The sequence below is a fragment of the Adiantum capillus-veneris genome, chromosome 6, assembly GCF_014529385.1.
Source record: "Adiantum capillus-veneris isolate H3 chromosome 6, ASM1452938v2, whole genome shotgun sequence".
Lineage (NCBI taxonomy): Eukaryota > Viridiplantae > Streptophyta > Polypodiopsida > Polypodiales > Pteridaceae > Adiantum > Adiantum capillus-veneris.
The window spans coordinates 118,678,692-118,750,780 of record NC_140936.1 but is presented as its reverse complement, the minus strand read 5'-3'; the positions used below and the strand labels follow the sequence as shown (position 1 = coordinate 118,750,780).

Genomic DNA, 72,089 nt, shown 5'->3' with positions numbered 1-72,089 from the left:
GTCCAAATGACATAAGCTTTGGTGTGTGTGTCCAACACAACATGCAGAATATGGGTATGATACCAAAACTTGATTTTTGCTTCCAGAATCACTCTCTAGACATCCTACGCGTAGGATGTCTACTGATGAAATTTGTGGCAGAATTCATCCACAGGCATCCCCAAGTCTTGAGCACTACTTTTCAAGCATTCCTACCAATTTTTATGCAAAATTGTGCTCAGAATCTTAAGTTTCTTGTTTTCGCGTTTTTGACACTCCGTCTTTGGTCTTTTGGGTGTCAAGAGTTGGTCAAAACTTTAGTTTCAATGTACACTAAGGGTAAACCCCCCCTTCTGAACACACTGGTAACCTCAGTTTTCCCAAATTCCCTGCCAAAAGTGCCCTAGAGACATCCTACGCGTAGGATGTCTACTGTCTTAAAATGCAATTTTTTTCTGGCAGTAGTATTCCCTATGCTCTCTAGAGCTCTCAGCAATAATCACAGAAACTTTTGGACTTCAAATCAGCTTCCAAACACAATTTACCGTCTTTCCTACTTAGCGTTTCCAACTTTTCTGATGAGCCTAACAACAAATAAGACATGCATAAAGTACTCTAGATCAGCAATCAAGATATCCTACTTACCCTACTCCTACTCATCAATGTGTGATGGTGATTTTGATGTCTTGGTTGCTTCCTAGCCTCACACGGACTCTCAAGTCAACCTACCACCACATCTACCACTCCAACTCCTACTCTCTACACCACAACCTACTACTACCTAATACTACTTAAGACGAAGGATCTAAGCTAGACACACACTCCCTAGACTCCCTCTAAGACCAAAAGAGTCCACCACTCTCCAATCCTATCTAAATGAATGAATATACTCTAGCAAGCCAGAGGGACCTCTATCCTCAAGGACTAGTCTCGGTCACCTACTTAGGACTCTCATCCCCGATAGCGGCGCCAATGTTGGACAGATACGCCGCGACGGACGTCAGCATAGCGAGAACTCACCTAACATATAATGTCAACTGAGAAAAAAGCTCGACCCGCAGGCGCGTGGAAGCAAGCAAAGGGTGTCAACCTCTACTCGACCGACTAATGACTACTTCCTATAGAGATATCAACTCTACATGCCATCGGTTCTGTGAATGTGAGAGTCTCCTATGATGCTACCGCAAGCCAAAAGCCCATTAGACGTTCTCGAAACATTACGAAACTTGACGGATATCCTATCAACACCAATAGGCCACTCTCCCTAAGGTCCGTGACCAAAAAAACCTACTCAATACCCTCCGTGCAGAAAACGCGTAGGATGTCTGGCCGGTTTTTACAAGTCGACGTTTCCCAAAACTAAAGTGCCTAATGTGTAGCTCTACTCGCTCTGATCGCGTGGATATGCTGAAATGAAAAAACGAACAACAGTTACTCACCGAAACTCCAAAAGTAGCTCGCGGGTGAATCTGCCAAAACACAGACGAACGCATGTGATGTAAGCATCAACGCGTAGCTCTCCTCGTGGGCAACTCACTGCTGCTCTCCGTTTGCAATTTCGACCACCGTAGCTCCTGTAGCACACACACACTCTCTCACTCTCTCGCAGTCTTCCAACGACACAGAAGATCAGATTTATTAGAAGTCTCCTTACAAAGCTTTAGGTTTTGGCTTATATACTAAGCCTTGGAAAACCTAATGTCCAACCAAAATGACCTGATTTGTCCCTAGGCTTCTATAGAGCTTAATTACAACACTGTGAGATGGCTTTGCTCATCCAACAAGCATCTCTGGCCAAAATACAATTGTCGACTTAAAATATGAAGTTCCCGTAAACATTACAAAAGTGGTCGTAATGGCTCAAAATAATAATAACGGGATATTCGATGATGTCCATGAGCTTGTATCTTCACATTACAGCATCCATCTTCGTCTTCATCACTTCATCAGTATCTTTATTTGGAATCTTTGGAGAATCTTTGAGGAATATTTATGGAATCTTTGTGGAAGCGTTGTTGAAAGGTTGACCTTTCAACAAAGCCCCACTATTTACAAAGGTGAAATGACGGTTTTCTCAATTAAAGAATAATTACAAAAAATAATTTTCCGTCGAGCAACCATTCTCCGTAGGGTGTGTCCAGCTGCTAACATCATCCCTGGCACTATTTCTACTTTCTTGGACGAAGCTTGCCCTAACACCACTGTTGAAAGTGACCCTTTGTTCGTCAATCCGTTGCACTTTGAAGTGTTTCCCATGCAACCACAAAGCTCCATATTTGTGATACTCCAGCCACAAAATTAAAATAGACTAAAAGTTATTAAAGCAATGTGATCATGTGGAGCTCGAAAAGGAAGTTGTCAAAATATACATGCCAGTTGCAACCCCTTGACCTCTCCTCTTCCTCTTCAGTAACCAACACTCCATTCCTCTTTGCCTCTGAGATTGTCGCATCTAACCACCATCTAGTGGGAAAGTCAGGCAATTTTTGAAGATGATCTGGAAAAGGAAGGTTTATAGTGGCACGGTTGCGCTTGAATTGCAGGCGATCTGTCAAGCGTTTTTGCTTTTCCCCTTTGTACCTCTCTAGCCACTTTTGCATGATGTCTGAGTTGAGAAGGAAAAATATCATAACCTTTTCTCGCATTGTGATGTTCATCTTCCTAACGATGCCTTGTCCCTGTGGCTCGTTCCTTATCACCTTGACGTTGACCTCAATAGTCTACATTTGGGACATCTCTCAATCATTTGAGACAAAAAATTCACTGATGAGGACAAGAGACTCTTGTACAAGCCATCCTTCAGCCATGCTACCCTTCGGACGAGCCCTTTGATGAACAAACCCCTTTAAAGTCTTCATAAATCTCTCCAAGAAGAACATCCACCTGCTATGGACCACCCCAGCAACTGCAACTTCATCGACCACATGCATTTAAATGGTAAGAATGTTTGTTGGAAAGTACTTCTCCACCATGCACACAACTTCAACAGCATTTAAGCGTGTTGCATCAATGATGTCTTCTCTTATCTCTTTTGAACTAATCCAACATACCAACTGATTGATTTTGTAGATTGTTCTTCTAATGTCATCTATCAAACAACCCTTTATGTCAATTGGTAAGATGAATTGTAAACATTTGTGCCAATCGTGGAACTTAAGACCACTAAGATTTTCATCTCTTGTAAAACCCATTTTCGAACATCGCTTGCACCCTGTGGGAGTCCTAATTGAAGATATAGTGTTCTTCACTTATTTCTCTTCTACACGACTCAAAACCCATGGAACTTTTGGTATAGAAAACTTTCCATTGGGTTTAAGTCGAGGTCACATCTCTAGCATTTGACCCACAGCCTGCAGGTCATCTCTTTGGGCCTGGCTCTCTCTTTTTCCGGTGAGGTTTTCCATATGATCTCCCCCACATTCTTGAAGATGTGCATTGGATCGAGAAAATGATTAATGAGCAGGTCACTCCAGTACGAGAGTTAATTGAAAAAAGAAAGTCTTTTCATTCCAGATGGCATCCAATCTCCCCTCTCTAGCCACATGTTTTTCCAATTGCTCAATTTTAGAGGATGCATGTCATGTTTGCATATGTTTGGTCTATGTAGCTCATGTCCTCCAGGCAAAAATCTACCATGCCCTCGTAAACTATCTTGCTCAAATGCTCAGAGCGGTGGAAGCCAAGTCGAGGACCACATTTTGGACATGCATGATTGCCGGAGTAACACAAGCCTAAAACATCACAAAATTAAAATATAAAAGCATTGGCATAGCAAAAAATCACATGTGATAAGCTTGATGGGACCAATTATCCGATGTGGTCTTACATGATGAAACATGTGCTTGTTGCAAAGCAACTATGGAACATTGTGGTGGATGTAGACAAGAGACCTGGCAGTTCTACTTCTACTGTTATAGATGCAAGTAGCTCTTCAACAATTGTTTCGTCATCTTCTCCACCTACACAGGATTAGCTTAGATGGGATGGAAAGGATTCCCAAGCACATGCTTTGATTTCTCTTTCGTGAAGCGTTATATTGTTCCGCACATTCAGTCTTGCACTTCATCCAAGCAAGCTTGGGATGTACTTGCTTCTTTGTATGCCAGGCGCAATGAAGCCCGTGCGGCTTACTTGAGGAAGCAACTTGAGGAAATGTATATGGCTGAAGGTGAGTCCATTGATGTGTATGTTATAAAGATTAAGGATTTGAAAGAGCAATTGGCAAACATAGATGAGATTATCTCAAACAATTCTCTCATCTCCACTTTGCTTAAAGGGTTGCCAGATTCTTTTCAAAGCTTTGCTACTACTCTTCGTTTGGTTGCAAAAGGAAATCCCAACATGTATACTTTTGATGAGGTTGTGTCACTTCTCTTGCAAGAAGAAAAATCTAGAATGAATAGAAGTGGTTTGATTGAGGGGAACTCAAGCACTTGCTATCTCTCAAAGAGGTAAAAGCAAGTCCGGACTTTTGGTCAACAAGCTTTCGAGATCAAAAATCTTGGTCATTTTAGCTATTATCTTGGTATCCAGTTTGTTCCATTGAGGGGGGTATTATCATGCATCAAGAAAAATACATTGAGAAGCTGCTTCATCATTTTGGTTTTGAGGATTGCAAGTCCATTTCAAGTCCTGTTGAGACAGGATTCATGTTCTCAATTGAGGATTGTGATGATGCACTTAACACTTCTCTCCACCAACAAGCTGTGGGATGCTTAATTTATGTATGCAACACTCGGACAGACATACAATATGTTGTTTCCCTGGCACTAAGCATTGGCAAGCTGTGAAGTGTGTCTTTAGATACCTCAAAGGCACTATGAACTTTGGTCTCTTCTATGGTAGAGATAATCAGCCATGCTTGCATGCATTATAGATAGTGATTGGGCTGGTTGTTATAATACAAGAGTGTCCACTAGTGACAATTGCTTTCTTCTTGGTGGATCATGCATATCATGGTTGAGTAAGAAGCAGCCAGCTGTGGCCACACATCCAGTTGTGAGGATGAGTACAGGGCAACATTCACGGCTATGGCGGAGTGTGTATGGCTCAGACATCTCTTGATGGATCTATGCATGAAGCCACATGATTCTACGACCATTTTCACTAACAGTCAGAGTGATTGGCAATTGCGATGAATCTAGTGTTTCATGCTCGCACAAAACACATTGAGGTGCATTATCACTATGTTAGAGAGCGGCTACATGCAGGAGATATTCATTTGGAGTATGTACCTACACAAGACAATGTGGCAGACTTGTTCATCAAAGCTCTTCCAAGGGAAAATTTTGAAGCTTTTTGCAAAGCTTTAGGCTTGTTACCATGTGATGGCTGATCTCTTACCTCCCTGTACACGGGCACTTTTAACTCTAGTGTTGGCTAGAGGTTTTTTCCCGTGTAACCATATATACACACTATACGCATGTGTGGTGGTATGTTGTACTTAGGGAGACTCGTATCTTTCTCTCATACTCACACTTGAACTTCTCATAACAAATCGAGGAAGCTTCAAGCTATCAAGCTTCTTGCTGTTGACGGACGCAAAGAGGACCCCGAACCCCGACGGCCTCTAAAACGACGGGGCCGAATGGTGCGCCTCGAGTCTGCCACGGTAAAGTGAACACGGGGCACCACCTAGCTTTGAGCGGCTAGGATGCAAACCACGATGATATGAACACCGCAAACTTACACACCAAGAGAGAGAGAGAGAGAGAGAGAGAGAGAGAGATATTTGCAAATGATGAAAACCCTCAGGGGTGTGAGGGTGAATTATTTCTACAACATTTACAAAGTGGCATGCCGTGGTGGTAGAGAGATAGGGAGAGGAGGTGGTGCAACCTACTTGGTGGGTTCTCTAAGACGACTCAATGATTGTGAATACTTACTACCAAGAGCGTTTATACGTGTGTGCATCGACCATTGGAGTCGAGAGATGGATGTGGTTCCCTTCGCATGGTGCAATTCCCAAGGCAAACCCAACACACAAACCCCCCTTCCTGTGATGGTGATGGTGTCAATCCTTCCCACTACACTCTACCAAATGCTTGGCTCCTCATGAATTGCCCACCCCCCCGATAGTGACCTCTGAGTGCCAATTTATTGGTGTTGGTTGCTTGGATTATGGTAATCCTAGTGTGGTTAGGGTAAGCTTAATTGGGGAGACAAAGCAAGTGGTGGGCCCGGTGTGGTTGACCCTTGCTTTGTTTTGGGAGGTTATTAAAAGATGGGAATCTTTACGTGGGCCTTTGTGACCATCACCTAGAGAGAGGATATTTACAAAAATGGAAATTTACAATGGCTCGGGTGAAAACTGAAGATAATGATGAAAATAACCTATAAATTACTGGAATGGCGTCGTGGTTGCGTGTTGCCGGAGAATGGTGTGTTGCCGGTGCGTCGATGTCGAGTGTACTTCTTTTTGGAGTCGGTCGAGGCATGGCTTTGGCGCATTTTCTCTTTTTGTTGTTGGCGGCGTGTGCTTTGGATCCTTCTTCTTTATTCGTCAATGTAGTCGTAACCTTTGTTGATTTTTTTTTGTATTTGTGGTGTGGTGCGTATATACGTGTGTGTGTGTGTGTGTGTGTGTGTATGTATTGAGCATGAGGACGGATGTGTGTATGTATATGTATGTGTGTGCACGTAAATGTGTGTGGGAAGGGGGCTTTAATATATACAATATATATATATATTTATTTATTTATTATTTTTTTAAATGTTTTTTCCGTTGATTGTTGACGGTCGACTGCCTGCTAAACTACGCGAGGCGGATGGGGGGGAGATGGGGTAGAGAGAGAGAGTGAGTGTGTGCGGTGTGTGTGTGTGTGTGTGTGTGCGTGTGTAGGTATGGTGTGTGTAGAGAGCGGATGACGGTCTGTTGCGGCCTGAGCGCCCAGGTGGGAGACAGAGAGGGAGTTTCTGTTGTGGGCTCGTCCACAACGCCAAAGGGGAAGAGTGATGGTGTGTGTGTGTGTGTGGAGAGAGAGAGAGAGAGAGAGGGAGGTTCTACTCCTGCTGTCCGTGAGAAGAAGAGAGAGAGAGAGATTGGTCTGCGCGGCCTGAGCGAGAGAGAGAGAGAGAGAGAGAGAGAGAGAGAGAGAGAGAGAGAGAGAGAGAGAGAGAGAGAGTGGTCCGCGCCTTTGGGCTGAGAGAAGGAGAGAGTGTGAGAGGGAGAGGGAGGGATAGGTTCGCACCTTGTGGGCCGCCGGACAAGAGAGTGAAGGAAGGGGGGGGGGGGGGGGGGGGGGGTTGGGAATGGAGTGGGGTAGGGCAGATGTGTGGGTGAGAGAGAGAGGGAATAGCATCTACTGTCTTGCATGGGAGCTCAAGGACGAGAGGAGGGCAGCAAGTCAATGGGTGGGAGTGAGGGAATATATTAGCGGGCCAAGTGGGAGGGAATGAGGCCGAGGGGAGGGTGAGGCGAGCGGGTGGGGAAGAGGGGGGAGGGGTTGGGGAAAGAATATTAGCGGGCCAAGGTGGGGGGGGGAAAAGTGTGGGGGGGGGGGATGTAAGGGTGAGTGTAAGAATCGGAAGAGCAGAGGGGGGGGGGGGTGTTTCCATGCGGCTCACACAGAGGGAGCACGAGAGAGGGGTAGGGGTGAGTGCTCAAGGTTTGTGCCTGATCGGGGGGGGGTAATGAGAGTGGGGGTAAATTGGGAGAGAGGGAGAGAGGATTTTAGAGAGGGGTATGTAGGGAAAATGAGAGAGAGAGAGAGAGAGAGAGAGAGAGAGAGAGAGAGAGAGAGAGAGTGTTATTTTATCCAATGCCCGTTGGGCGGGGGGGGAGGAATAAGGTAGGGGGGGGTAATGAGGGTGGGGGGGGGGGGGGGGGGGGGGGGGGGGAGGGGAAATAAGTTTTCTTTCTTTTTTTTTCCTTTGATTTTCGAAAGTCGGCTATCATTAGCCCTCTCCCTTTGGCTAGAGGCATTCATGCTTCTAGGCCTTCTTCTGCTTCCTCAGCTGTAGAGTTAGAGGGTTCTCCCTCCTCTGGAATTTCTAGCACAAATTGTGGGTCAAACCTAAGAAAATACCCTTTCAGTCTCCATCCATTGACCCTAGTCTTGTGAATTCTCCCATCTGCTTCCATCAGCTTATAGCTATCATTGTCATAGCGTTTCTTGATGATGATGGCCCTTCCCATCTGGGTTGAAATTTCTTATCCTTTCTAGTGTCAAATCTGTTGTCGTATCGCAGTACTAACATGCCTCTTTCCTGTCCCTTTTCTTTAAGCCCTTGATTGAAAGTGAGCAGATGTCGTTCTACCTGTGCTGCATAGTGATTGATTGCTTCTTCCCTATCCAGTTGGATTCTCTCCAGACCCAAGATGTGGTTTCAGAGGTTTACAATTGGACGATGTGTCTGGCTAGCCAAGACTCGTAAGCTGGCTATTTGTACCTCAATGGGTAGAATTGCCTCCTTCCCATAAACTAGATGGAAAGGAGTGAAACCTAGTGATGTTCGGAACGTTATTCTGTAGGCCCAAAGAGCTGCCATGAGATGTTTATCCCAGTCCCATGTGTGGTTGTTTACCTGTTTTGTGATGATTTTTCAAATCATTCCATTTACCTTCTCTACCAGACCATTGCATTGTGGATAGTATGGTGTGGAATGCCGACTTGTGATGCCTAACTTCTTCATCAGTTCTCCCACCAAATCACCTCTGAATCTTGGTCCTCTATCTGATATTATCTCAAGAGGGGTGCCAAAACGGCAAACGATATGCTCAAAAATGAACTTTGCCACCTCTTGGGCTGTAATGCGGGTGGTGGCCATTGCTTCTGCCCATCGATTCATGTAGTCTACACCCACTATGATGTACAGTTTACGTGATTGGGCCCTTGGTAAAGGACCAATTGCATCTATTCCCCATTTCTCAAAAGGGCCATATGAAATGATAGGGGTTTGTGGCTCGTAGGTCAACGTGCGATCACTGGCCACTTGACAAGCCTTACATGTTTTACACCAATGGTGTACATCCCTGTTCAAACTAGGCTAAAAATATCATGCCTGTAGAATCTTCCTACTGGTGATATCTAGAGCAAAATGACCGCCGCAGACGTCGTCATGGCAACTTGAAATTACCTCTGTGATTTCACTGGATGTTGGCACCCACCTGAGAATTTGATCTTTGCCCTTACAATATGTAAGTAGTCGTCTATAAGGCGGTTCCTAGTAGCCTTCCTTACCAACCACTGTTTTTGGCCTTTGGTGTGTCCTGCTGGACATTCTCCTGTATCTAGAAAACTGATGACATTAGGCATAGCATCACTACCTTGGAAGAGGGGTAGTTTTAATTTAATCACCCCTACGGGAACGTCTTGTATTCTTTCTTTAGCTAGCACATCTGCCTCTTGATTTTCTGCTCTGGGGACATGGAATAGTTTCACTGCTTCAAACTTCTTTATAAGGTCCTTAACTTGGCGAAGTTGACCAAGTAAAACCTGATTTTTGCAATCCCAGGTGCCATTTATCTGCCTTATCAAAAGCAAAGCGTCACCGAACACATTTAGGCGCTGAATTCTTTGTGAAATACATTGTTCCAACCCAAGAATTAGGGATGCATATTCTGCTTCATTGTTGGAGTGGGAGTGTAATAACTGCCCCATGGAGAATAATTTTTCTTGCCGTTCATTGAAAATGACCATGCCTGCTACATAGTGATCCATTGTTCTCTTGTATGCCCAAGAAAAGAGAGTGAGCTCTCTCTAGCCTATGACTTTCTATCGTTGGTGTTTCTTCCTTTGATTCCGTGTTGACCTTCAGCTGACCTTCAGCTTCTTCTCATAATGGCGATGAGTGAGAATTCCCGCTAAACTAGCCCTGGTGGAGTTTTCTACTTGCATGGTGTAGTCAAACTCTTGTAGTCTAATTAACCACTTTGAGATCCTAGATGAGACATCCATGTGTCGCATTACATATGGGAAGACCTCCTCCATTGTCAGGATTACAAATGGTCTAGGCAGGAGATAGGAGTGGAACTTTGTGGTAGCAAACATTAGTGCCATAACCATGTGTTCTACTTTGGTAAATCCTTTTTCTGATGGTGTCATGATCCGACTAGAGAAGTAAATAGGGTGCATGAAAGAATTTTTGGGGTCCTTTTGCATTAGCACCGCTCCGAGTGTATCACTTCCCACACTAGGGTTCACATAAAATGGCTTGTCCCACTTAGGAGGTGAAATAGTGGGAAGCTTAGCTAGGATTTGCTTCACCTGAGTAAATTGCTGCTCGTTCTCTTCACTCCATGAGAAGACATCCCTCTGGGTGAGTTTCTGTAGGGGAAGGAACACTTGAGATAGCAGGTGAATGAACCTGCTTAAGTATCTTACCTTTTGAAGGAAAGAAACACCCTGCTTGGCGGTGGTGGGTGACGATAAAGATACCAGAGCCTGAATCTTGCTCGGGTCAGCCTCGATTCCTTTTGCTGAAATTACATGACCAAGGAGAGTGACTTTGCTCCCACCAATGTGACACTTGTCCACGTTGAGTTGGCCACCCAAGGTTTGCAGCCTGGTTAAGCCATCATAGACTTTTCTTAAATGAAGGGCTAGTGAGCTATAAATGCAAAAATCATGTATGAAAACCCGTATTGATGTTCCAAAGTAGGGTTGGAAAACAAAAGTCACATAGCATTGAAACGTGGCCGCGGCGTTAGTGAGGCCAAACGGCATCACTCTGTAGGCAAAACATCCCCAAGGTCTGATGAAGGTTGTCTTCTTCTGATCCTCCTCCGCAATGCTAATCTGGAAGTATCCTGAGTAGCCATCATACTGTGTATCGCTCGTGACCATTTTTTTTTGGTGTGACTACTACTGGGAAGACCCATTCTGAGATTTCGACAAGATAGATGAAACGTGCTTGTAGCAAACTTCTCACTTCTTTAAGCAATGCCTCTTGTTGGATTACTCCAAGTCTTCTGAGCTTTTGTACTACCGGTTTACTGCCTTTCTTGAGCTTTATGTGGTGTTCTACTACTGTAATTCCTGTGATCTTATCATAGCCATCAATGAACAAAGTAGTGAAGTTACCTAGCATGGAGATGTACTCCTTTCTTTCTTCATTGGTTAACTCGTTTGAGAGCACTGTTTTTTGTAGCTTACCTGCATCCTGTTTGTACTACCGGTTTACTGCCTTTCTTGAGCTTTATGTGGTGTTCTACTACTGTAATTCCTGTGATCTTATCATAGCCATCAATGAACAAAGTAGTGAAGTTACCTAGCATGGAGATGTACTCCTTTCTTTCTTCATTGGTTAACTCGTTTGAGAGCACTGTTTTTTGTAGCTTACCTGCATCCTCCAAGGACTGCATCCCTGATGATCCCTCTTGGTTTGTCGAGGTTGTTTCAGATTGTGTTAATCTGTTTGGGTCTTTAAGAATGACTCCCATTACTTCGATGCTACTGTCACTTCCGTCGGTGGTGGTCGTCTCTTCTCCTGAGGTAGACGAGTAGTCGTTGGTGGACTCGTCTTCTGAAGCCTCCAAGATCATGTTGCGCTGCTTTCCAGTCCTCATGTCATAGAATATGGACTTCCCTTTAGCATCCTTCATCTGGATCATCCCGGTGCTCCAGTCTTGTTTAGCTTCCATAGCCATAAGCCAAGGCCTCCCAACAATGACGGGGTAGCCCTCCCCTTTGTGTGGCATGACGAAGATGTCTACCTCCACTTCTGTATTGAATGCTTTTACTTTGACCGCATTTACAATGCCTACGCATTTCACTCTTACATTGTTTGCCATCTTGGCTCTCGGCAGGGTGCCGGCCTACTTACCTCTAGACCTAGATGGTGCATAATCTTTTCACTCATGAGGCATATTTTCACGCCACCATCTATGTAGACGTTTGAAATCCGTTGCCCCTTGATGTGAGTGTCCATGGTTGGCAAGATGTCGTCGAGATCCCTCCCAGAGATAGCCCCAGCTATCCTTGGTCTTGATTTCCTGGTACTTACCATTTTTGTCCATTGCCTCCTCATTCTGGGTGCAAGGTGGAGTAATTGGGGCCAAGTTATCTTCGAGCCCTGCATTAACACATCCTGAACTAAGTCATAGAGTTTTGCATACTCACCTAGTGAGAAGTCCACGATGTCTATCTTCCGTCGTGGTTTAGCTGCTTGCTTGCTAGACTCGGCCTTCCCTTTCATCTTCTCTTCTCTTTGAGATGCCTCCTCGTGCCTCGCACGTTTCACTCCCATAGCATCCACTTCTTCTACCTTCACTTTTCCTTTGTGCTTCTCTCGAGCTGATTCTTCTACCTTCACCTTCCCTTTAGCCTCACAGCAGATGGTGGGGGTAGTGGCAGAATGAGAGGTTGGGGTGGTGGTTGCTGTTGTACAGGTGGTGGAAGGATTTGGACCAATGGGATTGGTCCTGGCTGCCTAGGTGGTGGTGGTCTTGCTCTTGGTGGAGAGATCTGATTCTGTCTCCCCTCTCTATTAAAATTCTGCCTCCTCGGGTATGGGCAGTAGCACATTCCATGGCCATCTTCCCCGCAGTTGTAAAAGTGGTACTCTGGGTTTTGCCTTCGTTGTCCCCTTCCTTGTTCTGGGTTTATGCCAGATGCATGCCCTTGCTGCACCAGATGCACAGATAAACTCTCTAGTTGCGACTCAGCAGGTCTTGTTATTCTTCTGATGCCTCCTGCGGTTGGACTCTATGATTGGCTGTTGCAGCCACTGGGGTTGGTCAGGCCGAGCTTGTTTCCTCTGACTTGTTTACTCTTGCTTGCATGCGCAGCTTCTTGTCTTTAAGGTGGGCTACTTCGGCTGCCAACTCATATGTTACAGGAAACCTTCCCTTCACCTTCTCTCTAAGCGGCGACTATAGACCAGCAATGAAACGGTCCTTCTTTAGGAAATTAGGCGCTCCTTCACCTTCCTCCAGTGAGGCAACCCATCTCTCCCATAAGTCCACAAATTTTGACTCGTAGGTGGCATACTCCAGCAGGCCTCCCTGCTTTAATTCTGTCAGTAGCTGCCATAGCTTCTCCGAGGTTGTGCCTCCACCAAACCTCTTTACAAAATCAGCCCTTAACACATCCCATGCATTCTTGGTAGCCTGGGGCAATGCATTATACCAGGACTTGGCCTCTACTTTCATCAGTAGAGGAAAAATTATAAGTCGTGAAACGTCGTCATCTTTGTTGGAGACGACACAAGCAATGTCGAAATCATCCAAAAAGTCGGTGGTGAGATCCTCTCCCTTCTTTCCACTGAACGTGGGGAAAGAAACACTTGCCATGGTGGTGACTCAAGAAATTGCAAACCCTTTTTTCATTTTATTTTTTTTACATTAACAGTAGCGGCTTTTTACAGGGGTGGGTGGATAAGTTAAAACAGGATAAAAATAGAGACATTAAAGGAATGATGGTAATCTAATACGGGAATAATGATAGGGTTCGGGGAATTGAGGATTTTTCCTAGTACCGCCACACCGAATAGGTATACGATCTTCTGTTGGTAGAAGACTTTCCTATCTACATAGATATTCACATGCATATGCTGCATGAATCTAAACGGGAATGCCGCCGGCCCGTTTTCCATCATGCACAGAGGGTGGAATACTTACTTATACTCTTACCGTGCCAGTGTTGATGAGTCGGCACATCCACAAGAGGTCGTCGCCTTTCATGGGCTCTACCTTCCCTTCGTTGCTCAGCACGTACGGGGTGATGGCGACACGTCTGACCACTCCCAGCCTCTTGGCTAACAGGAATTGCAGGTAATTTCCATAATTGGCGTGTTGCATGAATTCTAATCCATTCAGTTGCAACTCGTCCCCAGCCCACTGGGTTTCTCCCATGGTAGAGAGCTTCTTCAGGATAAGTTGTGCAGGGAGAGGAGGAAGGTCCTCCACTCGCTTCCCAAAACAGCGAGAGCAGTAGACGAACCACTCTTCTCTAGGACATGGGAATCTTCTTACCACTTCTTCTTCCGGATTGTCAAAGTGGATTGGTAGCACTCGCATGCGTCGTGCAAATCGGTAGGCGACCTTCCACCGCTTAGCTTCGGATGACTTCTTCCTTGACAAAGTGGGTACAGCCCGGCTTCCTGAGCTTGAAGCACTTTCTTGGCCAGATGCTTCTCCCTTCAGGGTCATGTGTTTCCAGAATGGCTTATCTTCTCCTTGCCTTTGGCTCGAGTAGCCCCTTTAGGCCACTTTGGAGTTATATCTTTGACTGCAGTTTCTTTAGGGAAAAGAGGTCTCACCGTTTGCTTCCCTTCCTTAACGTGAATGATTTCTTCGCGATGAATATCGATGTAGATGACTTCAACCCTTTCGCTGCCTTTTTTGCTGGCACTCATTGACAGTGTGCCTTGGTTGACAACAGTGATGGCACTTCACCAACCTCCCACCTGATGCTTTCGATTTATAGTTAGAACGAGCGACACGAGATGGAGAATTTACCTCTTGAATGCTGACGACACTGCAGCCTGGCAGTAGCACCTCAATGAAGGTGTATAGTGCCTCCTTTGTCTCCTCTTCTTCCGTCCTCCAGTTAGAAAATTCATTCAGCCATTCGTCCATGATTGATAGTGGGCGTCACTTTCAGCATTGTAAACTAAAGGGTCTTAGAAAATCCCTCCTCCGTGGGGGCACCAAATGACGGACGCAAAGTGGACCGCGAACCCCGACGGCCTCTAAAACGACGAGGGCCGAATGGTGCGCCTCGAGCCTGCCACAGTAAGTGAACAGGGGGAACCACCTAGCTTTGAGCGGCTAGGACGCAAACCACGATGATATGAACACCGCAAACTTACACCCCGAGAGAGAGAGAGAGAGAGAGAGAGAGAGAGAGAGATTTGCAAATGATGAAAACCCTCGGGGGTGTGAGGGTGAACTATTTCTACAACATTTACAAAGTGGCATGTCGTGGTGGTAGAGAGATAGGGAGAGGAGGTGGTGCAACCTACTTGTTGCGTTCTCTAAGACGACTCAACGATTGTGAATACTTACTACCAAGAGTGTGTATACGTGTGTGTATCGACCATTGGAGTCGAGAGATGGATGTGGTTCCCTTCGCATGGTGCAATTTCCAAGGAAAACCCAACACACAAACCCCCCTTCCCATGATGGTGATGGTGTCAATCCTTCCCACTACACTCTACCAAATGCTTGGCTCCTCATGAATTGCCCCCCCCCAATAGTGACCTCTCAGTGCCAATTTATAGGTGTTGGCTGCTTGGATTATGGTAATCCTAGTGTGGTTAGGGTAAGCTTAATCAGGGAGACAAAGCAAGTGGTGGGCCCGGTGTGGTTGACCCTTGCTTTGTTTTGGGAGGTTATTAAAAGATGGGAATCTCTAGGTGGGCCTTTGTGACCATCACCTAGAGAGAGGATATTTACAAAAATGGAAATTTACAATGGCTCGGGTGAAAACTGAAGATAATGATGAAAATAATCTATAAATTATTTGAATGGCATCATCGTTGCGTGTTGCCTGCGAATGGTGTGCTGCCGGTGCGTCGATGTTGAGCGTACTTCTTTTCGGAGTCGGCCGGGGCATGCCTTCGGTGCATTTTCTCTTTTTGTTGTTGGCGTCGCGTGCTTTGGATCCTTCTTCTTTATTCGTCGATGTCGTAGTCGTAACCTTTGTTGTTTTTTTTTTGTATTTGTGGTGCACTGCGTATATGCGTATGTGTATATGTATTGGTGCATGAGGGCGGATGTGTGTGTATGTATATGTATGTGTGTGCGCGTAAACGTGCATGGGAAGGGGGCTTTAATATATACAATATATATTTATTTATTTATTTTATTTTTTTATTTTTTTTTGTTGACGGTTGACGGCCGGCTGCCTGCTAAACTACGCGAGGCGGATGGGGGGGAGATGGGGTAGAGAGAGAGCGTGAGTGTGTGCGGTGTGTGTGTGTGTGTGCGTGTGTGTAGGTATGGTGTAGGTATGGTGTGTGTGTAGAGAGCGGACGACAGTCTGCTGCGGCCTGAGCGCCCGGGTGGGAGAGAGAGAGGGAGTTTTGTTGTGGGCTCGTGCACAACGCTAAAGGGGAAGAGTGATGGTGTGTGTGTGTGTGTGTGTGGAGAGAGAGAGAGAGAGAGAGAGAGAGAGAGAGAGAGAGAGAGAGAGAGGGAGGTTCTACTCCTGCTGTCCGTGAGAAGAAGAGAGAGAGAGATTAGTCTGCGCGGCCTGAGCGCTCGAGAGGGAGAGAGAGAGAGTGGTCCGCGCCTTCGGGCTGAGAGAAGGAGAGAGTGTGAGAGGGAGAGGGAGGGATAGGTTCGCACCTTGTGGGCCGCCAGACAAAAGAGTGAAGGAAGGGGGGGGGGGGGGGGGGGGGTGGTTGGCAATGGAGTGGGGTAGGGGAGATGTGTGGGTGAGAGAGAGAGAGAGAGGGAATAACATCTACTGTCTTGCATGGGAGCTTAAGGACGAGAGGAGGGGAGCAAGTCAATGGGTGGGACTGAGGGAATATATTAGCGGGCCAAGGGGGAGGGAATGGGGTCGAGGGGATGGTGAGGCGAGCGGGTGGGGAAGAGGGGGGAGGGGTTGGGGAAAGAATGTTAGCGGGCCAAGGGGGGGGGGGGGGGGTAATGAGAGGGGGGGGGGGGATGTAAGGGGGAGTGTAAGAATACAAGAGAGTGGAGGGGGGGGGGGGGGGGGGGGGGGGGGGGGGTTTCCATGCGGGTCACAAAGAGGGAGCACGAGAGAGGGGTAGGGGTGAGTGCTCAAGGTTTGTGCCTAGCCAGGGAGGGTAATGAGAGTGGGGGTAAATTGGGAGAGAGGGAGAGAGGATTTTAGAGAGGGGTATGTAGGGAAAATGAGAGAGAGAGAGAGAGAGAGAGAGAGAGAGAGAGAGAGAGGGTTTTATTTTATCCAATGCCCGTTGGGCGGGGGGGGGGGGGATAAGCTACGGGGGGGGGTAATGAGGGTGGGGGGAGGGGGGAAAATAAGTTTTTTTTTCTTTGATTTTCCAAAGTCGCGGCTATCACTCTGTGTGTGTGTGTGTGTGTGTGTGTGTGTGTGTGTGTGTGTGTGTGTGTGTGTGTGTGTGTGTGTGTGTGTGTGTGTGTGTGTATCTACGGATGTGTGTGTGTGTGCGCGTCTATAGCTTCCCTCACTCCTTTCTTCACTCAACACTTTTTAACGGTTAGACAGGTAGGGGCCATGTGATTCTCTTCTGTCAAATTTGCTCATTGAGCAACCTGTCGTTACATGAACAAGTCAGGCCCTTGATCACATTATTGAACTGTAATTTGCATTTTATCATGCTTAGGATACAATGTATTTACCTAAAAAGCTTTGTGAGGCGTCATACCAACCGTAGACAGACTGCAAATTAAGTATTGCCAACGCGGTACGAAGAACTGAGATTTTTGCACCACCGTAAAGCGGCATGCGTGTAAGACTTTCCATCATTTTGACCTCTTTATTATCGCTATCATGCCATCGATATGGACGGAATGACTGAGGTTGGTCCCCAGTATATGTTGTCGTCTTCTATGTTTTCAATGATGGGATCCATGTCAAAGAACGTATCCAACATCTGCTCCATCTCTACTTCTTTAAATGCCACATGAGGTATTGGTTGGGAGGACTCAATTGATGGCTGTTCGTTTGAAAATATTCTTCTCTAGGATGAAGTTGGAGCAATATCTACTTGTGGAGTTTGACCTTCAGTTTCTAGACCATGAGATTGATAACACAGGTCTTGTAGTTGCTCTATTGGAAAGAGATTGTGATTGTGTATGTGTTGGTCACAAATTTTTCATTTTTTGAAAGATCTGATGCTTGCAATGCGGACAAGGACACGCCATCCTATCGTCCATACTTTATCTATCAATGATACAATAAATAATTAAAACACTCTAGTTGTTATAAATACACACTACTAAGTACATGACAATACATGACAAATTCACATTCTCTAGCCAGGCCCGATCCCCGCACACCTCGATCTAGAGGTGCAGAAAGATTAGAAACACAAGGTAATAATCTCGTCTTTATTGGTCAATGACTATATATTAAGGTTCTTGAAGTCTGTGTGCACTTTGGAAGTCCAATTGCGTTTTTTCAACTATTTGCTGCTAGCTCTAACAACCTCACATTCTCTAGCCAGGCCCGATCCCCGCACACCTTGGTCTAGAGGTGCATGGAGATTAGGACCACAAGGTAATAATCTCGTCTTTATTGGTCAATGACTATATATTAAGGTTCTTGAACTCCGTGTGTACTTTTGAAGTTCGATTGCGTTTTTCAACTATTTGTTGCTAGCTCGAGCTCTAACAATCTCACATTCTCTAGCCATGTCCAATCCCCGCACACCTCGCTCTAGAGGTGCATGGAGATTAGGACCACAGGGTCAATGACTATATATTAGTGTTTTTGGAGTTTGTGTACGTCTAACCTAACCGATAACCTAAGCTATAAGCTAACCTATAACCAAATTAAACTTAACCTATAACTTCACCTATAACAAAACCTAACAGAAGTCCGTTTGAGTACACGAGTCATTCTTGAAGTCCGTTTGTATTTTTTCTACTATTTGCCGCTTTATAATCTAACCTAATCTATAACCTAACATAACCTAACCTATAACCTAATCATAACCTATAACCTAACCTAATCAAAGTCCGTTTACATTTTTAGAAGTACACGAGTCATCTTCGAAGTTTGTTTGCATTTTCTCTACTATTCATTTGCTGCTAGCTCTAACCTAACCTATAATCTCACCTAACCTATAACCTAAACCTAACCTAACCTAGCATAACCTATAACCTAAACCTAACCTAAAGGCTAACCTAACCAAAGTCTGTGTGTGTTTTTGGAAGTACACGAGTCATCTTCGAAGTCTGTTTGTGTTTTTTCTACTATTTGTTGCTAGCTCTAACCTAACCTATAATCCAACCTAACCTATACCTAAACCTAACCAAACCTATAACCTAAACCTAACCTATAACCTAACCTAACCGACGTCTGTTTGCGTATTTAGGTACAAAGTCATCTTCGTCTGGCCGCTAATAGATGGACGTTGGTGCAGCTAAAGTTGGTCGAAGCTAGCAGGTGGTCTATGCCGGGCAAAGGGTGCAGTCGAGTGCAGTGCAGAAGGCTAGAGCAGGTACCAAGGCCCTAGGCAGCCAAGGGGCAGCAAGAAAGTATGCTTGAAGCTGTTTTCTAGGCCAAAAGTGCAGCAGGATAGTCCAGATGAGATGGCAAGTCAAGATGTGCAAGGTACCAACTCGATGTCCTAGAATGTAGAATTCAGGGTGCTCTAGAAGCCGGTCCAGACGGCTCGTCAAACGGAGCCCCGGTGCTCTAGATATTGCAGTTTAAAGATATAGTGTGTAGCAAATCCCCGACGGATAGGGCAGCTGGGAACAGGTATCTTGGACTGATGTCAGTACATATGTGTGTAGTGCTTGAGTTGTGGAGCATGCCTGTCTTCTCGGATTGCGAATCGCAGCTCTGGATAGCAAGATATGGTCAGTTGAAGATTTTTCAGGGGCCGGGTCTGAGCTCATTTGATCGCACTGGGAAATGTGCCATTTGGTGTCTTTTGAGCCTCGCCAAAGTTCTTGGTGGTAGCATGTTGAAGGAGTACGAGCGGAAGTGCGATGCGAGAGAGAGTGCGAGAAGAAGAGCATGACGATATGGTGAACTCGCTCTACTGTAATGTGTAGAGCATAGTGAGTTCTTATTAGGTTTTTACAAAAGAATATGTGTACATACCTGGCGGCCCGCCCACTTACCTGGGCGACCACATTGGGCTTTATACCCCAACAACCTCCCACTTAAAGTCCAATGTGGTACTTTAAGTGTGAGAGAAGCTACTATACAAGCTAATATACAAGAGATGTAGAGAAGTGATGTACTACCCTACACCTAACTGCTTGCGAAAATGCGCAAAGCTCTCTGAGGGAAGTCCTTTTGTAAGTAGATCAGCAGGATTTTCTGTGGTGTGAACTTTGACAAGCTGAAGTTGCTTATCCTCGAGCATTTCCCTGATGAAATGATACTTCACATCCACATGCTTTGTCTTTGAGTGATAAACTGGATTGCGAGCCAATTGTATAGCACTTTGACTATCACAATATAACACAGGCATCTCTTCTTTGATTCCCAAATCTGTTACTAGTCGATTAAGCCAAATTGATTCTTTGCATGCCTCTGATGCTGCAACATATTCAGCCTCTGTAGTAGACTGAGTAACACAATCTTGTAATCTAGAACGCCATGATACTGCTCCACCAGCCAATGTAAAGACATACCCTGACGTAGACCTTCGATTGTCTAAGTCACTTGCATAATCTGAGTCTGTAAAACCCTTTACACTTAGCTCCTGAGTCCCATAGCATATACGCATACTCTTTGTAGCTTTCAGGAATCTCAATATTCCTTTCACTGCCTCCCAATGTTTCTTGCCTGGGTTTGACATGTATCGACTTACTACTCTCACTGCAAATGCAATGTCTGGGCGAGTAGCAATCATTGCATACATCAAACTACCCACTGCAGACGCATATGGAATCTTATCCATTTCAGCTTTTTCTTCCTCAGACACAGGACAATCTTGTTTGCTAAGTTTCACATATGGTGGCAATGGAACACTCAATGCCTTTCCCTTCTCCATATTGAAACGTTGCAAAACCTTGTCAATATACTCTATTTGAGATAACCAAATCAACTTCTTTGATCTGTCTCTCTCAATGCGCATACCAAGTATATGACTTGCCTCACCCATGTCTTTCATGTCAAACGATTTTGCCATCTTTGACTTCAAAGCTGAAATTTCTTCCAAGTGCTTGCCAGCAATCAACATGTCATCCACATACAAAATAAGGATCAGCCAACTACCATCCTTAGCCTTCTTTGTATATAGACAGTGATCGAACTCACTACGTTTGTAGCCTTGAGAAAGCATAAACTTGTGGAATTTATGGTACCATGCCCTCGGTGATTGTTTTAATCCATAAAGACTCTTTAACAACTGGCATACCCAATCTTCCTTGCCTTTCTCAACAAACCCTTCTGGCTGCTGCATGTAAATTTCCACATCTAAATCACCATGCAAGAACGCTGTCTTGACATCCATTTGGTGCAACACCAAATCTAATATGGAAACCAATGCAAGAAAGCATCTCAATGCAGTCATCTTGACCACCGGAGAGAAGACTTCATCAAAGTCAATGCCTTGTTTGGGGCTGAAAACAGGACAAAAACCAATAAATACAGTGTGCTGAATTTACTGTTTTTGGGCAGGAATCGGAGGGTTTTTGCAAGTGAAAGTGAGTTCCAACAAGGGAATTGGTTTCGCGCAAGTTTTGGGGCTGTTATGCTACCAAAATTTGGCCAAAACAGGTGGTATCTAGCTGGATATAGGTGAAGGATTCCCAGGACTCTTCTTTGTAATTTACCCTCCTAAAGAATAAAGAAATACGAAAAGGGGCGCCAATTTTTGGGGCCTACACTTTGTTGGCGTCTGCTCGGAGCATTCTAGCTTCCGGGACATGTGTGTTCAAGTGTTAATTCCCGTCGCGTAGGTTCTTGTTGCAAAGTGCTCCGTGTGTGTGTTTAAAGTAAAGAATATGGGGTGAAAGCCAACCCCTACCGCCCCATGGGAAGGTTTCATGGTTCCATTGCCGGGATATCAATCACTTTTTCCTCAAAGAGTGAGCCTCGGTTGTTTTGAGTAAAGACACATAGTACAGGAACGCGGGATTACACTATGGCCGACAAAGGAAAAGGCATTATGGAAGAGGGTTCCTCTACACAGGACAGACAGGAAATTCCGCATGTACGCCCTGCTTAAAAGTGATCAAATTAGGGCTGATTTTCTGTTGCATTTTAGGGTTTGCAAGTATGAACCAAGATGAGATAGGGAGAGGTCTCACGGTGGTAGATTGGCCACTTGATCTCCTACAGGAATGATCTGGGTCTACCAGGTGACACGTTGCTTGCCGATTCTGTAAGGCGATTGCTAGGATTCTATGACACATTGGTAAATCATCTATGACACGCTCCCAGGTGACACGTTGCTTGCCGATTCTCTGAGGCGATTTCTTGGATTCTATGACGCATTTGTAAATCATCTTTAAATTTGAGCTTACTTGGTCGTGGGTGGTACGTCAGCGTTGTGGAATTATGCTTGTTTGCAGAGGCAAGAGCCTATTGCACAAGTAAAAAGTTAAGGGACAGGTTGCAAGATGCTATGTGGTGAAGTTCAAGAACTATCCACCTATGGATGCAAAGTGGATGGAAGAGCATGAAATGTCAGTGTCACCAAATGTATTGCAGCTTTACCTTGAGGCCTTTGGGTTACAGCCTACGTATGCCCCAACCCAATGTCTGCAAAGGAGGGGTAACGATATAGCTAGCACATCAAATGTACTCATGGATTCAGTGCAATAGCAATGTACAATTTGACAAATGTATGAAGGTCTCATTAAGTCATTTGTATCTATGTGTTACGACCTTTCTTGCGAATACATGCGATGATAAAAGAGTGCTAAAAACACAAGATCATCAGTGGCATGTATTTATGGTATGCAATCGAGGTCATTTGCGATTTAAAGAGGGGGGTATGTCACGAGGACGTGGCAACTGCTAACCTTAGTTGTCGGTCTGTTTCCAATTATTTTTGTTTACTTTTTGAGACCCTCTTTTTGAAGTTTCAAATGGTCGGACATTGTATGGCCAATGTGAACGGTAGTTTCACCCGTAGACGGGAAGTTGGTGCTACAGACGAAAACATGGCTGCCCTGCAAAATACCCAAGATAACACAATATCTAGCATAAATTGACAAATTTGCATACCTGGCGATTCCCATAGCACATAAACCACGACGTTTGCGAACAGAGAGAGATGGAGAGCGAGACAAAGCAAGAGAGCACCTGCAGGCGCACCTCCTAGAGCGGAGTGCTACGCCCGGCACGGCGAGAGAGAAGAGAGGAGAGGAGAGAAGAATAGACACGAGCTGGGTGCAATCTCCCCCCGTGCAAGAGTGACCATTTCCCTCTTGCACGTATTTAATTTATAGATTCTTGAATGGTCAAAGTGAGTACAAACTGGCGGGCCGGTCATAAATGGCCAAAGCTCATAAAGAGCACTTGAATAATAAAATGTACATAAAATATGATATCCTTTTGCAATAGCTTAGCTCGGTCAAGCCTTTTCCACCTGTCACAGCTGCAATAAATAATAAGATTTCAATTCCATAACATACTTCTCCGTTGGAAAGCAACTGTCCTCAGTTGCAAAGAGAAAAATCTGCAAACAATACTTGTCAAAAACAGTGATTAGTATGTTGTGTCAAAAACATCACATAATAAAAGAAAAATTTATGAAACTAAAAAACATTATCTTATGCCTGCCGTCATCCACATACTGCCTATTCTAGTGTCCCATACCACTAGAATAAGCAGTATATGTCATACCCTGATGAATCAGGATATCATTGGTCACACTCATCATTAATCTCATAATGTCAAGTCTCATCACATAAACACAGCCTTAATAATCACCAGATACCAAATCCCAATCCAATTCCAATTCAAAGCACTGTTATTATGTACCCGGGTAACAAAATCATACCAGTTACAGTGGTGGCCAGCCACTGCAGCATGATTTTGTGATTGGTGTTGCCTCATCCGGCGAGTCTACACCAATAAAACGTGCTGCCTAAATCGACGAATCTGCATTTGGTATAAGTGTAAAAATCATGAATCTGCAATTTATCAATGTACTGCCTAAATCGGCGGATCTGCACCAAGATGAGTATCTACACACTGCCTAAATCGGTGAATCTGTGTGTCCGTGACCAATGGACTAGACAAGACATAAAAGGGAAAAGTTTTTACTATGTGTGTGACACCATTTTGGAGTATAGCAAGGTGCTTACAAAGTGTTGGTCACTATCCAGAGCACCGTAGCTCACATGAGTAGCTGCATAGCTTATTGACAAATTATCTCAATAAAGAATTCTTTCAATACAATCAGAAGCCATGTCCTTAGTAGTGTTGTTTGAGTATTCAACGTAGAACACAATGGAGAGAAATGAAATAAGAAAAAGAGGAATGATGTATTTGATGTACATACCAGGAAGGTAAATTGTATTTAAATATAGAGACCATTGTTGGTATATGGATGAGGTCCAAGTGCTGTGTGCTTTCTGTAAACCATTAGACTATGGATGATGTACTACATCTGAAAATATGTACGAGTTTGTGCATGAGGAGAGAGGTACAAGTAGGAGACAACTGCAACCAACAAACTTAGACCAAAGTATAGGTAACAGATCCAAAATGTGATAGTGTGGGGTTAATGATTAGTCAAGAACTTGACAACTACAAAGGGGATTAGTATACAACGGAGACAAATGTGAGATAACTGGGGGGGAAAGCAATTTTCTATAGTGTTAACTTAATAGCATAGATAAAGTAGTCACAATCGAAAAAATGTATGAACGACATTTGATTCGAGTTTAGAGATTAATGTAAGAGATAAAATTACAGTACACGAGTTTCTTACAGACATCTACTAAATGAAGTTCCGAGTATTCAAGGTGACACGAGTATTCCGCTTTCTCTTCTCTCACGACAGCACACAGTAAGCAAAATTCAAGGTGACAAATTAATTTGAACCCTGGTGCCTCATGCTCGCATTCGCAAACAAACTGTTTTGCTAACCAACCCGACCAGCTGGTCACAACGTCAACACTGAAGCCCATTTTGTATATATAAAAACCATATTCCGGCTTTTACCTCCTTGTCCAGTGGCGTGGATTCTCTCTGCCGTTGCCAACAGACGTAGTCGATGCTCCCTGCTGCTTGCAAGTGGCACCCGTCCTTGCTCATACTGTCGTTGTGGCAACTCTTTCTTCTAATAGCAGAGGGCGCATCTCTCGCGATTCTTGTAATGAAATGAATTTTCAAGGATCATAGGGCTGCCCTGTTGATGCAGTAGCTGAGCATGGGCACCGTCCGTATCCTCGACAGCGACCCTGACGTCATCAACGCCCTCGCTAATACCAGCCTGCGCTTCGTCGTGTCTATCCAGAATGGAGACATCCCCACACTATCCGGCAGCGTGCAGGCCGCCTCTGTATTTGGACTGTGAGGGGTTGAGTGTGTGGGGTACACGAGGGGTAGAGAAGGAGACACCCTCGCAGATGATTGTCGTGGTTGCATGGCGGCGTAGTAAAGTAAAGCAAGAGAGAGGGCTAAAGAAAGTGAAATTTTGTGGTTAGCTTTTCGGTTAACTATCAGTGGAGTCTTTGTAGCTCCATGTGCACAACTGGAGAGGGGGAGAGAAGGAGATTGGCGCAGTGGTGGCCTGCATGCGGCAGGGAAGAAACACCCCAGAAGTGGGCATCTCTCGGACTGTGTAGGCCCAGCTTGGTCGAACACTGCAGTGGGGATAGGACGAGATAGAGAGCATGTGTTTTTGTTGGTAAAAAGGAGGGTAGGGTAGCTGCATAGGGAAAGTCACAAGGGGGGGGGGGGGGGGGGGGGGGAGAGAGAGGAGAGAGAGAGAGAGAGAGAGAGAGAGAGAGAGAGAGAGAGAGAGAGAGTTGAATGGGGTTGGGCTAGCGGCTGTAGCGAGAGAGAGTGTGGTGTGGGCACCACAAGTAGACAGGGAAGGTTGTGATGCATGCAGCTTATATGCCATGCAAGAACGAGAGAGAGAGAGAGAGAGAGAGAGAGAGAGAGAGAGAGAGAGAGAGAGAGAGAGAGAGAGAGAGAGAGAGAGAGAGAAAGTGACTCGGCTGTGGTGGGTGCCAAATGATCTTGTCGGGCCTACAGCTACGCCTTCACCTACTTCTGATGGTGCTACTGCCATGCATCAGGCCTACTCTCGTGCAAGGTTGCTGCACTGATTTTGCTGAGGCTTAGGCTCGCTGGCTCTACTATTTGGAGTTTCTTTACATAATTAAGAGTCAAGATCAATAATCTTGAGGGTGTTTTCCATGGTGCTCTACTAATTTTGATTGCGGATTGTAATCACTACCTTGTTGACACAATAATCACTACTTTGATGGCAGTAATCTTCTACATGTATCCCAGCATCCCCTTGTGTATAATTGAGTTTGAGATTAACACTCGGCGGATAGTTCTGTGATCTCTCTCAATATGGATTATATATGATATTAAAAATTTCACTTCTTCTTCTGCTTCTTTTTGCGCTACATACGAGAAAATCCTATTTCCTATTTTGCCATGATCATATCGGGCTCCCTTGCACTCCACAAAAATTTCAAAGATTTTTCCAAAAACATGTCAATCAAGATAAAATCACATGAAGCTAATTAGAGTTGTGTAATCGCACTTATCTGTGGTACTTGACTGCAAGGATCTACATTTTTGCAAAGAAAATTGTGCACCTCGCTTGGATACCGAATTCAAGTCTTCGATGAATGCTTGTTACCAAGAGCGTGGCCTTAGCTCTGATACCACTGCTACAGACGGAAACATGGCTGCCCTGCAAAATACCCAAGATAACACAATATCTAGCATAAATTGACAAATCTGCATACCTGGCGATTCCCATAGCACATAAACCACGACGTTTGCGAACGGAGAGAGACGGAGAGCGAGACAAAGCAAGAGAGCACCTGCAGGCGCACCTCCTAGAGCGGAGTGCTACGCCCGGCACGATGAGAGAGAAGAGACGAGAGGAGAGAAGAATAGACACGAGCACTGGGTGCAATCTCCCCCCGTGCAAGAGTGACCATTTCCCTCTTGCACGTATTTAATTTATAGATTCTTGAATGGTCAAAGTGAGTACAAATTGGCCGGCCGGTCATAAATGGCCAAAGCTCATAAAGAGCACTTGAATAATAAAATGTACGTAAAATATGATATCCTTTTGCAATAGCTTTAGCTCGGTCAAGCCTTTTCCACCTGTCACAGGTGCAATAAATAATAAGATATCAATTCCATAACAGTTTGTCAGCACTGGATCTTGTAAAATAAAAAGGATGTCTAGGCTCAGTTCAAGATCATGTAGGTCCCCCCGTCGCACTTAGCAATTTGGTGTATACTAGGAAGTGAACTCAACAAAGGCATAAAGTCAAGGTGGGATCACCAACAGAAAGTATCTTACAGTTGGGACACATTGCACTTTTGGATGCGATCCCGATGAGGATAGATGGTCAAATGACCAGTGGAAGCCCAATGGAAGCATCTCCTAAAATTTAGGAAATTTCTATTTCGGGACACAAAATGTGTTCGCGTCATTACCTTTGGTATGAGAAGGGGAACATTTTATTACTCTGCTGCAAAGTCAATTGATGCACCTGTTGAGAGATTTTTAAGCGAGCAGCCCAATGCAGGGAAATTGCATGCATGAGTGCCAACTGGCACTTTTTCGTCAATTTACAAAGTTTGGGAGAATAGAACTCGTAACTGACTTTTTGGAGTAGTTTTGGAGGCTGATTTTCAGCCATTTCTCTCCATTTTTTAGCTTCCCATGTCTTTACCTAGGTCCAAGGAGCTCATCTTCAGCATTAGAAGGCATTAGATGCGTGTTTACAAGGCTGTTTTGCTGCGTTTTCAGTGATACACTGGTTTTGGCAGCCATGGAAATCTTTCCCTTTTTGCAGCTATTTGTTCACAGATGCATTACAAGTCAAGGGTAGAAGAGGGGACGCTCGATTTGTGCGAGGGGGATGCTTCATTGAGAACCTGTCAGGTTAAGAGCTATGGAGTGCTTGCTTTCCTCTCTGTGGTGCTAGGAGTGATGACCTGCACACTACACAGTGCCCTCTCTCTCCCCTACGTACAGTTATGTGATGCCCCACAAGAGGGCTCTTCATTTGGCTGATATACAGCTGTGTGGGTTCATGCTTTTGTGTTGAGGCAAGAGCCTCCTTGAGCAAGAATAGGGGTAGCCAACTGCTACTCCAAAGCAGGCACCAGCGAGGGTCATAACCTCACCGTACAGGTACGTTTTCAGCACTGTGTATGCGCTATAAATTGACTATTTTTCAGCCATACGGATGACAAAACCATTGGGAATAGTGCCCCACTAGCAGAGGACAGCTAGGGGACTGCTTGGGGCTGAAAACATGGCAAAAAACAGTAAATACAGCATGCTGAATTTACTGTTTTTGGGCAGGAATCATAGGATTTATGCAAGTGGAAGTGAGTTCCAGCAAGGGAATTGGTTTCGCGCAAGTTTTGGGGCTTCTATGCTGCCGAAATTTGGCCACGAAATTTGGCCAAAACAGGTGGTATCTAGTTGGATACAGGTGAAGGACTCCCAGAACTCTTCTTTGTAATTTACCCTCCTAAAGAATAAAGAAATACCGAAAGGGGCGCCAATTTTTGGGGCCTACAGGTTATCGGCGTCTGCTCGGAGCATTCTAGCTTCCGGGCCGTTTGTGTTCAAGTGTTAATTCCCGTCGCAGGTTCTTGTTGCAAAGTGCTCCGTGTGTGTGCTTAAAATAAAGAATTTTGGGTGAAAGCCAACGCCTACCGCCCCACGGGCCGGTTTCAACTGGACTAAGGCTGTTCAGGGAACATATTTGGTGCAGTTTGAGGGCAGGTTAGGGGGCAATTTTAGGGCTGTTCAGATGTTTATTTTGGGACTAAGCTGAATGGAGATAATTCAAGTCTTACTTTAGGTGGATCCTTCTAGCCCCGTTCCCGTTTCGGCCCCCCCTCCTCCTCCCCGTTCCCGTCCCGTTCTGGACCCTCCCGCTCCCGTTCCGGGTAACTATGGCGGGAAAGCAATATAGCTTGTTGTCCAGCAGCCTGTGCAGGTTCTGTTTTGGACCCTAGGGCTCTGATACCAGTTGAAAGCGCGAAGGAGAGGCTACTGAAAGATGCGCGAGGTGAAGGAGTGTAGGTTTGGCCCGGGTGGAGCCAGGCGTGAGTGCAAGAAGACTATAACAATGCAGATCGAAAGCGGAGAGAGAGAGAGAGAGAGAGAGAGAGAGAGAGAGAGAGAGAGAGAGAGAGAGAGAGAGAGAGAGAGAGAGAGAGAGAGAGAGAGAGAGAGAGAGAGAGAGAGAGAGAGTACGATTTGGGAGAACCCACATAAGTGGTTTTGTGGACTTCCCACTTTTATTATAAGTGACTTTAAAAATGTTTCCAGGTTCAATGTGAACCTGGACAAAGTATAAAAAATGCACATAAAGGGGGTCATTTAGGGCCTTTAACCCAACAATCAGTACACCAAGTACTTGGACACTGCTTTTTCCAAGGTTTGCAAGGATCTCGAGAAGTCTCAAGCACGGCACAATAAAGCCACAGATAAGAATAGACGTGACTTGAAGTTGAAGGAAGATGATTGGGTGCTCTTACGCTTCGAGAAGGCATGCCTAAGGAAATGAAAGGGAAAGGAGTGGCTTTTTCCAAAGCTTACCATGAGGTATTATGGCCCTTTCGAGATTAAAGAAAAGAGAAATGATGTCTCCTTTAGACTCCAGTTACCACAATGCGTTTTATATGAGTCTTTTGAAACCAAGGGTGAGGTGCTAGTTGATGGGGAGCCTGATGGGCAACCCGAAGTGGAAGAGAGCTAGGAGATACTCGTTCCAGAACAGATTCTGGCACATAAGGAAAGAAAAGTGAAAGGTAAAGTGATTCGGTGGTTCTTATTGAAATTTAAGAACTATCCGACATTGGTTACAAAGTGGATGGAGGAGGAGGACCTAGCAGATAGAAGAACTGGATAGTCCTTTGAAGCGTACATGCTTCTTATTGATGCCCAAATAACCGGGATAGTCGGTCCCCTTGTTGCGCTTCTTCGAATGTTTCTTTGCCCCCAACAGTTGGTTGACTCGCCTTTTGATGACATCATCAAGTTCTTCTTTAGTAAAGGTCCTTGGAGTTGAGGGCCGATTTGATTGGTGATTCGATGGCTTTCTGCCAATGTGTAAGCACTTCGTCAATCAGGTGTCGGGTCAAAATTTTTGCATATTGTGGATCTTTTGCGAACTGGAGCATTTGTTGTGCATACTCATCAACCTACTGTGATGTTGGATCTCCATGAGCTGATACTGCATTGGTCGGGATGGTTCATTTTTGGGATCTGCTAATCCACTCGAGTCTCTTGTGCTGCCTCCCGTTCTCGAGGTGACAAGAGGGGTCGTCTGCTTCTTGCAAGAATCCATATGTATTGCGAGAAAAAGGATCGGATGTCCCGGTAGAAGAGAAATCGACTGAGCTCTGATACCACTATAACAAACATGGACACCCCAAGTCTAGAATCTGTCACGACACGTGAGAGAATCACTCAAAATACTTCACAACTTTAAATCACAAGTCACTTTTAGTCGACACGGCCCGACGTAGTTCCGCCAAAGACTCGCGCCCCTTTCAATATTTCTTTTTGTATTAATAATTGAGCAAGTACAATCGCCCTTGGGTCGCCTCCACTCGCCGGCTCGTCAGTACACACTGAGCCAAGAGGGCACAAGGGACTTATTTAAAGGCCCTTGGCCTTAAGGAAAAGCAAAGGCATGAAGGGCCCTAAGGGACTTATTTAAAGGCCCTTGGCCTTAGGGATAATCGAAGGCATGAAAAGCTTTCAAACTCAAAATTAGAGGGTCATAAAAGCTTCTATTTTTATTCCTAAGTGTCTTTATGGCCTTGTCGACAAGGTGCCCATAAGTTGGACACTTAGGGTGAGGCCACATCATCGGTTTGTGACAAGGAAAGTGTGACATGTCCCATTATGGAAGATTGTGTAGAGCAGTGAAGCGCCCTTGTTGTGCAAAGATTGTTCCGCAGTGCTTGTTCATTTTCTCTCTCTCTCTCTCTCTCTCTCTCTCTCTCTAGTGTTTTCCTCTCTTCTCTTCTCCTCTTTTTCTTCCCTTAGCTCCCACATTACCACTCCTTCTGACATGGTATCAGAGCCACAACTTGACGGTGAGAAGCTGCTGATTACACTACAGGATTTTTTCCAACAAGAGAGTGACTTGTGGTTGCGCTTTTGTCATGAAGAAGTTTGCATTTTAATGTCAAAAACTGATGACATGGCATGACCACCCATGACAAAGCACTGTACGGGATCCCGAAAATTGCGTTGACTGCTGACGTGGTAGAACTGTACGGACATGCCCGACTTTTGCGTGGACATGCTAACATGGCAATAATACGGAATTTTTGTGTTTTGCACTGATAGGTGTTGACGTGGCAGGTCGTACGGGATTTTGAAAATTACTCTAGCAGCTTTTACGCTAGTAGCTTTTGAGTTTATTGCTTTTGAACAAATTTCTTTTTGGGGCTCTTTTGTTGGACATCCCTTGTAAGAATAAAAGAGCCCTTGGGACCTCACTCTTCAAAGCATTTGGACCCAAAGTCTGAGAGCAAAGGTCCCTTGGGAATTGTACTTTGCAATGATTAATAATAAAGAAATACCAAAAGGGGCACCAGTCTTTGGGGCCATTATTTGTGGGCACGGAACTACGTTGGGCCGTGCCAACTCTCTCTCTCTCTCTCTCTCTCTCTCTCTCTCTCTCTCTCTCTCTCTCTCTCTCTCTCTCTCTCAATTAAAGTTCAATGATTTTGAAGTTTCTGTTTGTGTGTTGCTATTGTTTACGAGTTTGGAGTGTCTGTTACAATGGTATCAGAGCTTAGAAAAGTTCTTCTTCTACACAGGATCCGATCCTTTTTGTAGCACACGTAGGTGTTCTATAAAGAATCTTCGTGGCTCGGACCTTGGAATTATAAGCCACTCCCACCCTTATTTCATTGCGCATTTGGCGCGTTCCCGTCTTCATTGCTTTGTCTAACAGGTAATTAGCCATAAAGAATTCCAGATTACTCATGGGCTCTCCTGGAGAATCTAATAGAGATAACACCTCTAGGTGGACAGGCAAAAGAAAAGTTGAAATCCGGCACGGGAACTGAAGAAAAGGATGAATATTTGGACAGATTCTTGGTGGGACATTTGCCAAAGCGGAGTACGAATGTGAACTACAGGTTGACACATGTGCGAAGAGATTGATCAAGTACTCCAGAGACCCGAGAATTGCGAAACACCTGAAGAATTACGCGATTGATGAGATTTACTCGAGATGGCCTGAGGCCATTGCTTCTCCTCTCAGGTCGAGAGGAAAGTTGAAAGACAGATGAGTGCAGAAAAGCGGAACCTATGCTCGCAGGAAGAGCCAGACAAAACACTTTGAACAGAAGATGAACTAGAGGACCACCAAAAGATAAGCTTGAAAGTTACAGAGAAATAGCCAAGCGCAGAAAAGGAAAGATATAAGCAGGACTGGTACTAGATTGCGTGGGGACCGACCCAAATCAGATGAATGAAAGCACAGAACTTTGCCGCGCATGGGGCAAAGTGAAAAATCAGGAAGCCCTCGTTTTATTTTGATGGAGGAGCCAAGGCCAATTGCATTGGCGGCTCGACTTGAAATGGATTGGTATATCATGCCTTGGAAGGGTGTAATGTCCTCCTAGGAATCCCTTGGTACCACAAGAACAACCCATGGTTGACTATCGGGCTAAGAAAGCGATTTTGATGAATGAGAAGGGCAGGAAAATTGTGCTTGATCTAAAATGGAAGGGTAAAGAGATTGTACAGGATATACTGAAGGACGCGTTAGTCCCACTTGAATTGGTTTTGACCGTTTCTTGATTGATGAAATCCAATATTTTTGTTTATTCGATCTTCTTGCAAGAATTGAATGATGATCAAAGGTTAAATATGTCTGACCTCGACAAGGAATGACAATAATTTTTGCAAGCTCAGGCTGACTGTTTCTTTGAAGGCTTACCAGTAGAGTTACCTCTTGCAGCTCTGAAAGATCATAACGATTGATTTGATACCCGGTAATACACTACCGAACTGACCACCGAATCGAGTGAGCTGAGCCCACAAGGAAGAGATAATGAACCAGATAAAAGAACTTCTAGAAAAGGGTCTTGTTCGACCTAGCACTCTACTTTTCTGTTCACCAGTGCTACTAGTGTTAAAGAAAGATGGATCTTGGAGAACATGCATTGACTATAGAACTCTCAATAAAATCACCATCAAAAACAGATTTTCTATCCAAAGGATCGATGATATACTCGAAAGACTTCATGGATCTACTTGTTTTAGCCGAATCGATATGAAGAGCAGAGTAATAGGGAACGGGTGGAACTGGGCCCTCCCATTCCCGGAACGCGTTCCCAAGCCTGGTGCCTCCTCGAAACGGAAACGGGAACGGAAAGCCGCTCCCTTCCCAGTCATAACCGGAACGGCAAGCGGAACGCGGAATGGCAAATCCGGAATGCCAAAGTTTGGAAATATGGCTAGTGGGATAGGTCTCTTAAATTTTTTGGGGGTGTTATTTCCATCCTCTCCTATATAAATAAGGGCTTTAAACCCTCTCTCTCAAGCTCTCTACCTCAGGCTCTCTCTCCCTTTCCCTCAAGGCTTCAAAGTTCAAGCCTCAAGCTCCATGAATCTCAAGCTCTCAAACTCACCCTCTCCCTCTCCCTCTCCCTCAAAATCTCTCTCCCTCTCCCTGTCCCTCGGGCCTCAAGGCTCCAAGCCTTAATTGAAGTTCAAGCCGCAAGGCTCAAGCTCCATCCCTCCCTCAAGGAGTGTTAAGCTCCATCTGGCATCCCTCCCTCGTGTAAGCCTTAAGCATTATCAAAAAGCATGTCTACATAAGATTCTACTTCGACTAGTGGGTGTGTGTGGCACTCTACTAACATATAGGATGCATCCAACTTAATTTAAGCATATTGTAGGTTTACCGTTCCGTCCCGCGTTCCCGTTATGCCACCCCGAGAGCCCCCCGTTCCGGAAATGTCCCAGAGCCCCCCGTTCTCGTTCCCTGTTCCCGTTCCGTGTAACTCTGTGGATATCATCAGATCCATATTGTTCTTGAAGACGTCTATAAGTGTCATGTGCACATCTAACCCTATGCGTACGTGGAGTCGTGGACAAGCTACTTCATGAGAGGGGTTCAATTTAGTTAGCTTAGGACGTGATGTGGCACTTTTGTGAGTCTGTTTGCAGACCGTGCATGTCCAGATACTTAGAGTAGATGCATATTTTCAGGTTGCACACAACGTGATCATCAGATTACAGTTAGAACCCATCAGGAGCATTTTTACAGTGCATAGACCTATTTTAGTCATTTTTCACTTATTATTTTTAAGTGACTTTTGTTGGGAAACTGGGTAGGGCAGTTTAGCAAGCCAGTGTGTAAGAAACCCTAGCACTAGAACTTTCGGGCAGAAGAGGCAGCAGAGACCTGTATCTAACAGTGCACCTTCTCAAGCGTGTATCTAACAGTCAACATTCTTCCTAATTTTCAACAAAAAATAGCAATTTAATAAGTGGCAGTGCTGGAAATTGAAAGCTTTTTGATTAATTGTATTGATTTTCGATGAAAATCAAAGAGTTACTTATTAATTTATTGATTTATGATTAATTCAGCATATGGTATTTTTGTACTCTCTGTATCCTTCTCCTGTGTTGGCCAGGAGTAACCACACACCCTTAACGACTCCCTTTGATAATTCCACGTGGCACCTACGTAGCTTCTGTGTATGATTTTTTCTTTCATGCTGCAGGTCTTGACCTGTGTTTTTTTATTAAAAGGGTACCCATTATTTTAAGTCGCCAGGTCACTTTGGGTTTTTTTAAAAACAAAGTCTAAAATCTGCAACTCATTAAAATGTCACTTATAGAGACTAAAAGTTGAATTGAGAAATTCATTTCTCAGCTCCCTGCTTCTCTCCCATTTGCTCGCGCTCCCACGCTCCCGCCATCACCTACTAGCCTCTAGACGCTCACACCGACATATAGAGCTACTCATAATTCAACTTTTCGCAACTGTAAAGTGCAAAAAGGCTCGTTTTCGTGTGAAATATCTTGTTTTTTCATGGATTTTTCCATGGATTCCTCTAGCTTGGATGCGCAGTGTGACGATGCACTAGGTAACATTCAAATTCCTTCCACGTGTTCGTTGTACACATGGATCACAGGCACCTTTTCAGAGCCTCGACCAACGAATTTCTGCTCAGATGAATATTCTCTTAACCTTTCTCGAAGGAGCCGTGCAAGGGTTTGACACCCGGATTACTACTTTGGAAAGTAGGGCTCAGTCGACGACTGTGCATATTTTCGAAAATGATACCCATATTCTGCAACTGCGGATGCAGATTGCTGCTTTTGGGTGCTCACAGGGGGGTCCTATTGCCAAGATTTCGTACAAAACCACAAATTTCTTAGGAGAAGAGAGAAAGTGTATGGAACGGGCCGTGAATAATTGGCTTCACTAGTGGACCACATCTCTTAATCTCCATGGGAAGCATGACGAACGGAGGATTCAGATGATTCCTCTTTATCTGCACAGTAAGGCGCTTACCTGGTGGCATGACATGACAGAGAAGCCTACAACGTGGACTGACTTCTGTATGAAATTCAAGAAGGATTTCGCAAAGATGGACCCTTTGAAAGACTCTGTCCGTTGATAAATCTACGACAGCTTTCAAGAAGCCCACGCATGTTGTGCACATGTACCAGTTGGGATTACATGAGGATTACCATTGGGCCTTAATCAAAGACAAAGCCCCGACTGATGTCGAGGATGCACTCGCAAAGGCTGGGACGTTCCATTTGATAAATGGAGCGAAGTATGAGAAGAAAAGAAGTTCAGACCACGAATCCCGCGAGGGCACTTTGAGGAAGAGACCTTGATAAGAAAAGTCCAAATCACCGTCGAGAGCTTCTTAGGAGAAGAAGAAAGACAGGAGTGCTGCTGTAGTTGTTTCCACAGTCTTGGTACCTCAAGACGAGAATTTTTCAGGACACACGAGAAAATCACTTAAAATACTTTGCAACTTTTAAAATCACAGTTCAATTTGGTTGACACGGCCTGGCGTAGTTCCATGCCTAGAGAGATTGGCCCCAAAGACTGGGCCCCTTTCGGTAGTTCTTTATTATTAATCCTTGAGTAAAGTACAACTTGTGATGGTCCCCTGCTTTCAGACTCTGCGTCCAAATTCTCTGAAGAGTGAGGCCCTTAGGGTCTATTTATTCTTGTAACAGACTTGGACACTTCAAGTCACGAATCTACTGCAACACCACAAAAGATCACTTCAAAACAGTTCACAGTTCACAATTGATTCGAGATTGGCCTGGCAGAGTTCCGTGCCTAGAGATATTGGCCCCAAAGATTGGCGCCTCTTTCGGTATTTCTTTTTGTATTAAATTGTGTTCAAAGTACAAGAGTGTAGGCAGGCACTCACACTCAGACTCTGCGTCCAGATGTCCTGAGTTGTGAGGCCCTGCCCACATATTCAAAGATTTACAAAGGGATGCTAAAAGCAGAGCCCCAAAAACTGAGAACTAAAAACTTTCAATAATAAAGCAAAAGAGGCTTCCCTCTCTCTCTGAACCTTTTGCGTAAAATCAAGCAAAAAGGTCTCTCTCTCTCTCTCTCTTTCTGCAATTGTGTAGCCAAAAAGTTGTAAAAGATGCCGCAAAAAGGTGCCACATCAGATTGTGACATACCCCTCTTGAAAGCATTGTAATCGCCCTCAATTACGCCTGCAAAACAGACATAAGCCATAAACTGTCTTAGCAGACACTGACTGTTAGTACCGACGCACTAGGAACACACATCTAAAACATGTACCAATCGATAGTCACATCACACGACATCACAAGACATCACAGGACATCACATGACAAATCACATTCAACATTTATTCGGATCTTAGACCATGATTTATCAGCAATGCAGTTAGCAATCGCATCTAGATCCACTCAGGACCTCATAGATGCCCAATTGACTAACCCCTATTTCAACCATGTCTATTTGAGATCATTCAGACCAAAATGTTGCAGTCATTTTGTCTATCAGTTCTTGCACTTAAAAACAAGTCAAGAACAAATCAGTTTCATATTTTTCTGACATTCAATTTCATAAAGTCATACGACAGAATATTTTCAGCTCTCAGTATCCTTGAAGCTCAAAGAGACATCAGTGACTCTAGTATTCTAAAATCGAGGCATCTATTGACAAAGGAGCGGAGTAACTCCCCTCTTGTGCAAGCCGCTGCACCAGATCTCCGGCCAAGATGAATTCGGGGTTTCATTTGGAGTAGCCTATGCTAAACCAAAAGCTTTAAGGTAAAGTTTCACAATCTGAGGAGTATCTGCTAGGTCCTCCTCCTCCATCCACTTCGCATCCAATGCAAGACAGTTCTTGAATTTAACCAAGAACCACCTTCTCACTTTACCCTTATTCTTTCTGTCCTTATGTGCCAAAATCTGTTCGGGAACAAGGATCTCCTCATTTTCTTCCACTTCGGGTTGCTCATCAGACTCCCCATCTTCGGACACATCACCTTTAAAAGGTTTCAAGAGACTCACATGAAATGCATTGTGAATCCTCCAAGTGTTAGGCATTTTCAGTCGGAAGGAGACAACGTTGATCTTTTTAGAGATCTGGAAAGGTCCGTAGTATCGCATACTAAGCTTTGGAAAAAAGCCCCTTCTTTCCTTTCTTCTTGCTCCCATATTCTCAATACCTCAATCCATGTAGGACTCCGCCTGCTTGGCTGCCATAAACTTTTGCACCCTTGAATCCTCGCAGTAGCGCTTCAATTGTTTCTCTTGTGCCTCCAGACGCTTTTGCATACAAGAATTTTCAGCTTTGAGAGTGAAGCTCCATTGTCTCGTACTTCTTTTCCTTTAGACTTTCTTGATTCCTTTCACTTGTACCTTCAAGTATTCCATGCCCTGTACTATGTAATCAAATTCTTTGTTTCTTACCGGTTTTTCACTTGTGTCATACCCGCAATAGATTAACGGCTAAAAAAAGAAATTAAAAACATTTACTAGGTGTCCTTAGGAATTAAACAAGTGAAAGAATCACGATGGCTTTCTAAAATAATTAGAGCGTGATAAAATCATTAGGTTGAGTTTAAATGAAATCAGTGTTCAAAAAAGGATTGCCTCAGGTAGCCTTGAGCCGGTTGAAAATGGAGACTACATGGTTACAAACCATGGTAAAGCGAAGAAAAACTGATGAAATATGTGAGAAAATAGTTCAAAAATCTTGATAATTTTAAATTTATGCTAGTATTTCCTATTGGCTTCTTTGTGGAAAGGAAACTCAATCGACGACCCTTTAATAAAATAAACTTTTCCAAATATTAACTAGAATTAAATTATAGAATGTAAGAAAAGTCAAGCCATGTGTGAGGCTGTGAAATGAAATGTGAAATTAAAAAAATTCATTAATGTATGTGCGTGTGTGTAGCCATAAAATTTACTAGAATTATGCAAGTGAAGTTTCACTTTAACATTCTAAAACAATAGAATGCAAAAAAAGTCAAGACATGTCAGCATATAGTATATGAGATGAAAGTGAAATAAACATTCAAAGTAAGTCTCCATCATGCAATGAAAACAATAAAAGTTTCCGTAACCCAACACAACACTAAGGTTTCTTTTAGAAAGCAAAAATCTAAACCTTTATCTTTCTGAGATTTAAACAATCATTTCTCTTGGAGGCCTTAGAAACACATATGCATCTATGTGCGTGTACTTGCACGTTTATATTGCATCCGGCTACTTGTTGGCACTGCCTGCAGTGATATAGGCGTGGTGCCTATGAAATGTTGTACACAACTTTTAGGCTTTTTGAAGCTATTTTAAGATGCTATTCTTTGGAGCCATGCTTGTTGCAGTAAAAATAGCACGCACTTTAAAAAAGTCGACAGCAACAAACTCTCCCCGATCACTCTCGTCTCAGACAATTCTCTATAAGCAATTCTCTCTCTCTCTGTGTGTGTGTGTGTGTGTGTGTGTGTGTGATTAGGTAGTGCCGTCGTCGTCAAGTTGGTGACGGCCTTGTTTACTACTTTTTTGCCCAAATGACGGAAAATTCCTTTAATAGTCCACCGCACCAGAATTTACTTGCTAAAAATCAATTGGATGCAAACTTCATAAATTCACATGTGCACATCTAAATATTAATAATCATTTTTAAGAGCAAAATTAGCTATAGTCAATACAGTTACAGTTTGGCTCCCTCAAGGCCTCGTATTTTAAGGCATTGGATGGCCCTTGGTATCAAGTTTCAATGGTTTCATACCTGCACCGAACCAGCGCCCAGCCCACAAAAAGCTCCAGTGCCCAGCCTTCCTATGGCAGCAGAGTTGGGACTGCCACGTCAGCAAAGTACGGTCCACTCTATGCACTGCGTTTTGTGCTGTGCTCACGGTCAAGTTAGCTGCTCCTCTTCCTTCTCCAGTCTGGTAAGGTCATACCATGGTATTTCTTTGTGACGGAAGCTATTTCTGCATGTTGCTCTACTGAAGATAGTCCCAGGCTGGGTTGAAGGGTTGTTTAGTACGAAAGCTTCAATCGAGAAAGTGAAATCCATTTGGCTTTTAAAGTACATGTGGTGTGGCATCTCTAAAAAAGTATGTTAGTAAATGCAACCAACTAGTCTGTAGACATAGACTGTGAGGTCACTTGGTTACTGCGTGACTTTAGCCTCCTTTTAGGTTTGCAGTTTTTCTGAATGATTGTTCATTAGCCGAGCTCAAATTGAAGCTATTTCGACTTGAAAGACAAAACTTCAGCCTGCTGTCTCATTTGTGACCATTGGTCCTTGCTGCATTTGAGTACGCCGATGCACCTGGCCCGTTCGCCCACCTTAAAGGTCGAATTAACTGATGAATTTTGCATGTTTTGATGATTCTAGCCAAATCTATTACCACCCTGCATTTGGTTGCTCTTAAAGGTCAAAGTAACCGATGAATTTTGCATGTTTGATGATTCTCATTTTTTTTGAGTTGGCTTGGCTGTACCTTATTGTTAGGAAAGGATCTTTTGTTGGTGAGGCATCTCTTAGTCGCGATTACTTATTTCATTATTGCAGCTAACCAGTCTTTGGACAGGAGGTCGCATGATTTGGACAGGAGGTCGCATCAGCTTATTCTTCCTGTTTGGACAAGCAGCGAAGTTGAGATCACATATTGTCAAGTTTGGTTCTTTGTTCTTCGTAGGTTTGTAGTAGTATTCATTTTTTGATTTCGTATTTAGCTTACCCGAGGACTGTGTTCCATTAGAAGTTGTTGTCTGAAGTTTGATTTCTAGGATTAAGTTTTTAAGATGTCTTATCCTTATTTTGCTTAAAGTTGAGTACTTGTTTTAAGCCAAGCAAGTCGCGTCATCTTATTTTACACATCCCTTTTCTAAAAACATTTTTAAGTTAATAATGTTTTGTTTTATCTAGTTTTGTTTCGTAGCAAACAAAGTGATTTAGTTAGTTTGTTTGTTTGTTTTTGTTTCTCTTTTCTTTTCTTGTGTCCCTTGCTTTTATAGTTTTATGAGTGCTTTATTCCCTCTTATAATTCGTGAGTTCAGACTATTGTGAACTTATGAAGGTATATATATTGTTTTCTTGGCTGATTTGTTTTTATCTGGCTGTTAGTTATTCTTTGCTTTGTGGTTGGCTTCTAGGAGCAGGCTGTCCTCGCACGTTTCTGTTTGCTGGTACGGTTTTTCCAAGTTGTAACCAGTGACAAATGGATCTCGAACACATGCGGGATGCTTTTGATCGGGTCTACAAAAGGCAGAAGTTTTGTGAGAACCAGTCAGAAGAATTGATCAACAGATTAGCCCATGAGATAGATGTTGCAACAAAGAAAATTCACAATGGTGCAGAGGCTGAAGGATCTGAAGTTAGACAAATCTACTTCGAGTTGCATGCGATATTCAATGAGATAGGACCCATGAATCCGGTAGGATCAGCATAGGAGGTGAACTTGGCGCTGTTGAAGTACGGTAAGGTGTTGGACAAGATCTTCCGTGCAGATCTGGCGAATGCACACATGGGTGTTCATTTCAACATACACATCATCAACAGGGTGATTGCAATGCACTTTTTCAGGCTCGGACAATCTGATCTGGGCAAATGCTTCTTGCAAGAATCGCAAGTGTCTGATGCAGCTTTCAAGACTGCTTTTCATGATATGCACCATATTTTGGAACAGTTGAAGGCGCACAATTTGAAGCCAGCTCTTGTTTGGGCGAAGGCACACCATGAGGAGCTTCGGAAAAAGGGTTCTTCTTTGGAGTGCAATCTGCATGAGCTCCAATTTGTGCAGCTTCTTCAACAAGGCTCACACCTACATGCGCTTCAGTATGCCAAGGCTAATTTCAGCCGATTTGCGGCCTCTCATATGGGGAGGATTCAGAGGTTAATGGGTAGCCTGTTTATGTTGGTCATTTGGACCGCTCATCATATCAGGATTTGGTCCAGCCCTTGAATTGGGATCTCATCAGCATTCAATTTACAAAAGATTGCTGCAACCTTATTGGTTACTCCTGTCAAAGTGCTCTGCAAGTGATTATATCGGCCGGTACTCAAGCGCTTCCCACATTCTTGAAGATGGTCTCTCTTTTTGGTAACAGAAAGCATGAGTGGCTGACCTCAAAACAGCTACCCATAGAAATTGAATTGGACAAATAGCATCAGTTTCATTCATTTTTTGTGTGTCCTGTCTTGAAGGAACAGAGCACGGCTAAAAACCCGCCCATGCTTATGCCACGTGGACATGTACTCTGGAAGCAATCACTTTAAAAGCTCTCAAAAAGCAGAAATTTCAAGTGCCCCTATTGTTGGGGTATAGGCGTCTGTGCCTTGCCCGGCCGCCCAGAGTCTGGGCGCCCACTGATTTGTATACCTTATACATAGCATAAGTGTATAGGGGGCTGCTCACTCTTTGGAGTCTCCCCACCCATATCTCTGCATCGTGTGTCTCCTTCTCTCTCTCACTCTCTGCCTGTGGTGCTCCCCGATCCCCTTCAATTGGTATCAGAGCTATGGTGACCGCGGAGAGCACGACGGCTTTGAGAGCTTCGAGGCGATAGCTCGCTCGCTCTCGACGGTGGAGTTCGATCGTGGAGTTTCACGGAGAGAGATTTTAGATTGAGGAGCATTGTCTTTGGAGCTTAGGAGCTTGGTGTGGTCAAGCTTGGTCGAGGAGGCGGTTGCGGCTTCCTTGGTGAGAGGAGCTTTTGAGCTCAGTGGAGCTCGTTAGAGAAGTGCTCGGCGGAGGAGAGCTTGACATTCGAGTGCTTGGATGCTGTTGTGGCAGAGCTCTTGTGTTGGAGCTTGTATTGAGAGGACATTGCATCACGCAGAGTGGAGCAGGAGCAGGTTCAAGACTGTGTGCAGCTCGTTTTTGCCATTTTCGGGCTCTAAAACGCAGTTTTTTGCGTAGCTCCGTCATACAGAGTCAGATCTATATGATCCAGGAGTCTAGGTCAGGGTTTTGGCACGCTCCGGACGCGATGGTGATGTCTATTTGCTGAAATTATGCTTTGAATTACAGCAGGTACAACAGCAAATTTATTTGTGCACTTTCGGGTCCCAAAAACACTGTTTTTGGCATAGCTTTCACACCCGGACTTGGATACATATGATCCAGGAGTCTACCTTGGGGTTTTGGCACGCTCCGGACGCGCTCGTCATATCAGAATTTTAAAATTCTGAATGCTGAATTTTCTGCAGCAGCAGTTGTTTATTGTGTGTCGAGGATTCCACACATGGTTTGCTCTCAGATGTGAGAGTGATATTTGCTGCAAGTTTCCTCACAGGTGGGAGGATACGATGTATGCCTTATGTGGTTTGATGCTCAGGGAGACTAATGTGATTGCATTTTGAGCTCGGCAATGTATGCCTCGAGCATGTTTTTTGGCAGTCACAGGTAGAGCAGATATTTGTGTACTAGATTTGCAGGTGTTTGCAATGATGTATGCAAAATGTGGAGATTGGTGCATGCATTTGGAGTGTGATTTGACGCGCTTTGGTTGCTCATGGTTTTGAGCGTGCAGTCAGTTTGGTTACTGGTTTTGTGGCCGTTTTACTGACGAAACTCTGGCGAAATTTTTCCAGGAGTTTTATGCGCATTATTTATGCGATCTAGGTAGAGATTGCGGGTTGCACTCAGTATTTGCGTGCGGTGTTCTCTGCAGGTGGGAGATTTGTGCGTGTGTATGCATCGATACCGCACATTGTGGGCTTGGTGATTAGCTCACAGATTGCAGTGTGATACTAGAGCAGGCGAGGCTTGTATTGACATTGCGGGAGCTCTATTTTGGAGTGTGTCTCACAGGTTTTACATTGTGTTTCTGGCCATATTGGTAGACAGTTTTCAGGTGTTGTTGGTGAGGTGGTTTTGCTTTCTAGTTTGCTACATTGTGCTCATGGCAGAGACAGGTGATCGATCAGATTGTGACCTCTCACAGATGCGCGTGTTTGATGGGTCAGACTTTGCGGCATGGAGAGAGTGTATGCTTGATGCATTGACACAGCGAGGGTTGCATCGATCATTGAGTGGTGATGTAGGTAGACCTTCAAACATGTCTGACGATCAGTGGCAGGAGCTAGAGGAGATGGCACTATCTACGCTCTCTTTACACCTTGCGAAATCTGTATATGCTCTTGTTATGTATGAGACTACTTCGAGAGCACTTTGGCGCAGATTACATGATATGTATGATAGATCTGAGTCATCACGGACTCGTGTGAGACATGTACATTCACGAGCACGCCGACAGGTAACATGTTGGTATTGTGGTCATTCTGGACACGTTAGACGGCGTTGTTTTTGTCGTATGCGACATCGTAGGAGACATGGCAGTCTCAGAGATGTATGTAGTGATGCCATGGACTCAGTTGCTTTGACAGTTGAGGCACATGTAGTGTCGGAGTATACTAGTGACGGGGATGTCACTTTTATCTCGACCTATGCACGAGATGCTATACATGTGGATAGTGCACTCCGTTCGCAGTGGTTGCTAGACGCAGATGCTATGTTTCATGTCACGCCGCATCGTGCATGGTTTTGTAGCTATTCTAGCGGGATGCTTGGCAGTGTACGTTTGACCGATGGATCGGTGCATGCGATAGCAGGTGCAGGAGATGTGAGACTGTCATTACCGAGTGGTGCATCTTACTTGTTACGACATGTGCGTTATGTACCAGATTTGACAGTGAGTTTGATCTCGATTGGTCAGCTAAGAGATTGTGCATGTCAGATTTTGCTACGAGAGCGAGATTTTGTGATGCATTTGGGTTCGCTAGTGATTGCGAGAGGTGCCAGGAGTGGTACACGTTACCCATTACATGTGGATCACACGAGAGACGGTGTTGTCTCTGTGATCACGCAACCAAGTAGAGAGCGAGAGAGCAGGCGAGTCTCTTTTGCTTGTGGGTTGGAGGATGCTTTGCATGGAGTGCAGAGTAGTGAGCTCGTTGTGCACACAGTTGGGGCACGACTTGAGCAATCACACAGAGAGGTGACAGAGTCAGACATGCATGCTTTGCTAGTGACTGAGCAAAGCAGAGAGTCAGTTGTGCGAGATACTTCTATGCAGGATAGACAGGTAGAGCGGTCTTGCTCTAGTGAGTCACAACAGGAGGACGTTGTGCAAGAGTCTATGCATACGGAGTTAGAGCATGAGAGCTCTAGTGAGTCACAGCAGATTGAGTGGTCATGTTTGCAGTGGATGATTGCAGAGGATGCTGAGACGTCAGCGATTATGCAATCATTCCTTTTTATGCTCGACAGTGAGCATGGGGATATAGTTGTGCAGGATATGTCTTCCAGCAGACACCTAGAGCAGTTGGTTTGCTCTGAGGTTGCACGACAGGTTGATGCGTCTTTTGCGGACAGTCAGGAGATGCATGTGGCTGACACGCCTTGTCAGTCAGAGATGCCTATTGCCAGGGATATATATGTTGATGCATGCTCCGTAGAGCTAGCAGGGCCCGCTAGCATTGCATCGGCATTCGGTGGTCTCATGTATGAGATGCTGATCTTGAGACCGGATATCGCAGCTGCAGTGGGAGCATTTGCAGTTGGGGTTGTCAGTCGTTTGTTGACTGATGATGGCATAGTGCACGAGGGAGATATGCAGGTATTGTGTACATACTTGTAGTACGTGTGCGGTACGTCTGGTGGTGTATGGACTTATACGGGAGCAGGACAGCCGGATGCACACGATCACAGCCAGCCAGTGGGCATCGGTTGAGAGCGGTTTTCTCTCGCCTTTTGTAGTCTTTAGACTAGGTTCCCTTGCTTAAAGGCACAGTCGCCTTTAAGTGGGAGGTTGTTGGGGTATAGGCGTCTGTGCCTTGCCCGGCCGCCCAGAGTTTGGGCGCCCACTGACTTGTATACCTTATACATAGCATAAGTGTATAGGGGGCTGCTCACTCTTTGGAGTCTCCCCACCCATATCTCTGCATCGTGTCTCCTTCTCTCTCTCACTCTCTGCCTGTGGTGCTCCCCGATCCCCTTCAATTGGTATCGGGGCTGCTCACTCTTTGGAGTCTCCCCACCCATATCTCTGCATCGTGTGTCTCCTTCTCTCTCTCACTCTCTGCCTGTGGTGCTCCCCGATCCCCTTCACCTATTGCCCTTTTGAGGTGAACATGGCCAATTGCAAGCCCATCTATTTCTAGATTGTGGACCAGTTGCAACAATTGAGAGAGTCCCCTTTGATACCTGCTAGATACAGAATATGTCTTTCTAAAGGTGCACAGCAAGCACGCTCGTGCTCACACTCAGGTGCCTTTGAACATTCTTTGGTTCTTGATTTTCTACTTGTCGAGCATGTCAAAATGTACAAGTAGTCAGGGTTCATTAGCTCATATGTTCCCCAAGGGTGTGGACATCAAGCACTAAAGCACAGGTAAATTAAAAGTTCACATTTTGAAAAATCCTAATGTCGATGGTGTTGTCTAACCATCATACCAAAGGTTAGGAATTGCAGGTTGTATGATGGAACATTTGTAGGCATAGCTCTATTGTAAGTTTGAAATACAATTAAATAAGACATTGAAATGTTGTAGTGTGTACCATGTTTGCAGAACATAAAAGACTGTAAAGCTTACAAAACGTACTACAAAAATGTCTACTAAATCTATAAAAGAAGTGATTTTCATACATGGAGTGTGAATGGGCATGCAAAGCACAAGCATGTTAAGAGAGAAGCATTTCTCTCTCTCTCTCTCAAAAAACGCAGCCGTTTTTTGACCTAGTAGACAACAGTCCACTCTTTTGATCATAACTTTTTCATCCGAACTCCGATTTGGGTGATCTATAGCCTCAATCGAAGAGCACGAAGTCCTCTACGCATTGATGTAAAGACAGAAATTTTCAGAGTTATGGAAGGCGTTTCTGTAGCAGCATTTCCGAAGTGAATAGGTTCAACAAAATTGATTCTCATCTCCTATTTTACATACAATGTGTTCCGGCACTCGCAAGGGTTCTTCTTCTTCAACAAGGTCCACAACCATTGTGAAAAATGATCCAAAATCTCCTAAGTGTCGAGATAGCAACACAACCATCTAACCAACGACATCGAAAACCATGATCATGGCGTACTTGGTATCATTGCAAGAGACCGTAAACAAACAAGGCGAAGACTTACGAGCAGTTGCAATGGAGAATGGCACACTAAGGGTACTTGTGGTTGAGAATGAGAATCTCAAGAGGACACTTGAGATGCAAACAACACGTTTGATGCAACTTGAAGAGGAAGTCAAGGAATGTAAACGTTCTCTTGTGGACTTGAATGCTTTGAAGGAGCGGATGAGCAAAGTAGAGCATGACCATGTATTGAAAGAGGAGAAATTTGACACTATGAGCCGGGATGTATGCGACATGAAAAATGTATGCACAAACAAGTATTGGGCTGATGTATGTGGTAGCAATGTGGTTTCTAATTCCTCACTCATGCAAACTATGGTTCAAACAAAGAATGTTGAGAATGTGGATGTGGAGGAGTTGAAGGAACAGGAGCGACGTTCCAAGAACATTGTTATTCGTGGAATTCTCGAAGAGAAGTTAGAGACACCTCCTTCTCTTGCCATTGTTATTGAAGATTTCTTTAAAATCCACTTTGGCATGTCCGGAGTTATGGTCTATGGAGCACATAGAGTGGGGAAGCAAGGAGCTCCTCGCTCGGGAGAACGGCCAATTGTATGCACCATGCCAGATGAGACCAAGCGAAAGATTATCCTTGATAATAGTTGGATCTATTTGAGGGATACAAAATGTTTTGTATATGAAGATCTCACTATTAAGCAACAAAATATGCGTCGCAAGGCATATGAGGAAAAGAATAATAAAAACAAGGAGATCTCTCATGAAGAAAATGTGCCCAAGGAGGAGGCAAGTCTCTCAAGCAAATAGGGATGCGTGACCTATGAGACCGAGTTACAATTGAAAATATGCTTTTGGAATTGTAATGGATACCCATGGAATGCGGGGGTTGGCATTGATGAACTAACAAGCAAAGCCGATGTTGTACTTCTTGTTGAAACTTGGGAGCATGATACACAAAGGATTAATGGCTTGGAGGATTACAATGTACATTCATTGATGTGGTCAAAGAATCTCAAGCAACGAAGAGGACAAGGAGGGTTAGCATGTATGGTTAAAAAAGGATTGGAAGATTTTGTATCAATTGTGAAAGATGACAAGTACAAACGTTATATATGGCTGAAAATTATGACACCAAAAAGAGCACCCATTTTTGTAGCCGGTTGCTACATTCCTCATCATGATTCTCCCTTTTATGCTTGCATGGATAGAGATCAACCATTTTCTGATTTGGAAGAGGACATTGCTTATTTCAAAGGTGAAGGTGATGTTATTGTATTTGGGGATATGAATGCTCGCACAAAAACATTGCAACATGATACTCAACAATTTGATATGCCATACATTTCAAGGGAGTTGGAGAAAGTTCACTTGTATGATCGTACTTCAATGGATGAGAAAGAGCCGGATCACTATGGAAAGTTACTTTTATACATGTGTAATAGCACGGGTATGCTCATTGCCAATGGTGTATCTTTGTGGAGTGGAACCAATGGGATTTACATGTAGGAGACATAATGGGGATAGTGTGATTGACTATATGCTACTCTCTGAAGCCATCATGTATCGCATAAAGAGTTTTATGTTTGGTCAATGGACCCCGGAATCCGACCATCGCACCTTATGTATTGACCTTTCATGTGGAAAAGTAACTAAGCATGATAATCTCAGCCAAAGAAAAGAGAAGTTATCACTATGTATGGATTTCAAACGGGCACCAATGTACATTGAAATGGTTGAGCAAAAATTATGGATGACAAAGCTTCAATGTGATGCACCATTGGAAACTAAATGGGAAGCTTTCAAGAAAGCTATTTGTTCTTATGCGGAAGAATGCTTTGCCATAAAGCATCTCCATGGTATCAACAAAGATAGATCACGCAAAAGGTGGTTTGATAAAGAATATCAAGATGCTCGAAAGTCCTTGATAAAGCTTGATGCAACTATGGACAAAGACAACTATCAAAGTCATTTGCATACATACAAGGAATTGATTCAAAAGAAGAGAAGAAGATGGGAAGTAAAGCAATAAGAATTTCAAGTCCAAGAAAAGGCACATGCATGTGGAAGATTTTGGAGAAACTTGAGAGGCAAACGGGTTGAGAATTTTGGTAATTTGAGTATAGTGGATATGTACACACATTGTAGGCAATTATATGAGCAAGCAAATACTGAAAAAATGCCATTTTATGGTTCACTCCCATGTATGCCGTCTTTTTTTACTATTGAGGATGTATGCGGTGGGCTTGAAAAGTTGGCCACTCGCAAAGCGGGAGATCTTCAAGGTATCAAGCCGGAGATGATCAAATGGACGGGAGATTTTACCCATGAGTGGATGTGTGATATGTTCAACCTTGCACTTCAACATGGTATGCCTTATGATTGGAGTACTAATTGGGTTAAGTCTTTGCATAAAGGAGGGGATGTAAAGAATGTAAGCGACTACCGGACTATAATGGTTGGGTCTCTTATGGCAAAGTTGTTTGGGTGCATAATGGAGATGAAATTGAGTGATTGGGCTGAAGAGAATGACAAGCGTGCAAAGGGACAAACGGGTTTTTGTCGATGCCATAGCACCATTGATCATCTTGTCACTCTTTGTGTTCTCATGGAGGAAAGTCGGTTGAAAGGCAAGCGATTGTATTGTTGTTTTGTGGACTTTAAGAAAGCCTTTGATATGATTCCACGTAACAATTTGTGGAGAAGGATGGAAGAACTCCAAGTGAGTTTATGCTTGCGGTTTCTCGAATCTATGAGAAGGTGATTTGTCAATTGCGCATGGGAAGAGAAATTTCAGAAATTTTTGTAAGCACTATTGGGGTTAAACAAGGATGTCCATTGTCACCAACTCTCTTTGGTCTATGCATCGATCAATTGGAACAAATGGTACTTGACTTTATGCAAGAAGAAGGCATTGAAGAGGTCACTATTTGCAATGCGGTAATCATGCTTTTGTTGTATGCGGATGATGTAGTGCTTCTAGCACACACTTTAGAAGATGCACAAAAGCTTATGGTTGTCCTTGAGAACTTTTGCTTGCATAGTGGGCTGATTGTAAATGAATCCAAAACAAAGGTTATGCTTGTGAAAACCAACCATAAGGAGAAGCCATGCATTGTGTACAACAACGAGACACTTGAAGTTGTTGAGAGCTTTAAGTACCTTGGCCTTGAGGTTCCATCCAATCACAAGTGGCATGAATGTGCTATGCGTCGTTTGGAAGCGGGAAAGAGAGCATATTATACATTTGAGAACATGTGTAATGCGGGAAACATCAAGTATCGGGTTCTCAAGAAGTATCTTTTTGATGCATTGGTGACACCGGTTCTTCTTTATGGAGTTGAAGTGTGGAGCGGGAGCATCTCAAAGTCTACTTGGAAAGAGTTTGAGAATGTCCAAAAGCGTTTTCTTACAAACTTTCTCCAAGTTAAGACACAAACACTATATATGCTCCTACTTCTTGAGTCGGGATCTCTTCCAATTGAGGTTATGGGCATGGAAAGGGTTGTGGAGTACATGATAAAGATGCGTCAAAACCCCTCACATCGACTTCCTACAATTGCATAGGAAGCAAGCAAAAAAGTTCAAAAGACGCATAAAAGCAAGATCTTGAGCACGGGATGGATGCAAGACATAAAGAAGTGGTTTGGGAGATGGGATGCATTACACTTGCTACATGATGCTTCAATTGACTCTCAAGTGAATGAAGATTTTCTACAACGCCAATGTATTACGGCTTGGGAGAAATCCGGTGGGTCACGCTTCATACATTACACCACCTATATTGCCCCCAACTACAAAACCATGTTCTTCGCTGAGAGAGGAAACCGTACTCACACTTACATGCTTGAGCCTATTCCCTTGTCCGCGATACGTACTATCGCAGCAATTCGGCTTAGCTCCCATTTCCTTCGATGCGAGATAGGGCGTTGGGGCAATGGAGAAGAGTCAAATCGATTGTGCACATTATGCTCACTGCAAGTTAGTCTGAGTACCACACACTACTAGAGTGCTTAGCTTTTGATCACATCCGAACTTGCTTCTCTCACATTTTCAGCCATAACTTAGACCTACACACTTTCCTCTCCCAGCCAAAGTGTGGGCTCTCCATTGCGACTCTCATCACTACAATTTTGGAGCATCGAGAGTCACTCATAAGCCATACACATACTACATCACATGTAACTTTGGTCCCATAGGTCATATTTGACCTCCGAGGACGATAATAAAATCTCTCTCTCTCTCTCTCTCTCTCTCTCTCTATATATATATATATATATATATATATATATATATATATATATATATATATATATATATATATATATCGCGCGCGCCACTAAGGAAGCTCAATACCATAAGTAATCCAAACCTATTAAAAGCCTTCAAGAGAAACCAAAGGGGGACTTCCCTCATGGTTTTGTTGATTGGATTGAAATCATTTACTCTGTTGCATTAACATTTTGCAAAAGGCGTTAACTTGCAATCATTGTCCCCCTTCTAACATTGCCCTATTGTATGTCTCAACATCAGAGGCTTCTATGAGATCAGCCCCAAAACTTGAGTTTTGTAGGCTACATGTCCTTGTGGTAATTTAGATGTATATGATGTAGTTCATGGTATTGGTAACGCTTCTTGTTTGGGAGAGGCCGGTCTGTCTTGTGTGTGTGTGTGGGGGCGCGTGCGTGTGTGCGTAGGTTGGGAGATTTCTCTATCGCTTGCACTTCGTGTGTGAGCGAGGGAGAGGCCCACCACTCTTAGACGTTTGAGGAAGCATTCTACGTTGAGGTTTTTAAGCTCTGCAATTACATTTTTTGGGTGAATGATCAAAAGTTTAAAGTCTAGCCCTTTGTAAACATGGCTTATCAAACTATCAATCTAAGTACAATCTAAAAGCGCATAGTCTTCACAAACACTAAAAGCTAAAGTGTACATCTCTAATAATAGGAAATTAGAAGAGAAGACAGCAAAATGATGTAGCCAATGTCAAGTATACTGGGAAAATTACAAAAATAAGCCACATAATTTGTAGTGGGTTGTTATTGTTGGCCTCGTTGCTAACATTCCCCCCCTATTGGGTTATGTCTTCCCTGACATGACCTAATAGGGCCCACTTACTAACATTCCCCCCCATTAGGTCATGTCGTCCTCAATTTAAGGCATGTTGTCCCTCGAATACCTTTTACGGAGGTCGTCTCGCTCAAAGTCTCTAGCTAGGGTGGTGGAGTCCATCCCTCCAGCTTTGTAGTGGCCTTTTTCCTTGGTCAATTTGACTCATCTCTAATAGATGATCGTGCCTTACTTCAATGATAGATCATGAATTGGATTTGGCTCGCATAATTAAGGTGTAAGATGCTTTGAATGTTGATTTTTACCTACTAGAATTAGGGTTTTGTTTAGTATATTTTTGCAAAGCTGACCCTTGATTTGTCAATCTAAGACCCTAGGATTGGCCTAGATTGTCTTGTCCACCATCCTAGCAAGTTCGGTAGCAATTGAACATCATATGTCAAGTGAAATGAAGGTTGACTAGTGGCTATAGAGTATTTTTGGTGATTTTGGGTATTTGATTTTAATGCATTTGACATTGTTTTTAGATATTTTGAGACACTCTTGTTGCCTCCATCCCCTAGTTGAGTCCCTCATATTAACAATAATGTATCAGGTTCTATCTATTCCTACAATAAGTTAGCGAAAATAAGGAAACCCATCAGCAAGCTCTTTGGTGTGCACCATGGTAGTGAGAATGTGCTTCCTGTTTTTATTGGAACTTTCAATCTGACCATTGCTTCTAGGATAATAAGTAGTGGCTCTCCAATATTTGATAGAAAATTCATCCTTTAGTTGCTCCAACACTTCATTGGTGAACTCTATGCCATTATCAGATACTAATTGCAAAGGACAACCATATCCGCCAAGCCCTAGTATCTTATAGTACTTGAGCTTCCACCCTCTTGGTGACATAATCCGAGGTCACCACAATGTATCTATATTTAGCCCTTGTAGTCTTGAAACGATCCGCGGTCCGATCCCATTCCATGAAGGGCTCCAATGGCATTACCAAATGAAGAGGTGCCATATCCTTATCCATTGGCCTTCGCACTCTCTTGTATGCATCACAGTGTTTAGCCACCTTCTTGCTGGCATCCTTGAACATTGATTCCCACCATAAGCTAGCTTATAAAATCTTCAACCTTGTAAGCTTCCTTGAATAATGGCCTCTTGGATCTCCTCATGTGTTGCATCCAAAGTCTCTGCCTTTTTTAGCTCATATACACACCTTAGCCAGTTGGTACAAGACATCATTTATCAATGAAAAATTTAATGATTGGATGACTAAAGCCTTACTTTTTGTTGATTTCCACCATATGGACTTTTGCATGTCTTTAAGAAATACATAATATTGTCCCAATTTGACTGCCCAAATAAGATGAATAGATGGGCATATAGAAATGGATCTTACATTCTTGGCTCCCCTTTCTTGAATTGGGATTGCTCATCATAGAAAGTCTGCACCAAAATGATTATTCCTTGGCTTGTGCATGATTAAAAAATCAAAATTAACTCATTAATTGGTAAATAATGGAAACACTTCTCTATAAACTGTACAAAGTGGATCTGCATTGCAAGATCCCTACTAGAAGTAACTTAATCTATTGCCTTTTATTTCCAAGAACTCTACACCGGTGTTAGAAAAAAACTGGGGTCTAGTGTATTTTAACCAGCTGAAATTATAAAATCCCGGTTAGATTTTGAGCTTGCCTTCAAGAAAACCGGAAAATTTACACAAGTTTTAGTGTAATTACCGGCAAAAGCTTCAAATTTTGACCTAAAAACCGGGAGAATTTCAAGTTTCCCGTTATTTTGTTCGGTTAGGAAAAATGTATTTTTCTAGCCCTGCTCTACACATAGCACAAGATTTCAATGAGAAAATAAAGATTGTACATGAAAGGATGCCATTGTGCCTTCAAAGTGGGCACATAAACCACCACATCTAGAAGGATAGTTTTCAACTTCACCTTTTTTTTTTGCATATTTTGCAATCAAAGAAGTCTAACGTTAGCTTCTATTTTGATCCATCATGAGGACAACCTTTTTTTTGTGCATATTTTGCAATCAAAGACGTCTAATGTTAGCTTCTATTTTGATCCATCATGAGGACAACCTTATGACCCTTGTCTAATGTTAGATTCTATTTTGGTCCATCATGAGGACAACCTTATGACCCTTGTCTAATGTTAGATTCTATTTTGGTCCATCACGAGGACAACCTTATCACCCTCAATACATGGGCCTCACTACCATTGGCACATTAGGGGGCATATAACAACACATCAGACTCTTTAAAGTCGGTTGTGTTGGCCATATCTCTTTAGAGATGCAATTACATATGTTAAATCATGTGACACCTATCAAAGGTGTGCACCAAAACCCACTAGGTAGTTTTATAGGCCACATGAAGAGGTGATATCTCTCTTTAGGAAAGCATGTATCTTGCATCCAACCTCATGGCCAAAAGCTATAGTAGGGACAACATGGCATACACGACAACATTCAAGTCACATATGTGAAGCTAGATTTGAATGTTTCTATTAAGGATGCTTACATGCCTTAGCAACTACTCTCCTAGAGGAGTCGAGGCTACAAGCAAAGAAAGCTCTCATTGTGAAATAGCAACAATTGAAGGTAGGGCATGATCGGCACCTCCAACACCCTATATTTGGTAGAGGGACCCTTGTCCTCTTATACCTTGCCAAAGATGTGGAAAAAGAAAAGAATCTCCTTCCTATATGGCAAGGTCCATATGTGGTTGAAGATATCCTATCACATGGGGTAGTCCAACTTTCAAGACTCTTATGGGCGACTCACTTCCTTTGGTCAATTAGAATTGTACATAAATTAGTTTACTTTATGTATATACTCCCTTGTTGGACTCCACCCCTAAGCCATGTACATATCTGATAGTCATATTGCTACCATGTAACTGTCTCGCCGTTGTCACTATTACTTGGCATAGTTCTAAGTTGTGAAAGATCTCCTCTCTGGGCACTCTTTCCCTCCACACACAACATATGATGGTAAGATGTCCCATCCACATGCTCACATATAGCAAAGAGTGGAGGAAGACTTGGTGAGGCCACATTGGGACCTCTCCAACATGCTTTGAACGAGTGAAAAACACATGGCACATCATCTAAAACCATTTGTAATGGGCATTATCTTCCATTTGTAATGTACTCATACTTAAACAACACCTCCTATTCAAGTAGTGCATTAGATTACTTTGACTATCATAGGACTCCAACCCTCTCTTATATTAGCATAGCCCTAGTTTATGACAGAGAAAAAAAGCTCATTCTTTTCCCCATGTACATAGCTTCACTCCCTTTTGTACATATACATCTCTCATCTCACAAAAGAAGTGCATTTCATTTCATTTTTCCAATGTGCATCCATGCACACATGCCTTGATCCCACCCATGTGCATCAATGCATAGATTTCTTTATCCTTGTAACTCTCCTTATTCCCCCTCTCCACCCTTTTAGAAAAAACAAGAAAAAGAAAATGTGTTGTTTTCACACCCCCCCCCCCCCCCCCCCCCCCCCCCCCCCCCCAAAACACACCAAGCCATTTGTGCCTTGGCCTTTCTCATTCGCCCTCTCTCTCCTTTTCATCCCCTACTCTTTCATCCGTTTTTTTTCCACCTCATCCTTTTTCATTTTTTATCTCTTTCCCCATCACTTTTCTCTTCTCACTCATACCTTCTCTTATTTCATGTCACCCTTTCCAAATCTCTCTCTCTCTCTCTCTCTCTCTCTCTCTCTATCTATCTATCTATCTAACAACCTCTTCTCTGATTTCTTACATTTTCTCTCACCCTCTATTACATGATCATGGTCTCAAAAGGAAAAACTAGTCCCCTACAAGAGATCACTACTTTGGTTACATGGCACAAGGAAACTTTCTTTTCCAACAACACATGCCCCCTTAGTGGCCTCTGTGGCAAAAAAACATAACAACTAGCATTATAGCAACATAATAATATGAAGTAGTCTCAAAGCATGATGGTGGTTATTCCTGTGGCAACAATTGAGGAAAAAGAGAAACTATCTATGCCATCATCCAATATATTCAACCAATCCAATCTTTTGCCTGTTCTACTTGGTATTTAATGAAATTCTCATACGTATAGTGTAATGCAACCTTTCATCCCAAATGCCCGATGAAATTTCAGTCAATGCAAACAAGAAGAGACATAGCTTCTCCTTGAGTGCAAGAGGAGCCAATGTGTGTGCAAAAAATGAATCCTACAATGTCAATCTCTACTCTATGCCTTCTATTTTTGCACAACCTAAGTAGATAAATTGAACTTGAAATGACACCACACATTGATTAAGCACACAAGATTAGAAAGATTTATTGATTATCTACATCAAAACACATTACAACAATGTAAAGACAAAAAAATAATCGGTTTTTTTGCTTAATTCTCACCCACAATGCATAAGGGAGCACGTGGGAGTCAAGGGAAACAAATAGAATAGAGCTTATGAGAGGATGTGAAGCTATGGAGCTCCCTAGTGTTCATAAAGCTCTGACTCTAGTGATGTGACTAGATCTCCAACTTTGGAACCAAAGGTCCTCTTTAGCTTTAGTTCTTACTTTAGTCTTTCTATTTATCTTTTCAAAGAATCCAATTCTCCCTGAATATCCTCATTCCATTTTATGAAGCTAGTGACCAGATCCTTTCTCTATAGGCTATAGCTATTCCTTCTTTGTCTCATGCTATAATTGCTTATCATTATCACTGGAGGATGGGGTAGTTTCTATGGCCCCAAAATAATTTTTTTCTCTGATACTCTTCAATAAATCTTCTTGTTGTTGGAGTCTCTACTCTGCTTATGGTATCTGAGCATTTGACAGTGAGAGTTGAGTTTGTGGTTTTTTTTGTGTGGAGTGCTAGTTGTTGTATTTTCTCTTGGTTGTTCTTTAGTTAGCTATCTTGTTCACCTATTCCAAGCGTGAGAGTATTAATGAGAGTGAATATCTCAAAGTTTCCCACTCCATACTAGCAATGTTCACTCTTTGGCTTGATTACCTTCCTTTAGTTCTTTGAAAACCACGTTGAGACTTGCCTTTTTGTCTTTAAAGCTTCAACAATAATCTAATAGTCATATGCTTTAACGCTGGCTTCTTGCAAAGCAACTTTGGGTGCTTTAATGTGAGCATCTGCTAATGAGAATCCACAATAGAGAGCTGGAATTCTCTTTGCATAGCTATGAATACTAACCCCTTAGAAGGTGATATTGGCTAGCCACTTGAGGATTGACATGCATTTCTCAGAGTCTTGGCATATTACTTCATGGCCTTGGTGGCACAGGTCGAAGTGATTGGTTGTTCTTTGATATAGCTTCTACAAAATCTCCAGCTCCTTCAAAGTCTTGGCATATTACTTCATGGCCTTGGTGGCACAAGTTCATGTGATTGGTTTCTCTTTGACATGCATTCTTTAGAGTCTTGGCATGTTACTTCAAGTTTAGGTGATTGGTTTCTCTTTGACATGCATTCTTTAGAGTCGTGCAGGGCATATTACTTCATGGCCTTGGTGGATGGGTCCAGGTGATTGGTTGTTCTTTGTTATAGATTCTACAGAATCTCCAAATTTTGGTGGTGATGGATCACTTTGTATTGGATGGCTAGTAGATCCAAAGTATAAAGGAGGACTTTTTATATAGTGTTGGTTTGTCTCTACCTCTTCATTGTGTTGAGTATCTTCAACATGAGTAGCGGGGACTTCATTCTGCTGCTCACTTTGCCTTGGTGGAGATGTTGGAACATTTTGAGCTAGTAGAGGTGGAGACTATGGCTTGGGAGATGTGTGGATAGGTAAATTTGCTAGTGCTTCTCCTCTTCTTGTGCCCTCTTCCTTTGTTCTTTGCTATGCAATCTAGCCCTTTCTTTTCTTGCAGCTCTCTTTTGTTCAACAACTAAATGTATCACTTCTTCTTATTCTTGCATGTTACATTTTTCCAATATCCTTTATGTTTTGACTCCTTCTTCCATCTTATCTCTTCTTCAGCTTGAAATTCCACTTCTCTTCCTGCTTGTGCTGTAACCTCAATTCTTTCTTCTTTCTAACTTCTACAACTCTCTTCTTAACCTCTACCAATGCTTGGATTCTTTCATCATTGTCTTTTTCTTGATCAAGCCCGAATTTTTTCTCTGCTATTGTCTCTATACTTTCACCCTTACTCTTCATTGGTCCAAAAGTAGTGTCCAACCGGCTTATGCTTGATGCATCTTCTTCATTTTTGCCATTTTTTATTTGTTGCTTCAACACTGCTAATAGAGTCTTATTTGTTTGTTAATGTGGTGGTCTAAGTCTTCTTCCTTTGTAGATAAGTGGACAATCTTTAACTTCCTTTCAACCATGGTGATGGTCTTGGTGATTCCTTTGTGATTTTATCTTTTGGTTGTAGCCATATACTCTACTTTGGTGGGAGCGATAGGTTGTCAATCATACTTTGTGCATGATAGTCCATTTGTGTAAGGGCTTTGCCACCTTCAACGTAGCTCATTTTGTCACCCTTCTAGGTTGGAAGCTTAGTTGAATGCTCATGTACATACTTAGGCTGAGTTTAGACAACTTAGTAGTAGAGGAAAGGTCTACATTGTGTGTTACTTTGATTGGTGACCCCCCCCCGAAAGATGAGAATCTCCCACCACAAAGATTCAAATATCTCCATGTGTAGAGCTAGAAAATCTTGAAACTAGTGCAAGATGAGAAGTTCCTGTGGTAAAGATCTGAATATCTCCACATGAAGAGCTAGAAAATCTTGAAGCTAACGTGAAGTCAATAACACTATAGATCTACTGCAACTTTACACTATCTTTTGCCGCACTTTGTGAACAGGGGGGAGGAAAGGCTGAGAGATGAGCTTGTGCTATTGCCGCACCATCGAAGTCCCAACAACTAATTGGATTTCTATATATTGTGGTGATTTGATGTGTTATGGTGTTGGCTGCATGATTTGGGTTATCGTAGCTTTCAGGCCGAGTCTATGCAACATTCAAGTGTTGTTGATATAACCTTAGAGGCACTTCTAATTCCAAGTGTGATTATTTAGGGAGATTTTCAAGATTTTTGAAATCCATTAGATCTTTTTGAAGAATTCATGTAGAGGGCTTCTTCTCTTTGTCCACAACATGCATTGATCCCAAGATTAGAGACACACTAGTCGATCATCATGAAAGACAACCTTTTAGAGAGGGAGATTAAATTTTAAGAGAGTTGAAAATTAAGAAACTTGTGGCTAGAGAGAGAAAATTAAGATTTCCCATCTTCTATTGAGAGAATTTTTACACAATGCTTCTTAGAAGAAAGAGAACATAATGTTAATATACCCTGTGAGTTCATGCTAAAGGTTATTTTTGAAAATTTAAGTAACTTAAGAGGGATATATTACACAAGATCAATTTTTGGAAAAAAGCCCGTTAATTTATAAAAAAAGGATCAATCTATTCATGTTCACATTTTAAAAGAGCAGTCTTTAAGTACCCTATGAACACACAATGTATATGGGGTTTCTTAATAGTGGACCCTCTGAGCTTTTAAGTATCATGATAGCACTCAGCTTGATCTTTTAGTCCTATTTCCATGCTGACATGTGTGTATAGATAGCCCACTCTTTTCTGAATCGTAAACACCGAGTCACACAGAGTGCAAGTGGAGGGAAGGGAGGCATTTGGCACGAGTCACGTTGCATCAATATGAAAGAGCAACAAATAATCCAATGCTAAAGAGCTCATCGCCTCCATTGAATCTAATGCTAGGAAAATCTCATTACTTGAATTCGCTATCACCATGAAAAGCTATCAATGATGCCAATGTTATCCTATACACAAATGAAAATGCATCAATATAAAAGATCAACAAGTAATCCAATGTTGAAGATCTCATCACCTCCATTGAATCTAATGCTAGGAAAAGCTCATTGCTTGCACTGGCTATCACCATGAAAATCTATCAATGATGCCACGGATAGCATTTATAGCTAGAGGCAATAATGAGGTCCTATAGACAAATGAAAATGTTGATGCTGTCTTGCTTCTCTACTTGACTCTTTGACACTTCATGGGAACCAAATTTACTTCATGAGAACTAGTTGTTTGTGCTCCCTGTGTGCTTTGAGAGCACCAACATGACCACACTTAGTGTTAACTCTACCATGTGCGTAATGTGCAGTGGAAGTGATTGATGGTGTATACTTGGGATGAGTGCTCAATGCGTACCCAAGGTTCTTTTTACTAAATGATAGAGTTCCTTTCACTTCATGAGAGATGTGCACAGACTAGAGAGAAAAGAGAGAGAGAGAGAGAGAGAGAGAGAGAGAGAGAGAGAGAGAGAGAGAGAGAGAGAGAGAGAGAGAGAGAGAAGATTGACACCAGATGGGGTCCCAAATCCCTCTCCAAGGGCCCCCCTCTCTATCGCTAGAAAGGTATTTGCTTTAGATTTCACAAATGATGATACAATGGTCCTAGATACTGTGAGGATCTTGTGGTAAATGCTTGGTTCTATGAGGCTAAGGGCTGAGAATTCAGAATGGGTGACAAGTCTATGGGCTGATCTGCTACTATTGTCAATGTCAACAAGGGCTGAAAATTGAAAATGCTCACTGATTGGTACTTGTACTACTGCTGCAGGTGTTGACTTATTGTTGAGAAGTGACCCCTAGGGTCACTTATAGATGACCTTAAAGCTGGGTTAGGCAATGCCAATAAAAACCCATGATTTCAAAAATGATGCTAAAACATCACTTATTAATAAGTTGATGAATTATTAATAAGAGGTGATTCATGTTAGGAAATAAGACGTAGCTAAATAGATTTTTGAGTAGATTACTTAATGGAGAGAGATAGATTTCACATACAAGAGATTTTAGAGTAGAGAGAGAGAGAGAGTACACACGATATACGTGGTTCACCCAATGTGGGCTACGTCCATGGGAAAGCAGCCACTCAATGGCTTTAGCACTTCAAAAGAAGAAGTAGTTTACAAACAGATTAAACCCTTGATAGAGCTCCCGCCTTGCTTTACACTCACCACCTCACACTCACCTTGTTGCATTAACTTCACACTATGAAATGTGTGTAGAAATGGCCTCCTTTTATAGGCCAAAAGGGCTGCCCTCTCTTATGAGAGACAGCCATGTGTAGCCACCCTTGTGCGAATAAGTCCAAATCGGACACTCCAATCTGCCCATGTGTGGCGGACCTTGAGAAGACAAGTCCGCTTTTGAATTCGGCCACCGGCCACCGGCCATTGACTTCCGACCATCGGCCACCGGCCATTGACTTCCGACCACTGGCCATCAGCCATTGACTACCGGCCACTGGCCAACCGACCGGTTGTTTTCCGATCACTTTCCGGCCGCCGTCCGGCCATAATATTCCGGCGAAAAAAAAAGTCTCGGGGGCCTCCGCCCCTGAGGCCTCTAAAGTTGCCCCTGATTCTTGTCCGTAAAAATTTTGGTTTCCGGCGAGTGATTTTCCTTCACGCACGATGGCTTCCCCTCATAATGGGGGCCTTACAAATGTGCGCTTTTACCACAGAAAATTACAAGGGTAAATTAGACTCCATACTTAACAATCTCCCACTTGGAGACTGATCTCTAAACCAAACCTGTGACTTCTTTCCATTCTGGCTTCTTATCCTTGAATGCCGATTGAAGATGAGCAAAAGCTCAACTTCTCCTTGTTGACCACCTTTGTAAACATGTCTGCAGGATTTTCACTTGTATGCACCTTTCCTAGCTTTAGCTGTCCCTCTTCCAAAAGAGTGCGTATGAAGTGATATCTCACCTCAATGTGCTTTTTCCTTGAATGAAAGGCTGAGTTCTTCGCAAGATGGATAGCGCTTTGGCTATCATTGTACAAAACACAATTATCTTGTTTGAATCCAAGCTCTTCTAAGAATCTGTGAAGCCACAGAATTTCTTTGCTTGCCTCCGTCATTGCTACATACTCTGCTTCCGTGGTAGAAAGTGAAACCACTTTCTGCAGCTTTGAAGCCCAGCTTACTGCTGTGCCTCCAACCGTGAACACATAGCCAGTAGTGCTCCTTCGAGTATCTTTGTCACCTGCCATATCTGCATCAGCATACCCTTCTAGAAAAATATCAGTTCCTCCAAAATACAAAGCATTTGTTGTTGTCCCTTTTAGATACCTAAGTATCCACTTCACAGCTTGCCAATGCTCTTTACCTGGGTTGTCCATGAACCTACTCACAACTCCCAGTGCATGTGCAATGTCTGGCCTTGTCCAGACCATAGCATACATTAGAGAACCTACTGCTGCAGCATATGGAACTTTAGACATATAGGCTATCTCCTCTTGTGTCTTTGGACACATATCCTTCGTTAGTTTAAAATGACCAGCCAAAGGTGTAGAAACTGGTTTTGCATTGCAAACCTTTCTAGTACCTTCTTGATGTAATGTTCTTGAGATAGCTTTATTGTCTTCTTCGTCCTGTCCCTTGATATTTTCATACCAAGTATCCTCTTTGCAGCACCTAAATCTTTCATTGAAAAAGATTTGGATAGCTCCTCTTTTAGGTCTTTGATGTCCTGCATGTTAGCACTTGCAATCAACATGTCATCAACATACAACATTAGGATGATGAATTTCCCATCTCCCAAATTCTTAGTTTAGACGCAGTGATCCAAGTTGCATCTTGTGAATCCATGATCCAACATCCAGCGATCAAACTTCAAGTACCATTGTCTTGATGCTTGCTTTAAACCATACAAGATCTTCTTTAATCTGCAAACCATTTTCTCCTTACCTTTTACTTCATACCCCTTTGGTTGAAGCATGTAGATTTCCTCCTCTAAGTCACCGTGAGGGAATGCCGTATTTACATCCATTTGCTCGAGATTTAGATCATGAGCAGCCACAAGGCTTAAGACAATCCTAATTGAGTTCATTTTTACAATAGGAGAAAATATTTCATTGAAGTCAATACCTTTCTTTTGAGAAAAACCTTTTACCACAAGCCTAGACTTGTACCTTTTCTTCCCACCTTCTTCTTCCTTCAGCTTGTACACCCATTTGTTTTGAAGTGCCCGCTTACCTTTAGGCAACTCAACCAACTGTCATGTTTGGTTGCGATGTAGTGAGTCCATCTCCACTTGCATGCTCTTCGTCCATTCTTCTTTGGATTCATGTTGCATAGCTTCTTCGTATGATTCCGGCTCTCCAGAATCTGAGATCAAGAGATGGTTTAAGGAAGGAACAAACCTTTCTGGAGGTCTACTTGCTCTTATAGATCTTCGGGGAATAGGTTGAGGCTACTCATTTGGTTGACGTTGTTGCACATTGTCACCGTTTGTAGTCCTTGAGTCTTCACCGTCCTCAAGCTCCATGTACTCATCACCTGTTTCTTTTGTTTGTTTTCTTTCCAAGTAATCTTTATACATATTTTGTTTGTTAAAAATTACATCCCTACTCCTTAAGATTTTACCATCTTCAGAATTCCATAGGCGATACCCAAAGTCTCCTTCTCCATAGCCAATGAAGAAACACTTTTTGGACTTTGCATCTAGCTTTGATCTTAGGCTTCTATCTATGTGCATGAAAGCCTCACACCCAAACACTTTGAGAAATGCATAATTCACCGGTTTACCTGTCCATGCCTCTTCTGGAACTCCCCCATCCAATGCCGTTGAGGATGACCGATTGATTAAGTACACAGACGTACTTACAGCTTTCGCCCAAAGCTCAAGCGGTAGGCCTGCATGTAGCCGCATGCTTCGTGCTCGTTCCATGATTGTCCTGTTCATCCTTTCCTAAATCCCATTTGGTTGAGGTGTCCTTGGGGTTGTCCTTTGCCTCCGAATGCCATTGCTAGCACAAAAGCTTTCAAAAGTTTGGCTGCAATATTCGCCTCCATTGTCGGATCTGAGGCATTTAACCTTGGTACATGTTTCATTCTCCACAAAGGCTTTCCACCTTTGAAATATGAAAAATACATCGGATTTATTCTTCATGACATAAACCCATGTTTTTCTAGTCGCATCGTCTATGAATGTTACATAGTTAATGAGCCACCAAGTGATGGTGTACTTGCAGGACCCCAAACATCAGAATGAACCAACTCAAGTTTTTTATTTTTTCTTTCATTTCCTAATTTTTGAAATTTTACCCTCTTTTGTTTACCATAAACACAATCTTCACAGAACTCTAAGTCCACTTCTTTCAAACCTGGTAGAAGCTTATTTGCTTGAAGGATTTGCATTCCTTTTGGCACTCATATGCCCAAGTCGGTAGTGCCACACCGCACTGTCAACTTTTGTAGTTGCTGCACAAACTGAAGGTTGCATGCTAACAGTACACAAGTAAAGTGTACCGACTTTTTCACCCTTGGCAACCACCAAAGATCCCTTTGAGATCTTCCACCGTTTGTTTCCGAATGCAATGTTGTGACCTTCATCGTCCAATTGTCCTGTAGAGATCAAATTTTGCGAAGAGAAGGAACATGCCTAACATCTTTAAGCTTCCATTCATTTCCGTTAGCAGTTTTGACAGAAACTATACCTTTGCCGACAATCTCACAAGCTTCATCATCTCCCAAGTATACATACCCAAAATTACCTTTGGTGTAGTTTTGGAAATGTTGCTTGTGTGGTGTCGCATGGAATGAAGCCCCGGAATCTACTATCCAGGAATTAGACACATTGTCTAATAAGAGAATTATAGCATCTTGCTCTACTTTACAAGCCACATTGGCCTCGGATACTGGCTTGTTGTCTTGAGACTCTGTCTCCTTCTTCTTCTTGGACCAGCAATCCTTCTTGACGTGGCCCTTCTTGCCGCAGTTCCAACATTCAAGAACTGACTTTGTGCGTGACTTGCTCCGCCTTGAGCTATCACGACCCTTTTGGTTTTTGAACCTCTCCTTAGGCATTCCTCTTGTTTCCACTGATAGTGCAACACTTGATGATTCTCCTGTGCATAACGTGGTTCACCCAATGTGGGCTACGTCCACGGGAAAGCAGCCACTCAATGGCTTTAACACTTCAAAAGAAGAAGTAGTTTACAAAGAGATTAAACCCTTGATAGAGCTCCCGCCTTGCTTTACTCTCACCACCTCACACTCACCTTGTTGCATTAACTTCACACTATGAAATGTGTGTAGAAATGGCCTCCTTTTATAGGCCAAAAGGGCTGCCCTCTCTTATGAGAGACAGCCATGTGTAGCCGCCCTTGTGCGAATAAGTCCAAATCGGACCCTCCAATCCGCCCATGTGTAGTTGCCCTTGAGAAGACAAGTCCGCTTTTGAATTCGGCCACCAGCCACCGGCCATTGACTTCCGACCACTGGCCATCGGCCATTGACTACTGGCCACCGGCCAACCGACCGGTTGTTTTCCGATCACTTTTCGGCCGCTGTCCGGCCATAATATTCCGGCGAAAAAAAAAGTCTCGGGGGCCTCCACCCCCGAGGCCTCTAAAGTTGCCCCTGATTCTTGTCCGTAAAATTTTGGTTTCCGGTGAGTGATTTTCCTTCACGCACGATGGCTTCTCCTCATAATGGGGGCCTTACAAATGTGCGCTTTTACCACAGAAAATTACAAGGGTAAATCAGGCTCCATACTTAACAATTCACATGCAGATAAATACTTAGGTTGGGTATTAATGCAATTGTATGGGAACACTCCCCAATGCCTACACATAGCAGATATTGGCTATGCTCATGTGAAATCAGAGGGTATGCAACTAATCAAAAGTGTTTGGACATGCATATCTTGCGTACAGGCTCACAAGGTTGTCTTAAACCCTAAAAATAGGAGCTAGCTTGTCCACATGCAAACAAGGTTAGATGTGTGTGACATCCCCCCTTTCACAGTGAAGCAATGGTACCGAGCTACACAGATTCCTTGTAGTCTATCAACAACTCAAGGTAATCTATGAAAAAATCTTTGTCCCCCACTTTACTGTGTGTGCTTCAACTCACAAAACCACTTCATGCCAAATATCACATCACATCTAGACAAAGGAGAAACAACAAACTTAAGACAAAAGCCTACGTTTTGAACAGAGGACATCCATACATAAGTGAGGAGTGCATGCCATGAGACAATCCAGAGACCACAATGGGATCCATTGGAATAGCTTCTAAACTTGTGCTCTTCACAAGAGAATCACTAATGACATCATGCATATTGCTAGCATCAAACACAATCACAATGCGTTGACCATTCACATGATCATAACACTACTCATCTAAATGATCCTAAGAAACTAGGGGCACATTAAATTTCTCATTTATGACACTAACAAAAGATGTGGGTTCTTCCTTAGGACAATGTCTTTTATGTGACCTTCAGTGACATAAAGACTTAACCATACTCCTATAGTTCATTTAGCAAATTTTTCATTAGGTGTCAACTTAGGGGCTCCTTGAGTTTTAGCCTTCCCTTTATTATCATTTTTGGGTAAAGAGGTATGTGCTTTAGGTGTAGAGGAAGATTGAGAAGAAGAAAATGAATCATCGTTCTTCTTACCATTGTTCTTACTATTCTATTGGTTCTAATAATTCTCCGGGGTACTCAATTTGTTGTCGTTCATCTTACCTTTGTTGCAATTCATTTCTTGCTTAATAGAGATTCTCATGGTGGCATTATAGCTAGTAGGGTCTAAGACTTCCACATCATACTTAATATACTCGTCAGGAAACCCTCCTTGCAATCCTTGTCCGACTTACACAAGTTTACACTAATTTGCAAAATATGATTAGAAAAAGACATAATGGGAGTTTCATTTTTCTTGAGGCCTCGCCAATCTTCTTTCAACTGATCAAGGTATTGTGGTGGCATAAAACAAGCCTTGAGATGGTCTTGGAAGTGGACCCAATTGTAAGATAGTGGTTCACCATTACCGGCCCAATCAAGGTGCTGGGCCATTTGTGCGTCTTCTAGGCCTGATACCAATTAATTGCATCACCCCAAAAAATACATGGAAATAGTCAAAACTTTATCGTTACCATTTTTCTTGTTAGTAGAAAAATAAGAGTTATATTGATGAAATCGTGAATAATGAGAGAAGCATCCATCTTACCATCATCCTTAGTAAAAGTCAACTTCTTAGTGACGGGGTGGTTGGAGTTGTTGTCTCTACCTAGGCTACATGATGACTTGCTGACCTCCTTGAGTAGGTTGTGCTTTGAGAATAGCACTTGCAAGACCAAGTCTTGCATGCATTGGTTGCATACCTCCTCACACTCTAGCTCCATGGCTACTCTCTTTTCTTCAACGTTTATGCGTTGAGATTCACATGCCTGCTCAAGATCTAGCTCCATAGCTTCCCTCCTTTCTTTAGCTGCTATGTGTTGAGATTCATGTGCTTGCTCACACTCTAGATCCATAGCTACCCTCCATTATTCATGTTCCCTTTCCACTATGGCCCATTGAGCCTCTTGTTGTAGCATCATCTCCATCATAGACTTTACTAAAGCCTCCATAGAATTTGGTCTAATCCGTGGTGTAGATGGGGATGGAGGAGGATATAGAAACAGTCCTCTTGATCTAGGAAATTCTTCTTCTTCTCCAATTCAACTCTCATCACCTTCATGCAAAGTATCCATTCCACTTCTTGGTGATGACCATGCACTAAGTGCTTGGTACTTGGAGTACTTAGGTTCTTGGTGTACTTGGGTACTTGGGGGTATGTGGGGTTCTTGGATTCTTGGTACTCGGTGTACTTGGGTACTTGGGGTTCTTGGTACTTGGTACTGCTTGCAATCTATATTTAAGAATGATTTTCTCTTAGCCAAGCTCAACACCTTGCTACGGGTGCACCCCTTGGCGGCCTTGCGCTCAAACCAACGTTTCTTTTTTCCACCTCATGTTGATTGGCTTGCTACAAAATGTGCAAGGACCACTCTCAATGAGTGGAAATAGGCACGAGGGGAGGCTAGAAAAGCCCTTATTTTCTAGGTTACCAGACACTTTTCAAAAACACAAATTAGAGAGATTTACACGTCCAAGTGGCCTTGGTTTACGTGAAATCTCAAACAAGATTTTTTTTTTGGTGTGGTTCTTTATGGCTTAATTGCCCTTAACACACAATGATGAAGACACGAGCATGCTTGATGCGTGATGCACTAAGGATGGAAGTGGTTAATAAGTCCAATGCAAGGACCCAAAGATTCTTTGACAAAATAAATTTGAGAGAGATTCTTTAGGCTCTTCTCTTGAGTGATGATATTGAACATTGCTAGAGAGATTTTATACCAATGTAATGTGCACTAAAAGTGATTGATGTTGTATGCTTAGGACGACTCCTCATCAATCGTAACACCAATTGATGCAAATGACTTACATGTGGTCTTTATCTTTAATGAATAGTCATTGATTTTTCCTTCTGCAATGTATACAACAACTCAGTCTTCAATTGTAGCTTTGCTTTTGTACTGGTCACATCCAACGACAATAAGGTGTCCCAAGTCTCCTAAGGGGTGTAAGCAGCTTATATGTGCCCAATCATAGTGTCCTTAGCACTCACAAAAGTCCAATACATGACCTTCTAAGCTCCCTGCTTCCATACCTCAAAGTCTTGTATCTGTGTAGCAATGGCACCTTGCTTCTCTAGTAACACTAGTGCTTCCTTTTGCTCTCCATCAATGTACTCCCAATAACCTTTACCCATAAGAAAATTGGTGGTCCATTTGATCTTCCAAGTACTGAAGTATTTTTTGTCTAGCTTCTCACTCCAACCTGGTTAAGTCCATCATTTCTCAATGGCATACTTGCACAACTTCACTACTATTGCACCATCTCTAAGTAGTCCACTAAAAATATTAAGTTACTACCTGTAACGACAATATGCTTACAAATACCTGTTCTACAGTGCTAAATAGTAAATGTAGCCAAAATAGAACTTTTTGCACCATCAAAATGTAGATTTGCATTTTTTCATGCGAACGCACTGTAACTCTAAAATAGGGAGAAAAACATTCCCAAAATAGAAATGTGGTTGCACAGTCATAGTTCAAAAGACTGTGCAAAAACCCAATATACACAATCTCCAAAAAGAAGCACCTTGATCCAAGGTTGTTTGGTGATGGCTCCTTGGAAATCCTAAGATCGCTTCTTCTCATGCTCTCGCTTCCTACTCCAAGGTCCTTAGACACAACCAATATCTGATACCATCTTAAGAGATAGATAAGGAGAGAGATTGAGATCTTGCAAGCACACACATATACTTACAAAGATGAAGACAAAACCTTCTTCTTCTTCTTCTCACTAGCTCAAGATAAGAAGTCTATAATGCATGAAACTGAAAATACAAAATAAGGGGAACCTAGTATGATGGTCTAGTGTGCACTGTCAGTGAGTGAGTTGGATGGATAAGTGTGCCATCACCTTGGAAGGTAAAACAAGTTGGGTGTTCTCCAATTCTAGTATTACAAGAAAAGATATGTGTATCCACCAAGGCACAATGGTGATTGTAAGGGCCTTCTCCTAGCCCTTCCGCAAGGCTAACACATCTAAGCTACCGACTTAAAATACTAAAAAGAAAAAGATAATAATAATAATAATAATAATAATTTAAAAAATATTTGAGTAAATTTAGGCTCAATCCAAGTACCCTATTCTACTCGCAAGACGCTTTTGATTTACACCATGGACATAACCAATGCATAGAAAATTAGCTCTTCATTTTGAGAAAACCAGTATAAAGAAATGGAAAAAGGAAAAGAAAGAGAAAAGGAAAAACAAAGAGAAGATAATGATAAGGATGAGGTGAGTAATTACCTTGTTGAAGAAGTTTTGAAAATCAAGGTAAGTAATCAAAAAAAGTAAAAAGAGCTCTCAAAGAACTTATCTATAAGGAGGATAAGCTATCAAGATAACTGAAGGCACTTATCTAAAAGATGCATAAAAAGAGGGATTCTCTTCTCATTTTACACTTCTCTCCTTCATTTTCTCAAGGTGAAAACTTGAGATTAAGCTTGAGAAAGCCATAGCTAAGCCTCTTTCACACACACACCTTCTACACACACACCCTCTCCAAGAGAATTCATGACCAAAACCCTAATCAAGTTTGTCAAAGCTTGATCTTTTTCTTCACATTAAGCTCTCCTTCTCCTCTCTCCTAATTCTAAAGCTTTCCATAGCTTGGATTTCCTTTGCCTCTTGCCATTCTCTCATTCCAAGTAGCCAAATTGGTGGTCTTCTAGTGAAGTAAAGAGGGAAAGAGCCGGCTACATCAACACACTTCTTCAATACTCTTCCAAATCAAGGAGAAGACTCTACCATATACACACTAAGGTAATTTTTTCTTGTTCTCTTTATGCTATTGCACTTTCTTGAAAGTGATTTACTTTCATGCGTACTTAAATTTATGTTTAAGATCTCATGTTTCCATAAGCAAGCCTTTTCCTTGCTTGCTTGGGAAGAATAAATAACTTCATAATTTTGTTGTTTCCTTCTAATTATGGTTCATTAATAATCATAACATGGGTCGTCTTCCCTGTCTCCACTTAATTTGTGCCCATTTTACGGTTTTTGAACATAGCAAGATTTCATAAATATATTCTAAGCTTCCTCAAATTTTTAAGGTTTCTTGATCCAAAAGATATGGTTCACATACATGGTATGACAATAAAGGAGGCTGGGAGAACTACAGCCACTTTAAACAAAATAGTGGCTTTCAAGATAATAAATGGAAAAAAATAGCGACCCATATTGGATTGCTTGCCCTCTTGAGTCTACTTTTCTACAATCCTTCTTTTCTTCACCCTCCTTTCCAAGAAATGTAGCAGATTTTTCACAACTTTGGCATACACATCCACCTTATGTGTGCCTTTGAGAACAAAACTATTTCCGTTGAGTTGGCACTCTATCCTTGGAGGCCGTTGATTCTTTGCTTTACTTTGGTGGAGGAGTTGGGTCTTGAGTTTTGCACTTGCACTCACATTTTTGGCCCAGAATCTTGTTGGTGGTGGAGTGGATTGAGACAATGGGAATGAATTCTTGATATGGAAGGATCCATAAAGGCTTTTATTCTCATTTTTTATCACTACTCTAGATATAGTGCTCTTGGCCATTCCTTTTCTTTGTTGCTATGTTGAAGCTTCTCCCTTGGATTCTGGCGAGTAAGTTTGACTTGATTTGAGGTGGCAAGATATTCTTGGCTCCATTTCATCCAAAGCCTGATTAATTTCCTCATACCTTTTTCTTTTCTCTTTATCTCCTTAATAATGAGGGTATACGAGTCTTTCTTCCAATCCTTCTTGTAATGCTTCTAATTAGTGCATTGGATGGGCATTAGTAGTAAAGGAAGCATGCCTACCCTAGTACTGGATGAACCCTATCTATACAATTCCAGTGACCACAAGGTAGCTCTTACAAAAAAAAATTTGTACCATGTGCTCTTCCACAAATGAGTCCTTCATCTCAAAATCCATCCCTGGATTGCCAACCCTTAGCTTGTTAGACATTGGATGCATTATCTTTGATCAAGAATAAAAGCACTCTTCCATTATAACTTCATCATCAACTAAACAAAGAACTATGCCATAGAGGAGTACACAAAGAACTATGTCATAGATGAGTACATCATAAGCATGTCCCTTTATACTTGTAATAGCTATTCTTTGATTAACCATGCATTGGGAGAGAGGAGAGAAAATGTGGGAATTTTTTTGGCTAGTGGTGGAGTGGCTCCCCTCTTGTGCAACATGCACTTAAGGAATAGATGATGCTAAACTAGAAGCCTCAAGGTACAACTCTAGTAATTGAGGAGAATCCACTTAGTCCTCCTCCTTGATCCACTTCACATCAAGATCCAAATAATTCCTGACCTTGAACGGGACTATCTTACCCTCCACTTTTATTTCCTTGTGCATGCATGAGGACCTATTCTAGAATGAAAATCTGTTCTATCTCTTCCACCTCTAGTCGCTCCGCTAGCTCACTATCCTCTGACACCTCACATTAGAAAGGCCTCAAGAGGCTCACATGAAATGCATTGGAATCTTATAAGTATTTGGAAACTTTAATCAAAAGGATACATTGTTTATCTTTTCTAGCATCTAGAATGGCCCATACTAAGCTTTGGGAAAAGCCTCTCCTTACCCTTCCTCTTTCATATGCATGCTTTCTCAAACAGAAGCAGCACCCAATCATTTTCCTTCAATGGAAATTCACGATGATGCTCATCTGTTACTTTCTTATGATGTGCATGAGACTTCACCAAAGCCTCCTTTACCTTGGCAAAATTAGTCTTCAGATCTTGTATTTAGGGATCTGCTTCAAAAATCTCATTCTTGGTGCACACATCAGTGGAACCTTTCTAACACCCTCAATAGTCTCAAATGGCTCCTTCCCCATAGAAGTGTAAATAGTTTTGTTAGAGAAATCCAACACAAGAAAATACTTCTCCCACTGAGTCTTGTCATCAAAGATACAACATGTCCAAAACCACTAAATTGGCTATCTATGATTGATCATCTACCTATCGATGAAAAAAAATGAGCATTCAACTTGAGTGCCTATATTCTTTGGCACACTTCTCTCTAAAACAAACTTGTGAATATAGGGTCTGTATCTGACACTTTAGAAGTGGGCATGCCATGTAGTGTGAGAATTTATGAGATAAACAGTTTGGCCAAATGGTCGGCTTTCACTATCTTCTTTATCATTACAAAGTGATCTTGCTTGCTGAATTTATTGATTATGGTCAAAATACCATCCTACGCACTGTGAGTCTTTGTA

At 42.9% G+C, this 72,089-nt stretch overlaps 2 protein-coding genes across 3 annotated transcripts; both read left to right on the top strand.

Moving 5' to 3' along the window:
* Positions 1–38,721: 38,721 nt before the first annotated feature.
* Positions 38,722–40,533, top strand: LOC147456153 (uncharacterized). 2 transcript variants are annotated; one of them, XM_086514720.1, is made up of 2 exons: positions 38,722–39,158; positions 40,372–40,533. In XM_086514720.1, the coding sequence occupies exons 1-2, from the start codon at positions 38,961–38,963 to the stop codon at positions 40,516–40,518; spliced, it is 345 nt and encodes a 114-aa protein (XP_086370846.1). In that variant the 5' UTR covers positions 38,722–38,960; the 3' UTR covers positions 40,519–40,533. The 2 variants fall into 2 exon arrangements, 1 of the variants encoding a protein (XP_086370846.1); XR_015188432.1 differs by lacking the exon at positions 38,722–39,158 and adding an exon at positions 39,189–39,914 and having other exon boundaries at positions 40,372–40,412.
* A 4-nt stretch (positions 40,534–40,537) lies between these two features.
* LOC147456152 (protein RMD5 homolog) lies at positions 40,538–41,679 on the top strand. The gene has a single exon (XM_086514719.1). The coding sequence runs from the start codon at positions 40,743–40,745 to the stop codon at positions 41,178–41,180; it is 438 nt and encodes a 145-aa protein (XP_086370845.1). The 5' UTR covers positions 40,538–40,742; the 3' UTR covers positions 41,181–41,679.
* Positions 41,680–72,089: the final 30,410 nt, after the last annotated feature.

Bases quoted from the DNA above. Each gene is read 5' to 3' on its own strand.
- LOC147456153 (XM_086514720.1), top strand. From the start codon at position 38,961: ATGGCCCTTGGTATCAAGTTTCAATGGTTTCATACCTGCACCGAACCA. The intron at 39,159-40,371 runs GTAAGGTCATAC...GTTGGCTTCTAG, and splicing joins CCTCTTCCTTCTCCAGTCTG to GAGCAGGCTGTCCTCGCACG.
- LOC147456152 (XM_086514719.1), top strand. From the start codon at position 40,743: ATGGGTGTTCATTTCAACATACACATCATCAACAGGGTGATTGCAATG.